Source organism: Urocitellus parryii, chromosome 7, assembly GCF_045843805.1.
Source record: "Urocitellus parryii isolate mUroPar1 chromosome 7, mUroPar1.hap1, whole genome shotgun sequence".
Lineage (NCBI taxonomy): Eukaryota > Metazoa > Chordata > Mammalia > Rodentia > Sciuridae > Urocitellus > Urocitellus parryii.
The window spans coordinates 74,944,724-75,005,671 of NC_135537.1; the positions used below are offsets into that span (position 1 = coordinate 74,944,724).

General features: G+C 38.8%; 1 protein-coding gene across 2 annotated transcripts; it reads right to left on the bottom strand.

Moving 5' to 3' along the window:
• Nucleotides 1–44,424: 44,424 nt before the first annotated feature.
• On the bottom strand, nt 44,425–56,563 carry Mrpl15 (mitochondrial ribosomal protein L15). 2 transcript variants are annotated; one of them, XM_026394398.2, is made up of 5 exons: nt 56,404–56,563; nt 55,382–55,536; nt 54,464–54,629; nt 51,324–51,447; nt 44,425–45,735 (listed from the first exon to the last, which is right to left on the bottom strand). In XM_026394398.2, the coding sequence occupies exons 1-5, from the start codon at nt 56,509–56,511 to the stop codon at nt 45,398–45,400; spliced, it is 891 nt and encodes a 296-aa protein (XP_026250183.2). In that variant the 5' UTR covers nt 56,512–56,563; the 3' UTR covers nt 44,425–45,397. The 2 variants fall into 2 exon arrangements, with proteins under 2 accessions (XP_026250183.2, XP_077656633.1); XM_077800507.1 differs by lacking the exon at nt 51,324–51,447 and having other exon boundaries at nt 45,378–45,735.
• Nucleotides 56,564–60,948: the final 4,385 nt, after the last annotated feature.

Sequence of the window (60,948 nt, forward strand, 5' to 3'; positions counted from 1 at the left end):
CCTCTGAAGCCCAAATAAATTTTCCTCCTCTAAGTTATTCCTGTGGAGTATTTTGGTCACAGTGATGTCAGTAAAGCTGACTAACAGATCTGACATATTCCCCGAGTTTATTCATCTTATAACTGAAAGTTTGTATCCCTTAATCAACATGGCCCCATTTTCCCCACCTCCTAGCCCTTAGTAACCACTGTTCTACTCTCGGCTTCTGTGAAACCCAGTTTTCAAACACACTGTTAAAAGTAAAAGAAGAGTAGTGTGAACCATGATTTATGTGTCCTCTGGTCCCAAACAATTCCTTCTGGATTTCTTAAGCCAGATCCTCAGTATTGTGGCATTTCACCCTCACTGACAAATTAGAATGTGCATTTTAACATGAACACCAGGATGATATTGTAACACCTGGCAAAATTCCTTAACATTGTTTCATATCTAGTACACAGCCAATATTTCCAGTTGTCTCAAAGATATATTTTTAGCCGGGTGCAGTGGCAGGTGCCTGTAATCCCAGCAACTCAGGAAGGTGAAACAGGAGGATTGTAAGTTCAAAGCCATCCTCAGCAACTTAGTGAGACTGTCTCAAAATTTTTTTTAAAAAAAATGTATTTTTACAATTGATGTGTCCTATCAGTATGCAAATAAGGCCGAAATGTTGAATGTGATTACTGTCTCCTAAACAACTTGAATTATACTTTAAAAAAAAAAATTATACCATTATTTGGGGGGGGGAAGTATTATCATTTACCTTTGGAATGTTTCAGATCCTGGATTATGTTGATTGCTTTGCTCTAATGGTGTTTAAACTCCCCTCCCGCATTTTCCATGCCTCATGGGTTTGATTATATGGATTCAATGAATTAATAAATACTTAACAGATACTTTTATTTTCTAAGGATGCCACAACAAAATACCAGAGATTGAGAGGGCTAAACAAGAGAAATTTATTGTCTCACTCTTCTGGAGGCTAGAAGTCTGAGGTCAAGGTCTTCTGAGGACCATGACATGGGAAGGGTCTGTGCCAGGCTTGGAGATGCCCATTTTCTCCCTGGCTTCACACCAGGTTCCTTCCACGCTTATCCAATTCCATGTTAAATTTCCTCTTTTCATCAGTGTCAAGAGCCATCGTGTGTGACCAAAAATCTGCATCACGGCCAGTGAAGAGGAGAATCTGGTGTCTGGGAACTTTCAGTGGAAATTTCCTGTGGCCAAGATCACCCAGACACACTGTGAGCCCTGTTCAGCTCTGCCTGGTCCCACACAGCACTGGAGATGGGGTGACCTGCTGTAGCCACACAGCCTCTCAGAGATGGGTGTAACCTGCCAAGATGCCCATCAACCTGCTGACTGCAAGATATCACGAAGCAAGACTCCATCCCTGAAACCTTATCCCTGCCTTTGAGGTACCCCCTTAAAGCAACCACGGGAGCCATTTTCCAATTGTCCAGCTCCAGCTCCTGTGTGGGCTGGTTCTATCAGACATTCTGCTTGAAAACTATCTTTCTGACTCTGAGTCTTTTGTTCTTCACAAATTATTTCTGACTTATTTTCTCTGGTGGCTTATGCCCTCCTGAGCAGGAAAAAGGCCCCCCTGGTGAGGCGCTGGCAGCCTCCCCACACAGAAGGACACCAGTCACCTTGGGTCAGAACTCACCTTAACTATTTACAACCTTATTTGCTAAGGTTGTATTCTGAGGTACTAGGGATGAGGAATTTGACATGTAAATTGACAAGTGGGACACATTCCAAGCCACAATGACACAATATCTACACATAGTAAATTCTCTATAAATATTATCTAAGTTATTCATTCAATCATTAACAAGTCATACCCTTACATAAAAATGCGATCAATATATGTCAAATACTGGGTCGAGTTCCTGCCACAGAGTAAAGTTTATGTAAATATTAGTATCAAGTTGTAACATGCTACAACGTTGCTTAATAATATTTTTAACACTAGTTTATATCCATGATAGAATGTGTTTTTGGTATTTTTCAAACAAAAATTTAAATTCATAAGACTCAGCAAGAATGACCCACAAAAGCGATGTCTTGATAGGTAGGGGAGCAGGAGTAAGTGAGATAGTTGGAAGACCATGAGGCACAGGGCAGGCCTCGGTAAGCACCAGCACCCTCAGAGACCCACGCTGGGACAGTCAAGAGCTCAGTGCAGACTCCCCATGATTGAGACCTGTGTGGGTCACAAGTACTTTGCTTCTACTAACAGAAAGTCATGGTCCTCTTCTTGAACAGTCATCCCCAGGACAACTGTCTTATGCCTGCAGGAAGGATGGCCTTCCTGTCTCTGAACAATTTTATTTGATTGGACAGTATAAAACAGCTTTTCCCCAGAAACTACTTATTCTGGATAATCTGAAAAGCCGAAGTAATATGACAAGAACTTGGAAACTCTTTGGATGTATGGGGGGAAACAATGAGGAAAGAATCAAAGACAATATCAAACTTCTAAGTCAGGGTTTTCAGAAGGAATGCTGGATCCCGTACCACAAGGAAAATAGGAAAAGGTTGGGGCTGGGGTTGTGACTCAGAGGTAGCGCACTTGCCTAGCATGCGTGAGGCACTGGGTTCCATCCTCAGCACTACATAAATATAAAATAAAGATATTGTGTCCACCTACACCTAAAAAATAAATTTAAAAAAAAGAAAACATGAAAAGGTATAATCTATCAAAATATGAATAAGCTTCATGTCTCCCCTCATCACCAGCCTTTGTCTTAATACCTCATGGTGGAGGCCCTGTTGGAAGTAGCCTGCAAGTTCAGGGGGTCATATTCACTTCCACATTCATTTACAAATTATGCATTTGTGTTTTCTATGTGCAAGATGCTGAAGTAGGTAGTAGGAAATTGAGCAAGGATGAAAAATATCCAAGAAGAACACAGAATTCAGTAGGGAATATGAGACATACATATAATAAAAGGCAAGCATGTTGATGATTGGTTTTTTTTTTTTATATTAGCAAGAATGCCGTTAGGTGTAAACAATAGGAATTTTCAACTTTTCATTTTAGAAACTAAAATAAATTTGTTATCTCACTAAGAAGTCTAGAAATAGGGTAATTCTGGGGTTGATTAATATAACAATTTGGGGATATCATCACAGATCCAGGTTCTCCTCATCTTTGCCCTTTTCCATCTGGATATGTTAGCCTTGGTCCTCAAGCTTGTCCCATCATAGATACAAGGTTGGTCACAGGTGCACTCTTTCCACAGGGACATAATTCTGGGTGAAAGAACAGGATCCAATGTTTCCATTTGTTTTCCTCTCATTTTTCTGAGCAGAAATCTTCCTTCATACTACCAACTCCCTTCACTTATCAAAATATATCTCTCTTCACGGAGACGAACCCACATGAATACAGTTATCTCATACTAGACAAAGGTGCCAAAAACATACACTGGAGAAAAGATAGCCTCTTCAACAAATGGTGCTGAAAAAACTGAAAATCCATATGTAGCAAAATGAGATTAAACCCCTATCTCTTACCCTGCACAAAAATCAACTCAAAGTGGATCAAAGACTTAGGCACTAGAATAGAGACCCTGTGCCTATTAGAAGAAAAAGTAGACCCAGCTCTCCACCATGTCGCCTTAGGAACTGACTTCCTTACAAGATTTCTAAAGCACAAGAAGTAAAATCAAGAAATAATAAATGGGATGGAATCAAACTAAAAATCTTTTTCACAGCAAAAGAAATAATCAATAACGTGAAGAGAGGGCTTACAGAATGGGAGAAAATCTTTACCACACGCACCTCAGACTAATCTCCAGGATATATAAAGAACTTAAAAAACTTAACACACACACACACACACACACACACAAAACCAACCCACAAATAACCCAATCAATAAATGGGCAAAGTAACTGAACAGACACTTCACAGAAGAAGAAATACAATTGATCAACAAATATATGAAAATATGTTCAACATCTCTAGCAATTAGAGAAGTAAAACTCAAAACTGCACTGAGATTCTATCTCACTCCAGTCAGAATGGCAATCATCAAGAATATAAGCCCCAATAAACATTGGCGAGGATGTGGGGGAAAAGGCACACTGGTACATTGCTTTTGGGACTGAAAATTGGTTCAATCACTCTGGAAAGCAGTATGAAGTTTCCTTAAAAAAACTTGGAATGGAACCACCATTTGACCCAGTAATCCCACTCCTCAGTTTACACCCAAAGAACTTGAAATTAGCATACTAGGCACACAGCCACATCAATGTTTATAGCAGCTCAATTCACAATAGCTAAACTATGGAAACAACTTATGGACTCTTCAAGAGATGAATGGATAGAGAAACTGTGTTATATATACACAATGGAATACTACTGAGTCTTAAATTATGTCATTTGTAGGTAAATGGATGGAACTGGAGAATATTGTGCTAAGTGAAATAAGCCAATCCCAAAGAACAAAAGGCCAACTGTTTTCTCTGATATGTTGATAATTCACAATAAGGAGGTGGGTATTTTGGACAAAACAGAAGGGAGTGAAGAGAGGTGAGGGAGTATGGAGGTAGGAATGATAGTAGAATGAATCAGATATTATTACCCTATGTGCCTATATGATTACATGACCTGTGTAACTCTACATCATGTATAATGAGATGAATGAGAAGTTATACTCCATTTATGCATGATGTGCCAAAATGCATTCTACTGTCATGTATAACTAATTAGAAGAAAATTTAAAAAATATGTCTCTCATCAAAAATACATTACATTATCATTATTATAAGAACACTGGCATTGCAAATATTAACCAGATGGTTTGGAGCAATGAAGACTCAACACTTTGGAGCCCCAAATGCCAAATACTTAAAACAAAATCTGGACCCTATTATCAAAAAACAATTAAAAAGAGATGTCTTTATGTGGATAATCCATCCAACAGATGTTTAGAAAATGATGTACCTGAAATACTTCCACTGCTTTTGCAAGAAAAAGGAGGAAAAAAACTGACAATTCTTCCCAGAACTGAGGCTAGCTCTTGGGTACATTTGACTACTGTTTTTCACGACACTTGCTACCTGCCAAGTACTGTATGCCCTACACTACACTCTTCTAAGGATGTGAGTCCCATTCACTCATTTGGTTCTTAAAACAATTCTGCAGAGCAAAGACAATAACTTCTATTTACACAGATTAAAGAAACAAAAAAAAAAAAAAACACATCAAGAAAGTTAAGCAACTTACCACAGTCACTAGGAAGTGACAGAGAGCCAGTCCAGACACATCTCAGACCAAAGCCTGTTCTTCTGGATGCATCTCTCCTGTTTGATTCCCAAGGCAGGCTTGTGGGGAAAGATGTGTCTAGGGCCTGTGCATGATGGGGGATTTGGGGGGACAGCTTCATGCCCTTCCACAGGTGTATGCTACTTCAGAACTGGAAGCTGAGTGTGTAAATAAAAGCCCCAGAGAACTTACTCCAGGAGAAGCTGCTCTTGGATCAAGGGCAGGAATTCAGGAGTTAGAGCAGACAGGCCTTCCACTCTCTTTCTGCCCAGGACAGGTTGATTCTCAGCACTGCTGATTATATGGGGGAAATAGGGCTGCATGGGAAAACCATAATAAATAAAAGCCCAAAGAATCCTGTAATCTGGGCAGCTCGGGAGGCTAAGGCAGGAGAATCACAAGTATAACGGCAGCCTCAGCAACTTAGTGAGGCTCTTGTCTCAAAATAAAAATAAGTAAATAAATGAAAAGAGCTGGGGATGTGGCTCAGTAGTTAAGCAGCCCTGGGTTCAATTCCTGGTACTCCAAAAAAAAAGAAAAAATTTTACTATTTTACAAAACCTTCCTTTAGAAACCCAAGGATCTACTCTGCACTTGCAAACAAGCCAAGGCTAAGGACCTGGTTTGTGTCACACTTCACAACGTATAAAGTGTTTCTACTTGCACCATCTCATCTGGCATCTGAGTCCCTCTCAGATGATGAACAGGCAATGATAGAAATGTCCTATCTCTGCCTGCCCAATATTATGGCCACGCCCACGTGTAGCTATTGAGCACTTGATATGCGACTGGTGTAACTGAGGAACTGATTTTTCTAATTTTAACTAAGCCTAAATTTCAAAAGCCACAAGTGGCAGGTGACTACTGGACCAGATGGTGCCCTTCCGGATGTTGAGTGACGCACTCAAGTGTATTGCTTTAGTAAACGGCAGTGCCCTGATGCCTCTATTCATAGTAACCGATTGCAAAAAAGAATTCTTCCTAGGTTCCTTGAGTTAATCATCAACCTGATTTAAATGCTGGAAACTTAAATTCTGTTGTGAAAACTTATCCAGTATGAATGTGATAACTAACCAAAAATAATCGAAATAAACTTTCCTTTATGTCAGTTAGGTCTGAATTTATTGGGCAAAGGGAGCATGATATATACCCAGATATGGATACAGATAGAGATAGATAGATAGATAGATAGATAGATAGATAGATAGATAGATAGGCATATTGTCACCTGATTGAAGTTTTCCAATTGGGAAGTGGGTGAAATAATGAACTCCTGAGCCCAATAAGCCTAAAACAAGCCATTGCCTAAAACAGCCTATTCATTGAGGGGCATGGCTATATTAGTCCTTCACCTCTGGCAGGAAAAAAAAAAAATAGACTGAAAATCTCTCTTGTGATTCCTGGTAACCACACATTCCAGAAAATTCTAGGCATCAAACAAGTCATCGTTGGACAGCAATCCTGCTCATGAATGCTCGTTAAGCTGATGATTGAGGGGACATATATGAGGGAGGTGGAGTGGCACAGGAGAAGGGGTGCGGGAAGGGATGAATATTTATAATAAATCTCCTACTTCAGTGAAAAAGAGGGCAAGGGAGCCAATCCCCAGGGAAAACATTCCATCCGTTTGACCTGGTAAGAATGGTCCTGTTAATCTAAATCAATGTTTCATCCTGGACTATGAAGAGGACTGTCACAATACTCTTTGTCAGGGCTTCCAGTCCTGACTCTTTATCTTGACTCTTTGCCTACTAAGGAATCTGGGAATTGGTTGGGGAAATCTGTCAATGACAACATCAACACCTCCCGCCCCACCCCGACCTCCAGAGACCTGGATCGCCCTGTTGCGTGAAACTGAGAAATTCTCTGCATGTTGTCCATTCCTATCTCCTGAGCCTGGCTCCAGATAGGTCCCTTCCTTCCTAGATAGATAGAAGCGTAGGTTAGACTGGCAGGTGACCCTCACCTCCACCCCGGATTTAGCCAGAAACTTCATGCCATCATCATTATTAATAGCTGGGTGTGCTAATGTTTCCTGAAGAACACGATAAGAACCACACGGTATCAGAGGGAAACAAATCCATGACTCAGCACTTTTGCCTCCTACCCGACAGCTATGGAAAGTTCCTGGTTGACCTGAGGGTATCTGTGGGGCCTGGGACTCTTGCCCAATGTCTGCTTGAAGATCTCACACAGTATGGGATAAGGGTGTGTAACTGCTGAATTTCAGAAAAACAGTAGATCATCTCTGTAGAATGCCACTCCCTAGCCCTCTATCCACGCAAAGTCCAGGAGCAGTGCTGCCTGGTTGACTATAGTGCCAGGATTTGTGTGTGTGTGTGTGTGTGTGTGTGTGTGTGTGTGTGTTTATTAACTTGTAATGATTTTTTTTTTTTTTTTTTTTGGTGGTAGTGGTGGGACGGAACCCCCAGGGCCTCGTGCCTGCTAGCCACATGCTCTGCCACTGAGCTACTGTACCAGCCCCTACAGGGAGAGTACCTAACATCTACTGAGAACCATAGTCAAAGGGCCCTTCTTCTCCTTGTGAGGAGTATTAACTGATTCCAGAGAGGGAGAAGCCTAGGGTCAGGGAGGATACATGATTAGTCCAAGAGCACACAGTTAATTAAAGGGAGAGTCAAAGCCAAATCCTGATCCACTGGTCATTCAGTCCCCAGCTGCCACCCAGGTAACATGCTCTGAGTACTTGCTGCTGTAGACTGAATTGTGGGCCCCCTTCCCCATTCAAATGTTGAAACACTAACCCCCAATGTGACTGTATTGGGAGAGAAGACCTTTAGGGAGGATATGAAGGAGAAATGAAATGGTAGAAAAGGGGGTCAGGAACAGACACCAGCTCTGGTTCTCTGGGTGAGCACACAAAGAGGCCATGTGAGGACCCAATAAGAAGAGCCATCTTCAAGCCAGAAAGAGAGACTTTACCGGAAACCAACCATGCAGGCACCTTGACCTTGGATTTCTAGCCTCCCAAACTGTGAGAAAATAAATGCCCCAGCCTTATGTCTTTGGTAAGTCAGTCCAAAGAGACTAACACACTTCCCTCAGGGCCTTTAAGACTTTCTCACCAAAACCATTCATGTAACACTCAGGAAAATGTCATGCCCTAAACCTACATCCCACAACACCTTCCTTATCACCTACCTGCCCCTGCAGCAGGGCCAAGCCTAAGGTCAGGGGCGAGGCACTTTCCCAGGACACCAAAATTATGGAGACCTCAAAACAACTCAGGAATTAAGCCAAATAGTATTTTAATGAAATATGTTTAAAAATCAAAATTAGGGCTGGGGTTGTGGCTCAGCGGTAGAGCACTTGTCTGGCACGTGTGAGGCCCTGGGTTCGATCCTCAGTCCCACATTAAAATAAATAAAATAAAGGTATTGTGTCCAGTTACAACTAAAAAAAATTTTTTTTTAATCAAAATTAATGCAAAAACTTCATGAGACTTTGGCTCCTTCACAATTTGGCCCACAACCAGACATGGTGGATAACTATTTCTCTCTGGCTTTTCAATATACACAGGGTCCATGTAAGTGAACTTCTAAGCTCTATGCTTGATTGAGATAGAGGCGCTACATTTTTTTTCCCTCATGGTGGCTGGGATTAAGATGTTAATAAGAATCAATAAGTGAGGCTGAAAACTAGTCGAGTCGCAGGCTTTGTCCTGGATGCAAAGTGTTCAGTAGTGAACAAAGAAAGCAAACAAGGAAAGAGCTATGAGAATGCACCCTTCTGGAGCTATAGCTTGATGGAGAATCATATTCAAGGGGCCCTTCTAAGGCTATAGCAGCGGTTGCAAATAACAGTGGACAATGGATCAGAGGGAGGACGTCTAAGCCTGACCAAGCACATCCGTTTAACCAATGACAGGGATGGAGAGACATGGCTCCGGGCAGAACAGCCATGAGTGCAAATCTTCCAGGTGCTTATGTTTACTGAGCACTAATCACAGGCATCGTGGCTCGGAAAGCTCATGACATTCTCTAAGATAAGAGAAGCTTCTTTCTCACACACTCACCATCTGATCCACTGACAAATTCCGTTGGTTCCACTTTCAAAATAGATAGGAGAGTCCAACTACTTCTTGTCCAGTTCATTCCTGTCACTCCAGTCTGAGCCTCCTAAGTGCTCTCCAGACTTCCACCTGCTCTCTGCTGTCATTTCCCCGTGCTGAGGCCAGAGTCGTCCTGTAACATGGTAAAGCTGATCATGCCGCTTCTCTGACCAAAGCTTCCCACTGTCACTCATCTGTACTCAGAACAGAGTCAAATAAGTCAAATACCCTCCCCTGCAAAGCCACCTCCCTCTGAACTCTTGTCATACTTGGTTCTATAATTTATCCCTCCAGTTTGTTGTTGATATTCTCCCACTGAGCCTACATCACCACCAGAAATACCTTTTAAGCAAAGCTAAGATTATTCGATTTTCCTACAGTAAGAAAGCTAGACACCTCAACAAAATCTTATTACTGTTTCTAAGTGTGAAGTTAGAGCAATCTTCATAGGCATTAGGCTTAGGGTAGGTGATGTTCAGGATGATCTTGCAAGAAGAACTGGCCAGAATCAAACAATTATGACAAACTAACTAGCTTGGAATTGATAGAAACATTGACAGGAGGGTCTTGTAGGCCTTGGGGAGTACTGCTCTACTGTTCATCTTGATTTTTAAAAAAAGCACTATTCCCTATTATTGTTTAACACATGGGTTGAGGATTATTTCTCATTCAGTTTTCACATCATTAGACTGTAAACTCCATGAGGGCACAGATTTCTTTTACTATTTTGTTCACTTGTATCACATCCTACAGTATATCAGAAGTAGATATCTGTAAATATTTGTAAAATTAAAGAATAAATGTGCTGTTAATTCCATCTTTCTTTCTTTCTTTATTTATTTGGTACCCAGGTTTGAACTCAGGGGCATTGTTAAATGAGCCACATCCCCAGCCCTATTGTGTATTATATTTAGAGACAGGCTCTCACTGAGTTGCTTAGGGTGTTGCTGTTTCTGAGGCTGGCTTTGAACTCACAATCCTCCTGCCTCAGCCTCCCAAACTGCTGGGATTATAGGCGTGTGCCACTGCATCTGGCTAAAAATTTTTTTTTAAGTACCTCAAGTAACCTCTCTGAGTCACATAACTAAACACAAGGCTATTTATTTCCAAAGCCAAACTCTTCTGCACCACTGTGCAGATGGCAACTGCTGTTTATTGAGGCACTGCATTAAGTGCTTCAAGTGATGTTTATCATTTAATTCAAAAACTCTCAAGTGTGGGTACCATCATTATTCCCCTTTTTAGGATGAGAAAACTGTAGTTTGCAAAAATTAAGATACTCAAAGTCAAAAAAGCTCCAAAGTGCAAAGATGGTTTTCAAAGTCACACTTTTGTAACTCAAAACATTGTGCTATAGACAAAAGGTAGAATCTGCCCTACTTTCCCTTGATGGATGAATGGATAAAGAAAATGTGGTTTATACATACTGTAGAATATTATTTAGTCTTCAAAAAATAAAAAAATTCTGACACACACTATGACATTAATGAACTTTGAGGGCATTGTGCTAGGTTAAATAAGCCAGTCACAAAAGGACAAATACTAAATTATTCCACTTACATGAGGTTCCTAAAGTAGTCAGACTTTAAGAGACAGGAAATGGAATGGTGGTTGCCAAACAGTTGGGGAAGAAGGGAATGGGAAATTATTGTTTAATGGGTACAGAGTTTCAGTTTTGCAAGATGAAAGAACTTGGGTGGTGATGATTATTCAGTATGAGTGCACTTAATGCCCTGAACTATACACTTAGGTGTGGTTAAGGTGGTGCATTTGATGTTATATGTAATTTACCATACGAAGTCTTTTTAAAAAACTGTCCTAAACAATTATAAAATTGGATGATGTAAACAAAATGGACAAATTCTTAAAAGCACATAATCTACCCAAACTGGACTGATAAGGAATTCAGAAAATCTGAATAAACCTATTAAGACTGTAACCAGAAAGAATATTGAATCAGTCATCAAAAGCCTCCCCACAACGAGCCTGAGGACCATGTGGCTTTATTGGTGAATTATAATGAATATTTAAAGAAAAATTAAGACCAATCCTTATGAAACTCTTCAAAAAATTTAAAGAGGGAACACTTGTGAAGTCATTCTGTGAAACCAGCACTACCCTGCTACTGAAATCAGAAAGACAAACTATCACAAAGATGAAAACTACAAACTAATATCCCTGAAAAGGATTAATCCCCAAAAATTCTCAACAAAATACTATCCAACTGAATTCATTACCACATTAAAAGGATTATACATCATGACCAAGTGAAATCTACTACCAAAATGCAATACTGGTTCAATATACATAAATCAATCAATGTAATATATTAAACAGTAGAACAGTAGGGAGAGGCAATCATGTGGTCAACTTAATAGATGAAGAAAAAACATTTGATAAAAACACTCAATAGACTAGAAAAAAAAAGAAACTTCCTCACATGATAAAGTCATATGTGAAAAAATCCACAGCTAACATCATACTCCAAAATGTCCCTTGTATACTTGACCAACTGATTTTCATCAAGTGTAGCAAGACCATTCATAGGTGAAAAGACAGTACGAAAGCTTTCCTCCTGAGATCATGAACAAGACAAGGACACCTACTTTCACTGCTCCTATTCAAAATAGCAGGGCTGGAGTTGTGGCTCAGTGGTAGAGCTCTTGCCTAGCACATGTGAGGCACTGGGTTTGATTCTCAGCACCACATAAAAATAAGTAAAATAAAGGTATTGTGTCCATCTACAACTGAAAATATTTTTTAAAAAATAGGATTAAAAGTTCTAGACCCAATGATCAGGCAAGAAAAAGAAAAAAGGAAAGTATCCAAATTGGAAAGGAAGAATTCAAATTATTCTTCACAGACAAGAGCTTTTATGTTAAAAAAAAAAAAAAAAGGAAAAAACACTCTGAAGATCCCATACACACACCACTTCACCTCCATCATAATGGCTATTTTTAAAAAGAAAAGAAAAATAAGCATTGTTGATGATGTAAAGAAACTGAAACTCTCATACACTATTGGTGGGAGTATAAAGTGGTACAGCCACTATGAAGAACAGTTGGTCTCAAAAATTCATCAAAAAATTAACCACAGAGATTATCTCTCTTCTAGATGATCAGCTCTCTCTCTCTCCCTCTTAAAAGTGTTTTCTTTCCTAACAAATTTTGAAAAAAAAAATTAAGCATAGAATTCCCATATGATCCAACAATTTCACTTCTAGTTATATATCCCAAAGAATTGAAAGTGAAGACTCAGATAGATACTTGTATTCCAATGTCCATATCAATATTATTCATAATAGACTAAAGGTAGACACAATTGAAGTGTTTATCAACTGAAGATTGGGTTTTTTTAAACATGATTAATACACACAATGAAATACTATTCAGCCTTAATAAGGAACAAGATTCTGATATATTTTATAACATGATGATCTTGAAAACATGCTAAGTAAAATAAGCCAGACACAAAAAAGACAAAGACCGTTGGATTCCACAGCTACAGGAATGGGGAAGCCCCTGGTAGAGTTAAGGCGACCTGCGAGTGCCTACTCTGCTGTTTTCAATAGATTTCTCAGCGAGGTTAAGGCAAATGATGATCAAGTCATGGTGAAAACCATCTGAAGGAGGATGACAGGCCCAGAAATCTTAAATTCAGGTTCTCACAACAGTGTAACTGAGCTGTGTCAGAGCATTTCCCTTTTTTTTTTCTTTTTATTTATTTACTTATTTATTTTTATGTGGTGCTGAGAATCAAACCCAGGGCCTTGCACATTCAAGGTGAGCAGTCTACCTCTGAGCCATAACCCCAGCCCCTCATTTCCCTTTTTGACAAAGGCTCCAGGGAAAGCTCATAAGCACCGCTCACTCCCTTCTACCTCCTGTGGTCTGAGTATTCTCTGCCCAGGTGGCAGGGTGGTCACTCTCCCTCTACCACATCGAAATCAGTACGGCTCATTCCAGTAGCTCTAACTTCACATTTTCTCCAATTATCCCCATTTACCAAGACCTTCTCTTGGAAGAGTCAGATATAAGAGGGATAGCATGGTTTTACAGAATGTACATATTACACTTTTATTAGTATGCTTGTGCTTCCATTGAAAATAAAAGACCACAATCTGAGTCAGGGACATAAACAACAAAATTTATTTCCTCAAGTCTTCAAAGCTACGAGTTCCAAGATCCATTTGCCAATATTGGTTTCTGGTGAGACCTATCTTCCTAGCTTATAAGCAGGATGGCACCTTCCTGCCATGTCCACCCATGACTTTTCCCTGTGCTTGAGTGGAGAGAGAGAGAGAGATCTCTGATGTCTCCTTCTCTTCTTATAAGAACACCAATTCTGGAGCTGGGGTTTGTGGCTCAGTGGTAGAGTGTTCCCCTAGCACATGGGAGGCACTGGGTTCAAACCTCAGCCCCTCATAAAAATGAAATAAAGATTTTGTGTCCACCTACAACTAAAAAAAGAAAAGAAAAGAACACCAATTCTATCAGATTAGGGTCTTACCCTTACGATCTCACTTAGAGGCCCTTTAAGGCCCTGTCTCCAAAAATAGTCACAGTAGGGGTTAAGCCTTCAAATTACAATTAGAGGGGCAAGCCTTTACAGACTCCCATAGGGAGGCCTAGAAAGCAGTGTGCTTAACCATAGGCTCACTATCTTCATGACATAGAGCCAGTTCATCCAAGAGAATTCAGGTGACTGAACCAGAATGGTGAATCCCTAGATCACTCTTTGTTACTGTGCTGTCACCCTGAGGGGACACCACCAAACCAGCCTAAAGATGTCATGAGGGGAAAGAAAGGAGCTGAATCCCAAAGAGGCCTTTTTGGGCTTCTCTCAGCACATCTTGTGAACTATGACACTGACTCCCTGTGTTCTAGATTCTTTTTCCCACCAAATGTTTGCTAGAAAACAGCCTTAGAGCAGTTCATTTTTCCAAAGCAAAGGCCAAGTTTTATTTAACCTTCCAGTATAATGTTTTACTTTATGGCAAAGATCAGATAGGCTCATTTCTCATGACTGGAGATTTAGGTTCCTTAAAGTTTGTGTACCTTTCCCGTATATAACCCCTGTTATGTGCTCCGATTTCATTTGTCCCCCATCCCTGTTTCACATAACCTTGCGTGAGCATGACTACTGCTACTGCCATGAGTAGTAAAGTCATTTGTCTTGGACCCAGGGGTCTCATGTCCTGTGCATTCATGAAATCATGGCAGGATCACTTGCTAGCTTGCAATTAGAGATGAAATCTCACGCCTTTATGATCAGTTATACCTCTTTCATCTTTATCATTAGTCACAAAGCATCCAAGACAAGATAGCCCTTTTTGAGGGCAGCCAAATTCAATGACCAAATGGCCTCAAGAGAGTGTGTGGAAATCTTTTCAGTCCATTTTTAAGAAGGTGGTTTCAATATTAAAAACACAGGATGCCTATGAATGGTAAAATTGAAACTCCACCAAATGCTGGCACTATCAGGTCACCCTTAAGTGCCTTTTGAAGAAAAAAAAAATCCCCATTGTCAGAATGCAAATGGTCCAGAAAACCAAACATCTGACATGAATCAATTTCACAGGCCACCGTGGTCTGGCAGAGGCTGGGCAACCAGATGGGAACAACAGCATCATAACCTGAAAAAGTGTCGGCGGTGATGCAATGAGAAAGGCCAAGGGGCCAGTGCAGTCAACCTGCCAGCAGTTGTTCGAGGGCAATGCCCCAGGTAGTGGGGACTCCCGCACTGTGAGGAGAGGAAGGTTGGACAGTTGGAGAATGGAGACCTCAGTGTGGTTCCAGAAAAGCTTCAGCAAGACTGAGGAAGAGCCTTAGAGCCCAAAGTGCTCTGTCGCGGGTGTCCCGGGAACCAGCCTTGGAATCCTTGCTGTGTCCGGCCGTTTGCTGGGTTCAACTCTGGGCAGAGCATCCTCTTAGTGAACTTAGTGGCACATTGCAGAGCCCACCCCCTAGAACCCTGTCTTGCCGTACTATCTACAAGCAGAATATCTGAAAGATGTCTTTTCACAACTGCCACAACCAGCTGTAGCGAACAAAAAAGATTACATTAAAAAAATCATATTAAAAGATACAAAGCAAATCACACTCTGGAACAGCTAAATGAAACAGCAAAAATGCACATATATATACATATATATATAGACACACACACACATATATATGTGTGTATATGTATATTTTGAATGTAGAAGGAAAATAGAGTGACATATAGGACCAATTTATAACACATAAATATTCATATTTTAAAAGATTCTTTGAAGAATTAAAAAATATTTTTAAAGCTTGGAGAGAAAGGTGCAGTTGTAAGTATGAGTTTTCAATGCATTAAAATTATCTTTTTTCTTTTCTCTGTAACCAAAACCAGCCTGAAGGATTTCTTTTGGCCCCTTTTCTGTATATAGGACTCAGACAAGTAGAAGAAAAGGGTAGAGGATGGTCCCCTCCCCATCTCACAGCCCAGCAGGATAAGGCCTCCCTTTAACTGTCTAGGGCCAGGATTTGATGAGGGGGATAAAGAGGAGTCTGGCATAGCCGACCCAGGAAGTGCCTCATTAATATCCTATCACCTATCTATTGCATGTCAATTATTTTAAAAGATTTATTGAGATGTGACTCACATCTCCTAAAACTCACTCATTTGAAGCATACAGCTTAGTTTTAGTATTATTCACAGGGTTGTACCATCACCACCATCTGAATTTATAATATTCTCACAACTCTAACCCTAACCCATCAACAGTCACTTCCCCAACGTGTATACACACAAACGTACACACCAGCCCTAGAAAGACATCCATCTACCTTCTGTCCCTGTAGATTTTCCTATTCTGGTCATTCATATAAAGAGAATTCTGCAACACTCTTGTGCCTGGTTTCATTCACTAGCATGATATTTCAAAGTTCGTTTCCATTATATCGTGCATCAGTACTTCATTCCTTTTTATTTCTGAACAGTACTCTGCTGTGTTGGTGAATGCATTTATTTATTCATTGTTTGATGGGCATTTGGAGTGTTTCTACTGTTTGCTTCCTATAAATAATGCTACTAAAAGCATTCCTGTAAGCTTTATGGGACATGTTTTCAATGTTCTTGTGCATATATGTAAGAGTGTAACTGTTGGCTTATATGGTAACTCGGACATTTAACATTTTGAGGGAGTACCAAGCTATTTTATATACTAGGGTGCACCAATTTAATTTCCCACCAGCAATGTACAAGGGCTCTGACTTCTATAGATCCTAGCCAACACTTATTATTGTTGTCTTTTTTTCCTTTTTCATTGACACATAAAATTGTACATGGGTTACAATGTGATGTTTTAATACATGGTATAATGTGTTTTTTCTTTCCACGTTTTTATGGGTGCATTATAGTTGTACATAATGGTGGTATTTGTTGTTACATATTCCTACATGCCCACAATTTAACTATTATTTGACCAATGTCCCTCCCCAGCACTTCTCTCCTTCTTCCCCTACTACCACCAGTTGGTCCCTGTCCTCTATTCTATTGATCTCCCTTCAATTTTCCTTTGATCTTCCTCTACCTTTCTTTTCCTTTCTCTTCTTTAGCTTCCACATGAGAGAAGACATTTGATCATTTACCTTCTGAGTTTGGCTTATTTCACTTAACACAATGGTCTCAAGTTACATCCATTTTCTTGTAACTGACAAAATTTCATTTTTCCTTATGGCTGAATTAAACTTCATTGTGTGTACACACCACATTTTCTTTATCCATTCATGCATTGATGAACACGTAGGCTGGTTCCATAGTTTGGCCATTGTGAGCTGTGCTGCTAAAAACAGGAGTATGCGTGTATCTCTGTAGTAAGATGACTTTAATTCTTTAGGATAAATACTGAGGAGTGGTATAGCAGGGTCATAGTGTGGTTCCATGCCTCGTCTCTTGGGGAACCTCCACACTGGTTTCCATAGTGGTTGTACTAAGTTAGAACCCAACAGTGTCAAAGTATTCCTTTTCCTCCGTATCCTCTACAGCATTGATTATTGTTTGTATTCCTGATGGCTGCCATTTTGACTTGTGTGAGATGAACTCTTAGTGTAGTTTTGATTTGTATTTATCTAACTGCTAATGATGCTGAACATTTTTTTCATATATTTGTTGGCCATTTGTATTTCTTCTTTCAAGAAGTGTCTGATTAGTTCATTTGCCCATTTGTTAAGTGGGTTATTTGTTTTTGATGTTAAGTTTTTTGAGTTCTTCATATAGTCTAGATATTAATCCTCTGTTAGAAGTAGTAGCTAGGAAGAAGAAGAAGAAGAAGAAGAAGAAGAAGAAGAAGAAGAAGCAGCAGCTAACAAAGATTTTCTCCCATTCTGTGGGTTCTCTCTTGACATTCTTCATTGTTTTCTTTGCCGTGGAGAAACTTTCTCATTTAATGCCATCCATCCCATTTATTAATTCTTGGCATTATTTCCTAAAATTTAGGGGTCCAATTGAGCAAGTCATTACCTGTGTCTATATGCTTGAATGTTGACCCTACATTTTCTTTTAGAATTTGCATAGTTTCTGGTCTAATTCTTAAGTATGTAATCCATTTTCAGTTGACCTTGGTGCAGGGTGAGAGATAAGGATCTAGTTTCATTCTTCTACATATGGATAACCAGAAATAGTTGTTAAAAGGCTGTCTTTTCTCCAATGTATGTTTTTGGCACCTTTGTCATGGATCAGATGACTGTATCTTTATGGCTTTGTCTCTGTGTCTTCTAGTCTGTATCATTGGACTATGTGTCTATTTTTATGTCAGTACCATACAGTTTTTGTTACTATAACTCTGTAGTATAATTTGAAGTCAGATATGGTGATGTCTCAAGCATTGCTTTTTTGGTCAATTCATGACATAATGTTGAAATGAGGTAAGCATATTTATTTCCTCAATATTTATCACTTCTCTGTGGTGAAAAATTCAAAATACTTTCTTCTAGCTTTTTGAGAAATACTCAGTACTCTACACTATTATCTATACTCACTATACTGTTCAATAGCACAACAGAAATTATTTTTCTTATCTAACTATAACTTAGTACCCATTGACCAACTTTTCCCCATCCCTCCCTTTCCCCAACTCTCAACCTTCTGGCTAAGATCAAGTGTATTGTCATTTCTTATCAGTCGTTGGTTTGATTATCATCATTTTAGTGGGTCAGAAGTGGTATCTCATTGTGGTTTGTGGTTATTGGCCATTTGTAGATCTTCTTTGGAGATGTGTCTATTCAAATATTTTGCCTATTTTTTTTCACTGGTTTGTCTTTTTGTTGTTGAATTGTTTTTATATATTCTGTATATTAATTTCTTTTAAGATATGTGATTTGTATTTTCTCCCATCCTGATTTGTCTTTTCACTTTCCTGACATATAATTTGCAGTGCAAAAGATCTAAGTGTTTGCATAATCCTACTTATCTGGTTTTTTTTTTTTTTTTTTTTGATTCCTCATGATTTTGGTGTCTTAACTAAGCAACAATTTACTCATATGTTTTCTTCCAAATGTGTAGTGGTCTTTGCTCTTGCATTTAGGTCTTTGATTTACTTTGAGTTGGTTTGTATGATGGAGGAGGAGGTTCAATTTTATTCTTCTGCATGTGGACATCCACTTCCTCCAGACTGTTCTTTCCCACGTTGAACTGCATGTGACCTTTAAACAAAAATGATTCTACTTCTCTATGATGTGGTCTGAGAAGAGGACAACCAGGCTCCTCAATTCAGTCTCCTCAAATTCCAGAATTTCTAGTGCTTTTTATTTTGTGAGACAAACCTCCTCCAAACACATTCGTTTGCTAAACAAACACAAGAACTGTACTTAACCTTGCTGAACCACCTAAGAACTTGAACCACTTCTGTTGGCTATAAATACTCAATAGCTCTGAAGAAAAGCTGCTGGTTTCTATTGAAACTCGATCCTAGAGTATTCGTCTGGGAAGCTGGGGGGCTGATTTTCCTGTCTTACCCATGACCTCTCCCAATAAATGCATTTATTAATTTCCATGAATTGTTGTGGCTGGTGGGAGGTGTGTAGCAGCCTCCAGTTGTGTAGTTAGAGAATGCATGCTGCCAACAGAAAGCCACAAAGACTACTGAATCACTCCCTCCCAAATTCATTGCTGTGGCCCCTGTGAATTAATGCCACTCCTGACCCTTCCATCTTACTGTACAGAGAATAGTGGAGACACGTAAGTGCCCTTCAGGCCAGTGCTATTGCAGCAATTCAAAAACATCAAATTAAACTTTTGCCTTCAAGGTAATTGAGAGCCAAGCAGAGCTGGACAGGAGGTAAAGTCGTAAAAACAGATTTTCTTCAGGACTACGGCAATATGGAGAAACGGACCTTAGTATAGAACTAGGCTCTATTTGAAAAGTAAAATTTATAGCTAAGAAGCAGGGCAGAAGTCAGTGAGTGGAAAATTACCAAGAGGAAGCATCAAGGGCCAGGGGGATTCTCACTAAAGTGACATGACCAGATTCTTGCTGAAAGAAGTTCAGCATGACCAGACATGATCTGAAGCCGGTGAAAATGAGGCAGGGGATCAGACCCTGAAGATGGGAGATTCCAGCTACACCAATGTCTCTGGATCCTTTCTAAAGCTGTGCAATACAAAGATGGACACGGAAGTCCAAAATTCAAGACCAAGTTCAGAAGAGGATGCAGAGAAGCCTGACCAAAGTCTGGTCAAGGAGAGAAACTTTGTCAGTGGACCAACTCAAGGGAGCTCCTTAGCCTGTTTAAGTCACACACAAAGAAAACATAAAAACGTGACGAAAGAAAACATTCAAGATTTAATACAAAGGCTAGTTTTCTGGGACTCCAGAGGAAAGTAGGTATTGAAACGGTTTCCAAAAGCCTGAAAGGAATTTCAAATGAAGGATCATTATGATTTTGGAGAAGTCAATCTCTGATTCAACCTAGACTGATCCTGCAGATGAGTATTGCTCATCCTAATTCTTATACTACAATGTCAGACCAGGGAAAGGACACTTGACACGTGACATCCAGGAGTCCTGGTGACACATCGTTCAGGCCTGATACCTAGTGACAGATGGTGCCTGCTCCTCCCCAAGCAGGGACTTGGACAGACATGGAATCACAAGATGTTAACTGAAATAGTAAAAAATGCAGGAAAATCCCTTCTTTACAGATGAGCCAACTGAAGCACAGAGAATTAGGGATTTGGCCTGGGCCACACAGTGAATTGTGCTTGATGCAGAAATATTTGTAGAGTATTTGGTTCGTGTTCATGTTTTCAGTGACTATCACAGATGTAAGACAGATTTTGAATGAAATCTGATATTTTGGGCTGGGGGTGTAGCTCAGGGGTGAGGCTTTAGTGTGCATGAGGCCCCAACACTACGAAGAAAGACAGAAAAATAGAAAGAAAGAAAGAAAGAAAGAAAGAAAGAAAGAAAGAAAGAAAGAAAGAAAGAAAGAAAGAAAGAAAGAAAGAAAGAAAGAAAGAAAGAAAGAAAGAAAGAAAGAAAAAATCTTATACTTCAAATATGCCACTGTCTTATCCAATTTTTGAAGCTAAAGTTTTGATAATCAATATCAAATGTTAACTAAGATGGTGGTGCTAGTGTGTAGGGGGGGTCAGTTATTATAGCTTCAAAGAAGCCACATCTAAATACAATTCCCTACTACCTTGTTGAGACACAAAAGACATCCTCTAGCACCTTTTTCTCTGCATTTAATACATTACAATGAGAAGTCACTTGACCTTTGTCCCTTGGATTATTTTGACATTGTTCAAAGAGTCTCTCGGTTTGCATCCAAAGGGTCCAGGTGCGGAGTCACCCCTCAACACTACTCCCCAGACCTCACTGTCTCATTCAGCAATTATTTTTCTCTCTCTCCGGCAGCTGCACTCAGAAGACGGCTTTTGTGGACCACCAGGAATTTCCTGTGATAGAATATCAGAGAGCCACTGGTGACTCGGAGGAGGTGACTTCACAGGGCAAAAGTTCCCTTTCTACAATAAACATTCTCAGTGTGGCCATGTAGGAGACTTCCTACACAGACCCCACACCTACAAGCCACTTGTCATCTTGACACCAAGTAGCCAGAGAAAGAAACAGAACCGTTTGTGTGAAATGATCTTTTTTAAGGTGATAATTTGGGTCCTGGGTGTGTCAATATCATCATGAAAACCAAGAAGACAAAGCTAACCTCACAAGAGCTCTAAGAGCAGATAAAGGTTTTATAAAACTCCCAGGTGAGCCAACTCACATTTCTTCTTCTTTCTGTCTTTTGCAGTGAGGGGGATCCAACCAAGGGCCCCTGTGCAGGCTAGGAAAGCACTCTACCACTGAGCTGCACCTCCACCCTGCCAATTTAACTAAGTGAGAGATGGAGGTTTCCAAGGACTGTAAAGCCCCTAAGCATCCAGAGGCACCCTCCCAACTGTTCTGGAGGGCAGCAGGGCTGGGTTCACTCCCTGCGACAGTAACTTCTCAGCCACAGGCACCGTGACGCATGCAATCCCTTACTTCTTCAACAGCTAAGCCACTGTTCAGAAGAGAGTGGCTAAAGAGAGAAGCAAAACTGCTAAGTGATCAACAGTCAGAGCTGGAGTACACTGAAGACGGTTAGGTTCCCTCAATATCAGGAGAGAACATGGTCAAGGGAAGGGTAAACCAGCACAGAGCTGCAAGCTCGGATTGATGCTTCCTAACTGGGCACAGAGATCTACCATCAATAAAAAGCACCCAACAGCCAAAGCCTCCTTCCTCAGTCTTTCAAATATCACACTCTACTCCTTAACTCTGTGTCTTCCTGGTGTCATGGACTCTCACCCACAAAATCTTGTTCTCTGGGGCTGGGGGAGGGGGGACCAGGGATTGAACTCAGGGCACTTAACCATTGAGCCACAGATCCAGTCATTTTTCATTAGAAACAAGGTCTTGCTAAATTGCTCAGGGCCTCACTAAGTGGCTGACGCTGGCTTTGAACTTGCTATCCTCCTGTCTCAGCCTCCCAAGTCGCTGGGATTACAGGCCTGTGCCACCACACCTGGCAAAATCTTATTCTTAGACACTGATAGAATTAGCGCTTATCAATAAGAAAATGTATGAAGGGTTAACTGGCTGGAGAGAGGTGCACCCATCCAGAGCTGAAGGTGAGCCTCCAGCCTTGGAGGAGCTTGGGGATGGTCCACACCCTTACCAGCACAGGTTCCTATGCACTTTGCTACCCCTCTCACCTAGTCTGTGGGTTTGACCTAGTGACTTTCACTTCCCTCTGTTGGTCAGTGTTTCCAGTTCATGTGATTACTCTCCCAAAGCAGCTAATGAGTTGCTCTTCTTTTCATAAAATAGGGTCTAATGGCTTCATTTGGCTTTTGCTTTCCCAGGGGTGTGTGTGTGTGTGTGTGTAAAAGGCTCTTCTTGCCAGGCCTTCAGTAAAAAGTTAAGGCACAGGTGGCACAGGCCAGTAGCCTCAGGCAACTGGGGAGGCTGAGCTAGGAGGATTACAAGGTCAAGGCCAGCCTCAGCAAAAACATGTCTCAAAATAAAAATCAAAAAGGACCGGAACGTTGATCAGTGGTAGAGAGCCCCTGGATTCAAGCCCTAGTGGGAGGTGTCCTAATGGTGGCTGGGTGGACCTGCAGGCAGAATCCCCAGCTGTCCTCCCAGGGCCATTCCTGCCGATGTGCCTTGCCAGGTCTATCTCACCCATGGGTCAAGTAAGAGGTCAGTGTGACAAGCAGCAAGCAGAGAGCTCTAGGTATCCTTGTAGGGCTGCTCTGTCTTCACCAGGTCAGGATCAATCTCAATTTCCCTAAAGACTCCCAAGTGTGAGGGATGAGCTTCAACACCTCTATCCTGATTTGGACCTGTTTCTATGTGAACTGGGATCACAGACTTGCAGTTGGCACCTTTCCTGGACAAAATACCATTTGTCACTGATGTCACTTCGAACACCTCCCTCCAAGGGTTTGCAGTGGCTCCTTTTAGACCGCAAAGGGGGGCAACCCAGCCCGTGCTGACCTGCCCAGTGTTGATGAGAGGAAAACGGCAGGCATCTTACAGGACCATTACCCCAACTGCAGCTGAGTCTCCAGAGATGTCTGAGTGTTGGATCCCTCCACTGAGTAGCCCAGCCCAGGCAGAGCTCCCGCTGGTGAAGATCTGAGAACAGCACTGAAGAGTCACAAGTGGTACTTGCTCCTCAGCAGCACTGGCTGCTCTCTGCATGACAGCTCGCTCCTGGTACACGTGCTCACTCCTGCCAACCTGTCGCAGGTGCCACGCTTCGGTCCCATTTTCTTTGCCTTCTCCTTTCCCAGAATATGTGCGTTCGACCTTGCTGCTTACCCACGGCTTAGCTTTCTCACCATTAGTCTCCAACCCTGGCTGAACCACTGCAAATGGACACTGACAAATGTATGTGTCTCGGTATAATAAACTAGCAATGACTTCTTCTCTACAGAATATTCCAGAAGGCATCAAGTGTGGCGGCTCATGCCGGTGATCACAGTGGCTCAGGAAGCTAAAGCAGTCACAGTTGTTCAAGGCCAGCCCCAGCAACTTAGAAGAACCTGAGCAGCTTGGCAAAACACTGACTCAAAAAACAAAAAGCGGGGTTTTTTTCTGTTTGTTTTTTTTTAAAGCACCAGTAGTAAAGCACCCCTGGGTTCAATCCTCGATCTAATGAGAGAGAAGGAGAGAGAATATTCAGGAAAACATATATAATGGTACCTAGATGAGGACCCAGGCCTGGAAGATAGAATCAGGAACTGGAATTGAAATAATCAAGCTCACAGAATGGATAGCCCCTCCTCACTGTAATGGAGAACAAGGCACATAGTCTCCCCAGACCCCCCCCCCACTTATAAAAATAACAGTCTATAATCAGAGGACCTCTCAGTCCTCAGCCTGGACACTTGCAGGTCAACACCATGGCTTCTGAGCACCTGGTGCCAGGCATAAACAGCCCAGATCGCTGCCCCACTGGACGTGACATAATGGGGACAGGAGACATTAAACAAATAATTATAACAACAAGCTTACAAGTGTAAGTTTTCCTCTGATTTCTACGGGGGAAAACTCCAAGAGTCCCAGGGCCCATAACAGCATCTGGGTATTACGATGGCACAAACGTTCCCAACTACCCAGTCACACCTGCTGAGTGGGGAAACGGCATCAATGAGCATGTGTAGGAAGTAGGAACATGGAAGTCCCAAGGTATCACCAAGACAAGGGCTGGCAGGGAAAAAAGCCCAGAGCAAAGGAGCCCAGGTAGACACCCCAGTTCTCAACCCCCCACGTCCACAGAGCTCATTCCTCCTCACCCTATTAAAGCCCCTTTATGGGCACAGTTGGTTCCTGGTGAAATCTAGATGCCCTTCTTCCTGCCATCATTTAACAGTACTGACGTCTTCATCAGCAACAGAAACTGACCCTGGACAGTTGAAGCAGGAAGTATGCACTGAGTTTCTCAGACCATCTGAGAAGGCTGGGGAGTCAAGCTCAGAAAATGGGCATGAATAAAGGCAGGCATGGGTGCAGGTGACCAACACATGTCGCAGAACCAGATGGGGGGCCCTGGGGTCAGCCTGTTTAGTTTACATCCTAGTTCTATCACCCATTAGCTGTACCGCCTTGAATAAGTTGCTCAAGTTCTGTGCCTTGGTTTCCCCACCTGTAAAATTAACCTTAAAAATGCCATTTTTCTCCAGGTGAGGTGGGGCATGCCTGTCGTGCAGTGGTGTGTTGGAAAGGGGTATATATCCCCCAAAGATAAACTTAAAATGACGCTTTTTACTCTAAACTTTTTAAATTTGGATTCATCAGGGCTGAGTGCTGCGGAAAGGCATATGTGTCCAAAAAATGTACATAAGCCCAAGGTACTTTGGAAGGATATTCTAACAGGACAATGGAAAGGTCCTGACCCAGTGATTGTCTGGAGTCTGGGTTCTGTTTGTGTGTTTCCACAGGGAGAACAGCAGCCGATTTGGATTCCAGAGAGACTAACCAAAGCGATTTCTACAGACCAAAAAGGAGATGATTTGACTCAAATCCATAACAGCTGATATCCAGAGCTCCTACTTGGCTATGGCTCTCAGCAGTGTGTGACTATAATCCCAGAGATTCCGGAGGCTGAGGGGGAGGACCACAGGCCAGCCTCAGCAAACTTAGCAAGGCCCTAAGCATTCTAGTTGAGACCCTGTCTCAAAACAAAAGATAAAAAGGGCCAGGGATGCAAATCAGTGGGTAAGCGCCCCTGGGTTCAATCCCCAGTACGCCCAGAGCTGTCATATTTCAATAAGTGTACAACATTTTTAATTGTAAGATGTGCTGATCCTTATGATACACTAAGAAAGAAAAAAATGACACTGCCAATTAAAGCCATGACAATTAGTGACACAGGCCTTTCTTATCACTTCAAATTTTTGTTTTACATGTCATTAAAAATTCTTACTAGACTTTATTTAGATAGGAATTTTTATCATGTCACCCCTATATGTCTATAAAAAGGAAAATATAGGTTGAATATCCCTTATCTGAAATGTTTGACACCAAAGTGTTTTGGTCTTTAGAATCTTTGCAAACACTTAATGAGAAATCTTGGAGATGTGACCCAAGTTTAAGCACTCCTTAACACATATAACCTGAAGGTAATTTTATACATTTTTAATAATATTGGATATGAAACACAGTTTCAACACAGTGAGACCCTGTCAAAAAAAAGTAAGTAAATAAAATACTTGTAAATCCTTTTTTTTTTTTTTTTTGGTACTAGAGATTAAACCCAGGGACACTCAACTCCTGAACCACATCCCCAGCCCTTTCATATATAAATATATATATATATATATTTAGAGACAGGGTATCACTGAGTTGCTTGGTGCCTTGCTAATGTGCGGAGGCTGGCTTTGAACTCATGATCCTCCTTCCACAGCCTCCCAAGCCATTGAGATTACAGGCATGTGCCACCACACCCAGTTTGTAAATCCTTTTCAATGCAGAGTCCAGCTTTCCCTAACTGCTTGTCCCCTGGTTGCTGTTGTATTTCATCCACACCACACGCTATGTATATTGCTCCCTGGGCCACCTACACCAGTGGGCAGCCTTTCCTTCAAGATGGCGCCACAAAATTTTCTCCTTACCTTTTCTCAAGTCTTAGTCACTCTTCTCCAAGTTTGGTGTTTCTGCTTTCTTGACCTCACCTAAATGTCAGGAAGCTTGCAGAAAACAGCCACAACCCTTTCCAAATGATCCTTGTGTACTCTGTTACCTGAAGCAGCAAGGAGATCCTCTCCTGCCAACAGGAAGACAAGTAAACGTGTGTGTAGCTAACGATGATAGAGGTGGGGGACAGGTGCCCAGCTGGTCACTCTGCCTCATTCCAAGATGCTCCATGGGAAAGAACCCAGAAGACTGCCGTAAGGGATAATTTGGATCATTAACATAAAGAACCTAGGCCTTACCCCATTGTTAGCACTCACAAAATGTCAGTTATTTGCTTTTGTTTGTAGTAAATTCTCCGCATCTTATAAAATTGAACATTTGGTCTTTAGTTTTGTAAACTAAATGGAACTTGCATATCTGAAGATGAGCTAAAATGAATTCAAACACATCCCATACATATGCTCTCAAAAGGAATTTGTAGCCAGGCACATCTGTAATCCTAGCTACTCAGGAAGCTGTTGCAGGAGGATCCCACCTTTGAGTCCAGCCACAACAATTTAGCAATGCCCTGTTTCAAAATAAAATAGAAAGGGCTGGGGTTATAGCACAACAGTGGAACACTCCTGGGTTTAATGTCCAATATTTATAAAAGTAATTTATAATTTGGGAAGGCAAGAAGAGGGAGGGGTCTATAAGCACAACGTCTTTTGGGGTTCTGCCAGGTAGCTGTGAGTTGTCACCCATGGGAGATGTCCTTTATGGTTCAGTGTAAGTATCTAAATGATCTTTTTTTTTTTTCTTTTTTCCCACCTCTCATGATTTAAAACTAGTTCAGTTATTATGTTGTGTACTTAGCAAGCAAAAACAGCCTCCCTGGCCTTCTTTTGTTATTGTAACAGGCTTTGGAACACTGCGTTCTATTTCAGAACTTAACACCTACTACAACTTTTTCTCGCCCCAGTGAGAGCTCAATGGGAGATGGAAAAGGTTATCCCCCAAATAGGGAGTGAGAACAAAGACCAGGACACTCTCTCCCAGGTACCCCCTGCGTGAGACATCAGAAAGCAGTAGAAGGCAGCCTGGCTTGACTGGCTGCTAGTGTTACTCTGTTCAACTTGAAAAGCCTTTATTGCACAACCTTCATTCAATACCACAGGACGTTTTAACCCCTATGCACCATCAGTCCAGGTTTCCTTGCGCTTCTTTTTGGCACAACTCAGTATTTCTAAGCAAAATACCCGAGAACCGTTTTGAAATAGAATATGGTGACTCATTGGCTACAGAGACCAAAATTCGGCTCCCTTTGGTTTCATCTATAAAATGAGAATATGTAGGGTAGGCACAGATGGAGGTGCACAAGAGAGAAAAATAGTTGGAGGTACTTGCCTTCTCCGCACATTTGCAGGCTACTTTGTAAGGACTCCATTGTTAGAGCACAGAATCTAGCTTAGAGTAGGGCTTTGAGCCAAAAGATATGAAGATTTTAAAATCTGATAAATAACGTCAAGCTGTGCTTACGGGCTGTGTCCCCTCGATAGTCTAGGAGAGCACCCCAAGCCACACTGAACCTGTGGTTGTGATGTCGTTCTTGGTAAGGTCGCACCCATTTCCTAGGCTTATCAACCATTCTCTGGACTGATCGTTCTTCTATTGGAGTGTTTCATCCATCTATGGTCCTTGGCATGTTACTGCAGGAGCCTGAGATGAACGTCCCTGTGGACTGAAGGAAGGGCACAGCTGTTCAGCTGGGGTGGTACTAAATAAGCACTTTTGGCCCAACACAATCTGGGAAACTCCCTCCAAGAAGCCTGCTCCTAACACCCAGAGGTGGAGAGGACAGAAGTGCCTCAGGGAATTGCTACCCTGAACCTCTGTCACAAGAGTGAGTAGTCTGTTGCTGGATGGAGAGAAGCCAGAGGGGCCAAGCCTGTGGCTATTTGCTGTGTGGCCCAGAGGCTCAGGCAAGCAGCTGTGGACAGTTCTCTCTTCTCATTAGTGTTGGCTTCCTTGAAGCTCCCTGGACTGTAAGCCTGAAGCCTCAACTTATAGGTTTCTTTGTTTATTCTAAAGGAAAGAAGCAGGAAGTTCATTTTTGCCAGTGACCTTGACTGGATGTCTTTGATGATGATGTTTGATAGGTTAAAGGTTCAACATAGTTTATTTATGTCATTATAAAATGACGCCATCCTTGTTGTTATATTTTTTCATCTTTCTTTAATGAGCGTACTTCCTGAAATAAATTACACACACACACACACACACACACACGTCCACAGTTCAAAGCAGAAGTTTTTCAATTTAATTTACTTATTTTTTTAATATTAAAAAAATTTTAAATACTTATTTTTTAATTTTAGGTGGACACAATGTCTTTATTTTACACTTATGTGGTGTTGAGTATCAAACCCAGTGCCTCATGCAGGCTAGGCGAGCACTCTACCACTGAGCCACAATCCCAGCCCCTTAACTTACTTATTTTTATTATATTTGCTCCAAACTTATGATACAATAATTAATTTTATTTTTAAATATTTCCCTGGACTTTTAGAACAATAAGCATTTTAGTCTTTCTAAACTGTTTTAGACTTTAATAAATTTTAAAACATTTTTCAACATAGTTTATTTATGTCATTATAAAATGACATAGTCATTAATAGGTAGAACTTGCATATTATACATAACATTTGTATATTATCTTTATTTTTTCTTCCTTTAAAGAACAAAATGTCAATGAAAACAAAATTGGAAAAACAAAGAGAGTCGGGGGTTTCTAAACATAGTTAACAAGCATATGAATTTTGAGGAAATAGCTCTACCTAGTGTTCCAAATGTGGTACTGCAGTAAGTCTAGCACCATAAGTTGTATCTGAGTTTTCTAACCTTTAACTTGTGCAGAAATCATCCAGCGACCTTGTGGCAAGGTAGATTTCTTATTTAGAATGAAGAGTGAGGACTGAAATTCTGGCTCTCTAAGAAGCTGTCAGGGGATGCCAATGTTGCTGGTTCATGGAGCACATAGAGTAGTATAAGCTTAGCTTATACGGTTGCCTATAGAATTAGGAAGTTTTAGCCATGTGTAAAGATGATTTTAGAAGTTAAAAACCTATAAATCAAGATCATGTTCTCTCTTTCTTCAAGGTATTAGTCAAAATTAATTGGTAATGTTGAATTAACTGTTACAAAAAATACAATTGCCCTGGCTGGGCATAGTGACACATACTTACAATCCCAGGTACTGGGACAAGTCTGTGCAAATTAGGGAAACTGTCTCAAAATAAAATTAAAATGAATGGGGATGTAGCTCAGTTGTAGCATGTTTGCCGAGGATCCATGAGGCTTTGAGTTCAAACCCAGAATAGGGGTTGCAAGAGACAAGGGTCCTAAATCAATTTCCTTGAATGCTCAACTCTTAACTTTCAGCCACAACATCTAAGAAATTGCCAACTTATTCCTTTACCCACTGCCATCCTTTTAAAAATAGTTCTAAGAGCAACATTTCCATGTTCTATTTTGTCTAACTAGTGGCTGGAAAAGGCTAAATTATAGCAGGTCTGGAAAATTAATTGAGTTTTCAGGTGGGGAGGGGAGAAAAACAGGTACTAAATAACTCACCTCTGGCTGTAACAGTTGCAGGGAGACTAAGCCCTCGTGGTATTTACTTGGAGACCTGCTACATGAGGAAAAGAGTCTTTACCATCAGCACCATTCTTCTCTGAAGCTGTCTACATAATTTCTTCCTCAAAATGAGTTCCCAGTCAGGTGGAGTGGCACACACCCATAATCCCATAACTCAGGAGCCTGAGGCAGAAGGATCAAGACTAGCCTCAGTAATTGAGCAAAGCCATAACAACTTAGTGGGACCCTGTTTCAAAGTAAAAAATAAAAAATAGTTCTGGGATGTAGTTCAGTGTTAAAGTGCCCCTGGGTTAAATTCTCAATACAAAAAAAAAGAAAAAAGAATTAATGGCTATGCCATAGCTTTAGGCCATTCATTCTGTCCATACATACTCAATGATTTAACTGCCTTCTCTCTGTTGCTTAGCACAGCAGCCATGAGAAAGTGGCTCTTGCTCTTGCCATTTTTCAGGCAAATCTGTGGAAGCTTAGTGTTTGAATAGCCCTCCTAGGTAAGCCACCAAGTTGAGACATGGGCCCAGGACCAGATCATTCCAAAACTCTTGCTTTAAGCCACTTGTAAGTGTACACTTTGAGACTTCTGTCTCTTAAATGGTTGGAAGTTTTCAAATGTATGTGTATGATACATATCCTCAAGAAAGAAGAGTGTGTACCATAAGATGCTACGAAGTAAAATAAACGTTAGTTTAGGAAACTTGAAAATATTGACATCTTAAAAAAAGAGATAATGGGATCTGACTTCATCTTTCCGAGAGGGTCAGATGAAAATCAATGTAAAAAGCATTGTTGTTGTTACTTTGCAGTTGGCTGCCGTTTATCTTCTTTTGCCTCACCAGCCAACACCAAAGAAGAACTTGGATTTGTCACCACCAAACTCAGGTTGTCATCCCTTCAGGAGTAAAGGTAAACCAGAGTATGTATGACTTAAAGTATTCACCACACTGATTTGTTGTTTTTTGCTACTGGGGACTACTCCCGGGTATGCTTTTAACACTGAGCTATATCCACAATCCCTGTTGTACTGATTTTGAGACAGGTTCTTCCTGAGTTGTCAAGACTGGCTCTGAACTTGCTGTCCTGCTGCTGCAGCCTCCTGGGTTGTTACTAGGATTACAGGCTCACACCACCAGATCTGTTCACTCCACTGTATTTTAATGGTATGTTCACCCTGAGTTTTCTGTTCTCTTCTCCTGTGCCTATTAAGCAATGACTTTACCTTTCTAATTTTAGTGACTCCAGTGCCTACCATTGTGTATGGTGTGTAGGCACTTCAGGATTATTAAATGTAAAAATTAATAAATAATTAACTATCCTAATTAAGCAGGACCAAGTAAACCCATGAAATGCCCTGAGGTATGCCCACATCTGGACACTGGGTGGCAGACTTACCTATGTTGAGAGGGCTACATTGGTTTCTGTGATGATGAAACTTTTCTAATTTTCCTCTTGAGAAAACAGGAGGATTTGGAGCCCTTTGAGTTGGAAAGCATCTCAGAGGTCATTGCTCAAGACTACTCTCATTTGTCAAAGCAGAGGATGACATTTCATTCTCAATAGCTATTGCATACAGATAACCACAAGACTACCAGTTAAATGTTGAAAAAGGCTGACAGCCCTTTAAACTAAATGTTTAGGAACAGGCCTGAGCAAGCCACTGGGTCAGGCTCTGCTAGAAACGTAAAGTGAGACTGAATCCCTGCTCAAAGGGGTGCGGTATGCAGCCCTGGGTCCCAGCAATCAGCTTGCACATAGCGATGCCAGATACACAGCCTAACACTGACGCCACAGCAAAGCCAACATAGAGGTAAGGAGAAGATTATGGCAGTAGCTTCTCCAACTTCAGACAAGAGCAGGCTGCATCCAACACTCATTCTCCAGTCAACTCAATGAAATTGTGGAAATGCCACCAATAGCATTTACAAATGAGAACCACCAAGAAAGTGGGCATTAGAAAAGATCCCATTTCCTGCATCAGGGACTTAGTTTTACCCTGACCAATGTGACGCTGGAGAAGAGCTAAGCTTACCACCAGCAACAATTGCATCACAGAAGCCAGACAGGGTTAGGCTGTGACCTAATTTTCTGGATGCTGTGACTCCCTGTGCAGGACTGAGAAAATTCCTGCCTCTCCCTTCTGCAAACTCTCTGTCTACTGAACAGGAATAATAATCATGACACACTTCCATGGTGTCACCTTCCAGAGGAGCTGTCTCCACCTGCACATCAGAGAAGCAACAGAGACCCAGCTCCCTGAGAACTTCCAAGGACCCGAGTCATCCTTAATATTTGACAAACTGCAGTTTGTGACACCTGCAACATAATAAAACAAAGCCCTTGAGTCCTGTGACCTTGTATTACAAAATCACCTTTGAGTGATGACTTGAAACAGGTAATATTGAAGACAGGGAAGAGAAAGAGCCATAAACTTCCCCTAGAACATAGTCAGGACTGTGAAGGAAAAGCTTTAGAACTATATAAAGCACACAAGAAAAAGCATAGAATCCTTTGTTGGTAAACTAGGCTCAATTTTATGGCACTTACAAATAGCATGTCTATTATTCTAGTTTTATTTTAAATATATGGTTATTTATATTGAATTTTTTTGGTTTGGGAATATTCTTAAGGCAACATAAAAGGTATCTTTTGCCATATGCAGAGCAAGTGACTAAAATGAGAAACATTGGTACCCACTAGAAATAAAAAGGGGTAGAAGAGAACACTATGGAAAACTGTACACCAACAAATTAGAAAACCTAGATAAAACGGGTCAATCATCAGAAAGATGATAATTGTTATGTGTATTTTACTACAACTTTAAAAAGTTCCTAAATAATGAATTTTGGTACATGCTACCACAAGAATGAACCTTGAAAACATTATGCTAAGTGAAATAGGCCATACACAAAAGGAAAACTATTGTATGATCCCACTGAGGGATCCATTTATGACAAATTCACAGACAAGAAGTAGAAAAGCAGTTATACCAAGGGCTGGGAGTAGGAGGAAATGAGGAGTTATTGGTTAATGTGCATAGAGTTTCCATTTGGGTGATTCCAAAGTGATGAAAATGGATGATGGTTATTATTGCACAACATTGTGAATGTACTTAATGCCGCTGTGTAAGTCAGCTTGTCACTACTGTAATAATACATGAAAAATGGTCAGCTTACATAGAAAAGGGTATTTGGGCTCACAGTTTTGGAGGTTTCAGCCCATGGTTGGTTGGTCCATTGCTTTTGGACCTATGGTGAGGTGGCACGTCATGGCAAGAGTGTGTGGGACAGCAAAGACATTGACCTCATTGCCAGAGATCAGCAACAAAGGAAGAAGAAAGGCTGAGTTCCCACTGTGCCCTTCAAGAGCATATCTCCAATGATCAGAAGACCTTCCCTTAGGCCCAACCTCCTGAAGTCTCTACTATCTCCCAATAGCATCAACCTGGGGAATAAACCTTTAACACATGGGCCTTTGGAGGACACTGAAGATCCAAGCTGTACCATTCTGAAATGGGGAGTTCTTGTTTTTTGTTTGTTTTTATGGTACTGAGGATTGAACCCAGGGTCTTGCACATAGTAGTCAAGTGCTCTACAACTGAGCTACATCCCCAACACCCCATCTCTTGCGCTCTCGCTCTCTCGCTTGCTCACTCTCTCTCTCTCTCTTTCTCTCTCAACACAGTCTCATAAAGTTGCTCAGGCTGGCCTCAAAATTTTGGTACTCCTGCCCCAGCCTCTCGAGTAGCTGGGATTATAGTCATGTGCCAGCATGCTTGGCTGAGTTACTGTTTAATGGATACAGAGTTTCATTCTGGGGTGATAAAAAATTAAGAAAATGGACAGTGATAATTACTGCACAAAATTGTGAATGTACTTAATGTTCATGAGAAATTAATACTATTTAATGATTACAAAAGGATAAAATAATAGTTATTTTATATATATTTTACCATGATAAAGGTGTTTTAATTATTTCAATGCAGTACCTTTATATGCAAGGGTTTGGTATCTAAAAATACTCTCTCTGGAGCCAGTCAATCTGAATTTGGATCTTAGCCTCAATACTTTTAGCTGTATGTCCTATGTTAATTATTTAACCTGTGCCTCAATTTTTTCATCTATAAAACAGGGATAATACAAGGGTTTTGGTGAGAATTAAATAATATGTTCATATAAAGTAATTAAACTGCCATATATATATATATATATGTGTGTGTGTGTGTGTGTGTGTGTGTGTGTGTGTTATGTGTATTTTACTACAACTGCTCAAATCATCAAAATCATAAAATTTCAAGTACCCAGAATGTGAAAGCTCCTATACACAAGTAAATAAAAAGCCCATGAAAACTTCTCAATATCAATCACTATTAAGAAAACAAATCATAACCAGACAAAGCCAGGTACCATGGACACACCTGTAATCCCAGCTACTTAGGAGGTTGAGGCAGAAAGATAGAAAGTTCAAGGTCAGCCTGGGCAACTTAGTGAGAACCTGTCTCAAAATAAAAAGAACTAGGGAGCTGGGGTTATAACTCAGTGGTAGATCACTTGCCTGGCACACGTAAGGCACTGGGTTCGGTCCTCAGCACCACATAAAGACAAAATGATAAGTAAATAAAAAAAAAAAAAAGCATTTCTAAAAAAAATAATTGGGGATGTAGTTCAGTGCTAGAGTACCCCTGGGTTCTTTGAGGTACCCAGTACCACAAAGAGAGAGAAAGAGAATGCAAACTACCATTTCACATCTACTAGCGTAGTCATAATAAAAAGTAGACAAATACCAAATGACAGCAAAGATGTAGAGAAATGAAAACACTCATTGCTAGGTGGAATGAGTAGAAGGAACATGGTGCAGCCACTTAGGGAAACAATTTGGAAATCTCTTTAAAAGCTAAAGATAAATTTACCCTATGATTCAGGAATTCCACTGCTAAGTAACTACCAAAGAGAAATAAAAACATATGTTCACATGAAGACTTGAAGATACATATCCACAGCGTCATTATTCACAATGGCCAATAAAATGGAAACAACCCACATGTTCACCAATGAATGAATGAATAAACATTCCCCACAATGAAATGTTATTTGACCATCAAACAAACAAACAAAAAGTGTTGGTCCATATTATCATATACATGAGCTTTAAAAACATTACACTAAGTGGAAAAAGCCTGACACAAAAGGCTCATACTGTATGGTTCCATTTATGTGAATAAGGTAAATCCACAGATAGAGAATATAGACTGGCAGATGTCATGGTCTGGTTAAGAGGGTGGGGAGAAGGCAGAAAGGAAAGTAAATGAGTATGGGTTTTTTCCCCCTGCAATAATAAAAAACATTCTGAAATGAGACAGCAATGATCATCCCACGTATCTGCAAATATACTAAAAACCATTGAATTGTACACTTTCTATCAGAGTTTTATTTGTTTTTTTTTAAAGAGAGAGGAGAGAGAGAGAGGGAGAGAGAGAGAGAGAGAGAATTTTTAATATTTATTTTTTAGTTCTCGGCGGACACAACATCTTTGTTGGTATGTGGTGCTGAGGATCGAACCCGGGCCACACGCATGCCTGGCAAGCGAGCTACCGCTTGAGCCACATCCCCAGCCCCAGAGTTTTATTTGTATTAACTGTATCCAAAAGAGTATCTGGCATAGAGTAGTACTCAGTATTTGGAGAATGAAACAATGCAAAGTAGTCCTCACACAGTATGTCAGACATTATTTAACAATTACTCCATTTTTTAAATGTAGATTTTTCCCAATTTTTACTATGATAAATATTCTCACAATAAATAAATAGACATTTCTCCATAGATAATTCCTAAATGTGTAGTAAGCAGATGAAAAGATGATCAATATCATGAGTCATTACAGAAATGCAAATTAAAAGTACAATATACTTTGCAGCCATTAGAAAGGCTATGGTCAGGAAAAAAAGACAACAACGAATGTTGGCAAGGATGAAGATAAATAAGAACTCTCATACTAGTTGCTAGTAGAATATAAAATGGCACTGCCATTTTGGAATAGTTTGATTATTTCTCAGAAATTTAACTGCATGTTTACTATATGATCCAGCAATATACTCCTAGCTAAATGTCCAAGAAAAGTTAAAATATATGTTTACACACACACACACACACACACACACAAATGTGTACATGGATTTCTAACAGCCAAAAAGTGAAACAATCCAAATATTTATGAACTAATGAATAGATAAATAAAATGTGGTAGATACAAACAATGGAATTTAGTAATAAAAAAGAATGAAATATTGATCCATGCTACAACATGGATAAACCTCAAAAGCATTATACTACATAAGACGATAACATATTATGTGATTATACATTACATAATACAATGAAAGATCACATATTTCACAATGAAAGATGACATAATTTATGTGAAATGTCCAGAATGGGCAACGCTATAGAGAAAAGAAAATAGATTAATGATTGTGTTAGAATGGGGTAGGGAAAGAATGGGTAGTTATTCACTTTCAAGGTGATGGAAATGTCTTATAATTAGATTGTGGTGATGGCTGCGGGATTCTTTAAATAAACTAAAAACAATTGAAGTACAAACTGAAAATCAGGAGATTTTACGATATTCAAATTCTATTTATTATTGAGATAATGCCATTTTAAAAGGAAAAATATACTACAAAAGAAGAGCAAACTGCTGGGTACCAAGGCACATGCCTATCCATGGAAATGGGAGGCTGAGGCAGGAAGAGCAACCTAGCAAGTCCCCAGATAACCTAAGGAGACCTGTCTCAAAAAAAAAAAAAAAGACTGGGAGTATAACTGGTAGTGAAGTACCCCTGAGTTTAACCCATAATAAATTCAAAAAAAAGAAGAGCAAACTGAAACCAAAATAGGCAGAAGAAAGGAAATAATAAAAGCAGAAATGGAGGAAAATGAAAACAGAACTAGAGAAAAATCAGTGAAATGAAAAACTGATTCTTTGAGATAATTAATAAAACTGATAAACCTTTAACTAGTCTGATTTTTTTTTTTTTTACAAAAAGGGAACATGAGAGAAAAGATGCAAATTACTATCAATAATCAGACCTCTTATAGCCCAGCATGGTAGTACACTCCTATAATTCCAGCAACTTGGGAGGATGAGGCAGGAGGATCACAAGGTCAAAGCCAGCCTCAGCAACTTAGTAAAACCCTGTCTCAAAATGAAAACTAAAAAGGGCTGGGGATGTAGCTTAGTGATAGAAGGCCACTGGGTTTGACCCCTGATATGGCGAGGGTGGGTAAAGAATTAGAGCAACATCTCTACAGAGCCTACAGAATAATACGGGAATATTAATAAACAATTTTATACCTACAAATTTGACAATATAGATGAATAAACAAATTCTAAATTACTAAAGTTCATTTAAGAATAAATAATCCAAATAGTCCTATATCTATTACAGAAATAGAATCTGTAAAAAAAAAAAAAACTTTATAATAGGGCTGTGGCTGTGGCTCAGTAGTAGAGCGCATGCAAGGCCCTGGGTTAGATCCTCAGCACCACATAAAAATAAATAAGAAAAATAAAGGTATTTAAAAAAAACTTTATAACAAAGATAACTACAGACCCAGATGGCTTCACTGGAAATTGTGATAAAATACTTAATTATATCAATTTTATACAAAGTCCCAGACAATCAAAGATGATGGAATTCTTCCCAATTTATTTTATGAGGCCATCATTACTGAAATGAAAGCCAAAGAAAATATTACAAACCAATATCCCACATGTGTACAGAGGGGGAAAAATATCCTTAACAGCATATTAGCAAATCATTGGAATGCAAGTTAGTTCCACCTTGAAAATCAATGCAAGAAACTAAAGAAAACATGTGATCATCTCAATAAATATCATATCAAGAAACTAAAGAAAACATGTGATCATCTCAATAAATATCATATCAAGAAACTAAAGAAAACATGCAATTATCTCAATAAATAATTCAAGAAACTAAAGAAAACATGTGATCATCTCAATAAATATTTTTAAATCATGTTATAAAATTCAACCACCATTCATGACAAAAACTGTGAGCAAACCAAGGAAAAGTGTCTGTACAAATAATCTATAGCTAATATTATATTTAACAATGTAAAACAGTTTTTCCTAAAATCTGGAAGCATGCTCTCATTACTATTTGTCATCATACTGGATGTCCTATCTAGCACAATTAGTCAACAAAAGAAAGGTGTACAAATATAATAAAACATGTTCAGGATCTATATACCAAAAAATAACAAAACATCAAGAAAATATCAAAGACCAAAATAAAAGGAGAGATACACCACATACATACTTGCAAGATTCAATATTGTGAAGCTGTCAAATTTCCCCAAATAATTCTACAGAATTCAACACAATTACAATAAAAATCCCTGAGCAGGTCATTTTTCATAGAAAGTAACAAGCTAATTCTGAAATTCTTAAAGGAAATGAAAGGAACTAGACCACCCAAAACAATTCTGAAAAGACCATCGTTGGAGGACTCACACTATCTGATCTACAGACCTAGTCTAAAGCTCCATAATCAAGACAGTACAATATTGACAAAAGGGTAGATAAGTCAATGGAACAAAAAAATATTTGGAACAGGAAAATGAAATAAAAGAGAAGACTCACACATGTCTGGTTAGTTTATTTTAGCCAAAGGTGCAAAGAGAATGTCTTTTCAACAAATGATGTTGAAATAATAGGACATACTTATGTAAATGAAAAAAATTAATGATGTTGACCCATACCTCCCTCACACCCTAAACCAAAACTAACTTGAAAAGCATCATAGGCCTAAATGTAAAATCAGGAACTAAGAAAACTTTCAAAAGAAAAAGAGGAGAAAATCGTTGTGGCTTTGGGTTAGGTGACAATATCTTAGATATGACACCAAAACCATCATTCATAAAAGAAAAAAAATGATAAATTGGACTTCATTAAAATTATATCAAAATAAATTTTATTGTCATGTGTAACTAAAAATAACAATTAATTAATTAATTAAGAGTCTTGCAGTGTCAAGAAAATAAAAACAAAAACCCCGGACAGGCAGAAACTATTTGCAAAATATGTACCTAATAATATGTATTACATATTAAAAATATACTCAAACATCAATAAAATAATACAGATTTTAAATGGCAAAAATAGTTCTTCATTAAAGAAGATATATATAAATGTCAAATAAGCACACAAAAAGGATCATTTGTGTCATTAAGAACATGCAAATTGAAACTATAAGAAGCTAACTAATCTTGCTGAAATTGAAAAAGATGGCCCACATATGCTGGGAAAAAGGTAGAGAAACTGGATCTCATGCTGTTAGTGGCAATGTAAAATGGAAGAACCACTTTAGAAAGAAAACAGTTTGGTGTAAATATGATCCAGACATCCCACTCCTTTATCCCACTCATTTATCCATGAGAAAGGAAAACATGATGTCCATACAAAGACTTACTACACAAAAATGTTCATAGCAGGTTCTTTTAAGACACAAACACTGTAAACAATTTAATTGTCTATCAACAAGGGAATGAATAAATAAATTATTGGTGGAACATAGATTCATAAGCAAAAAGAAAGCATATTATTTTTATGCACAATAACATAGGTAGGAAGGAAATTATTTATAATTACAGTATCTTTATTAAGTATCACTAAAGCCAAGTGTGGTGGTACACAGCTGTAATCCCAGCAGCTAGGAGGCTGAGGCAGGAGTTCAAAGCCAGCCTCAGCATCTTAGGGAGGCCCTAAGCAACTCAGTGAGACCCTGTCTCTAAGTAAAATACACAAAAGGCTGAGGATGTGCCTCAGTGGTTATGTGCCCCTGGATTCAATCCCCGAAACCAAAAAAAAAAAAAAATAATAAAGAATCACTAAGAACTGGAAGCAACCTGAATTTAAATAGGTGAACAAACACAATACATTCACAAGAGACCACCACTCTGCAATTAAAAGGAATGAACTACCTGTCAATAACTATATGGATGCATCTCACAAATACATCATGCTAAGTGAAGAAGGTCAGACTGGAAATGCTATAAAACCACATGGTTCAATCTATAGGGATTCTGGAAAAGGCAAAACTTCAACTCAGAATGGTTGTCTCTGGATGCCTTGCTGAAGAGATACAGCTTGGTTCAAGTAGCACAGCCTCTGGTATCACCACACCTGAATTTGCAGAGGCACTTGGAGTAGTTTACTTGGGCTCAATGCCAGTACTAGCTGTGTGACCTTCACATTATTTAATCTCTCTGTGCCTCGGTTTTACTATCTGAAAAATGGATAATAATTTATCTTACCACATACAGTAATTAAGAGGATCAAAAGTAGCCAATATTTGTAAAGCCAGTCTGACATCGAGTGCATCTTCTATAATTCTATAATTGGAGCCATTCTATAAATGTTATTTCCTTTTTCCTTAAGAAAAATCTTATGTTAAAATCTTAAGAAAGTTAACAGCCATTCTGGAATTTGTACTAATGCCAGAGAGCACATTTAATTCTCTGATAGACTAAATTAAGTGACCCCATACTTACCTGACATTTTCCCTACTATAGCAGAGCCCCATTGTTTAAAGAATAGAGGGCAACTTTATATTGAAAAAGAAAATCCAGAAACTCAATAAATGGAAAACCCATAGCAATTATTTGTCTAAGAAGTTTAGAAATCTTTTAAATCATTAACTCAACGTGTTTTGGACTTCAAAAAACATGTACACTGAAAACAGTTGAAGCTACATACCAGAAAAGGACTAAAATTGGGACTGAAGCCCTCCTGCTTTTATAGTTAGATTTTCAAGGGATGTGAACCCTAAGATAAAGCTTCCATCTGGAATCCTACGAGATCCTCATAAATTGTTTAAGGGGCTCAGTATACCAGTACCTTTGAGCACAGCATTGTTGCAATTAAAATAAACCTGAGTCTCCCTGCTAGACAGTGATTTAAGGATTATCTTTGTTTAACAGAATAGACGGGTTTTTGTGACACATGCCTGTTTGGGCTGAGAATGATCTACACAATTATATTAAGACCAGGATACAGCTGTTTGTGACTAAGCCCAGGCTCACCAAATAAGTACCAGCTGAGCATTATACATCACAGACATCTGTTTCCTGTTTTTATTCTTCCTTTATCATTCTATCCCCATTTCCTTTCACCTGTAGGCCACCCAAGACAACCACAATTAAGCAAGCCTTGTGCTAAGTGTCTTTTTCCTTCAGACTGTTGTCAGGGTAGCTTAGTCATTCTACTTGCAGGGGTGGGGAGGGAAACCCAAGGACCCTCCAGAGTATATCCTGAAACTGGAAGGTTATTGCTTATGGTACAGGAGTGTCTTTAGGTGACTAACTTCCTCCTACACTTCCCATGAAGAACTCTTCCTGTGGAAGCAGTATCAGCCCCTGCAAAATTACAACTGTAAACGGCATCATTAAAGAAAACCCTCCTTCACCAATAAGGCAATAACTAACCTAGGGCCCCTGCGTTTATTTTCACACTTCATACCAGGATACAGAACACAGGATGTGTTTACATTTAAGGAAATTCATTTCTATGGAAACAGTTGAGGTCAAAGCAGTTCTCCTTAGCCCAAGGCAACATCTTTATCCTTAAGGATAAAGACTAGGGTTTAGACCTGAGACTAGGGTTTAGCTCAATAGTAGAGTGCTTGCCTAGCATGCATGAGGTTCCTGGTTTGATCCTCATGTACCACAAAAGCAAAAGAATCTTAGAGGATAAAAGGTTTTATAATTGAAAGAGACTTTTTTAGAGTTTATTTTACATAACATTGTGTTTCACAGTCACTGTATTATTACATACAGTTTAAAAAAGGTGAAGTAACTCGTATAATGCATTCCATTGAATGGTTTAAGAATATACAGCAGCACAGTTTAAATACCTAATAGGAAATACTCAGGAGAAAGTGTCTTTAAAATATATTTGAAGCCAGGCACGATGGCACATTCATGTAATACCAGCAATTTGGAAGGCTGAGACAGGAGGATCACAGATTCAAGGCCAGCCTCAGAAATTTAGGGAGACCCTCAGCAACTTTGCAAGATCCTTCTTGAAACAAAACATAAAAAGGACTGAGGATATAGCTCAGTGGTAAATCCCTAGAACAAAAAAATAATAAAATAAAAATATATATGTACGTACATATATTATACTGTATATCTCTATAGATACATATATACATGTACATATATACACATTTGAAACAGGGCTGGGGTTGTAGCTCAGTAGAAGTGCATGTTTGGCATTAATGAGGCCCTGGGTTCAATCCCCCAAATTAATTTAATTAAATAAGATAAAATAGATATAATAAATTCTGTACAATATATACAAACTATCTCCTTTGGATTAAAAAAGAAGAAAAACTGGAAAGTAGGTCAACAGTAACAGGAAGAGAATATGGGCTTTTGCTTCTTTTAAAACTTCAATATTAATGTCAAAACAAGTATGAACTACTTTTTGTTCTGATAGGAAATTTGAGGGGATTTGTCCCAACAGTAACTTAAAAATAAGATTTACTCAATTCCCGACTCTTAGGGACTCTTAATAGTTAATAAAAACACATTTTCTTTGTCCTTTGGCATTTTTATTTGCAACTTTCTTGGCATTTATCATCTCTTCTTTCTTATATCACATGTAAATATACCTTTTTAATCGCCTAACACTGGAAGTATAAGATATGCTGTCAAAATGTTTAGAAAAAGCAGGCACAGAAAAAAAAAAATACCTCTTCTCTGATGGTTTCCTGTACTTTGTCACACTCTCCTTTGAAAGTATTGTGCACAACAAGATTGGTGAATTAAGTAATTTATTGACTGTGATATAACTTACTAAACACAGCATTTCAGAATAGTAGATGCAGAATTAAAGAATTCTGCACTTTCCCTGAATTTTTCTAATGTGAATTAACCAACCAGAGTTGAGGTTTCTTTTTTTTTTTTTTTTAAATATTTATTTATTTATTTTTAGTTCTCGGCGGACACAACATCTTTGTTGGTATGTGGTGCTGAGGATCGAACCCGGGCCGCATGCATGCCAGGCGAGCGTGCTACCGCTTGAGCCACATCCCCAGCCCCTAGAGTTGAGGTTTCAATATCAAAATTGGTGTCAATCCTCTTGCTTAACATTTTATATACTCTTATTCACTCATCATAACAGAAGTTTTCAGCTAAAATAAGCTGCCAAAGAATTCAGGCTCCCTTCAGAATGGGACTGTAACCAAGGTATGGCCAATAGGAGGTAAACAGAAGTTTTGTGTGGCAACCTCTAGGTACCTTCCTTAGGAAAAGTTGGCTTGCTCCTGTTGGTTCTTATTTGGATCATGAGAGTTTAGGAGGGAGAAGCCCCAGGCTCTGATACTTCCTACAGCAGAACCAGCAACCAGTCCCCAACTGGGTGGCCACTTTGTGAGAAAAAAACAAAACTACCTCATTCACACACTGTGATTTGGAGCTCTTAAAAAGGTAGCCAAAACTAACCAACTTGAAGTCACTTGGAGTCTCTGAAAGATAAAAACTTGTTTTTAAATATTTGCCTAACCTTTGGAATTTCTAGGATTTTATGTTACCACAGAATAAGGTCTTCATGATTATTCTTATTTCCAGGGTATAAGGAATGGTTTGGTATCAAGCCAAACTACTTAATCCTGGATAAAAACTGAAGTATACTCCCAATAAATTACTTTATAAAGTTTCTACCTCAATGCATGAGGTAGAAAAAATTAACACAACAGAACACTACATGATTTAGCCTTTTTAATTTTTCATTTTAAGAAAATAACCAGGGCTGGGATGTGGCTCAAGCGGTAGCGCGCTCGCCTGGCATGCGTGCGGCCCAGGTTCGATCCTCAGCACCACATACAAACAAAGATGTTGTGTTGGCCAAAAACTAAAAAATAAATATTCTCTCTTTAAAAAAAAAAAAAAAGAAAGAAAGAAAGAAAGAAAGAAAATAACCAGCCAAGAATCATTTTATTTCTATTGTGGAAGAATTATGAATTACTTAAGATCAATTTTTAATTGCTCAAGGGTAAATTAAGCTTTTATAAGATTTAGATACAATATATCTTTGAAAAGCTAATTTAGCTTACTAACTCTTAAATTAAACCGAGTTTAAGTCCTGCACTATGGCATGAGCCTGTACTCCCATCAGCTCAGGAGGCCAAGGCAGGACTTCTTGAGCCCAGGAGTTCAAAAGCTTATTCAATATAGCAAGACTCCACCTCAAAAACAAACAAAAAACAACAAAAGAAAAATGAGTTTAATTTTCCCATTACCATTTTTATTGTGTACATAATCACTGAACAAGTTTTCCAAAGTTTTTTGAAATAACTAAAGGACAAAGGTCTTCAATGTCTGACATAAGTAGAATTATGTCTGTTAGAATATTTCTTTAAGACAGAATACTAATGGTTAATCATTATTGTCTAATCTCATCAGTGCTAGGAATTCTTGTTTCTCTAATCTCCCATATTGCCAGAAAATATATTACTTAGGAGTCATTCACTAGGCTTGCCATGGTGGTGCATGCCTGTAATCCCAGAAGCTCTGGAGGCTGAGACAAGAGGATTACAAATTCTGAGGCCAGCCTCAGCAATTTAGCAAGGTCCTAAGCAACTTAACAAAACCCTGTCTCAAACTAAAAAATAGAAAGGGACTGGGATGTGGCTAAGTGGTTAAGTGCCCTGAGTTCAATCCTAGGTACCAAAAAAAAAAAGTCAATCACCAGCCTAAGCTCACCTTCCTGATCACCTTCCTGATCTTGACACTGAGTAGCAGAGCTCTCTGAGGCTACTGATTAAAAGGAGCTCATTTTATCAGCTCATTAGCACCTGCTTCAATCTTAGTTGAGCAGGCCTACTCATCAACCTCTTTCCACTTGTGTTTAATTCTGGCATGAAACAATAACAAGGCAGAAAAGAAAAGATCATAAAAAGATGGACTAGAAATATTTTTAAATATTTATAATTGTCCTTCAATCAACCAGCAGAGTCTGAATCTTTGACACACAATCTACACAGTCAATTCCTATGTGTAGTCCTTATTTTCTGCAGTGTTATTTTAATTTTAGATGAAAATGAAAAAGAGATATGACTACCCTAACAACTAACAGCTGAGGAATTATACATTCATGAAATGCAAATGACTATATACAATGATTGGAGAAATCCATATGCTTCAGTCCCTTTTCTGGTACTCTGCTACAACTCTGCTTTGCTGGAAGGGAATTCATGAGCTATAATACTTGAGGAGATTCTCATCTGTAGGTTTTAGAATTTTCTTATCTGCCATATTCACCACCCATCCTGGAGCAAGACCAAAGAAGATCTGCCTTGGATCCTTTCGAGTACTGAGCATTTTAAAGAGTTCATCTTTAGTGATATCGGGTAGAACATAGCCATACTTCTTGGCAAGTTCCAGTCTTGCTTCAGGAAATTTGGCAGGATCCGCCAGGTAACCACGGTTCTTTGCATCAGTATAATACGGCACCAGTGCTTCAGGGGGCAGCATTCGTTTTGGAATGGGTTGTCCACGCAGAAAGAATGGAACAGGTTTGCACAGAATATCTAAAAATGTTTTAAATTAAAAAAGAAATACAAATTATTGGCTCTATACTGTTACAAATTTTCTTATAATTACTAATTTTCAATTACTGAGATGAAAACCTAATTCCAAGAACTTTCTTATTAAGTAGGCTTATACTGAGTAAGCAAATGCAAATAATTCATTTTAAATAGTTTATATCTTGAAAGCCAAAGTCACTTCTGGGTAACAAATGATTAGGGAATGTCTAAACACAGGTAACATTTATTTAAGCCCTATGTTTAAAAACACAAAAATAAATTTTTATGACATTGTCTACATGTATTAGACCAGATTGAGTTCTGCTAACCACACCATTAATAGGAAATCCTAAAACAGAAAACCAAGGTGTCCAAACTACAAGTCAAACAGCTTTGAAGGCATTTAATATCTTCATATGGGGATCTTACTAGTTTAAAAAATTAGAAATATTCATTAAGATTTCTGGAAAACCAATGTTATTAAAATTAATTCTTTTAACTACAGAATAGGCAAAGAAATCTCTTGTGAAACCAACCAACAGAGGATTGCTACACAATCTCAGTTTTGTTTTTAAATGTCCTCTGACTCTGAGGGGTAAGAAAAGGCAATACATAGACATGAAATATCACTGATGCCACAGCCTTTTGGCAGTTTACAAAACAATTACACAAATACACAATTAGTTGTAAAAAAACAATAATGTCCTACTCATCACGCTTCAGTAATGCAACCTTAACCTTAGCAGGAAACAAAACAAATCACATAAATCAAAACAAGCTCAATAAAGAACTTACCAAGATAGTACACATCACAGGGCAGTGACAAAGTTTCCCTGATTTAATCCGTTCATACATACAAAGTTCTTATTATACAGTAAGGTATCTGTGGATCCTCACCCACCACACAATAAGCTCCAGAAGGGATTTCTGACTCCTGAACTGTCATCTCTCCATCATATGGAATAGTGTCCAGCAAATACTAGACATTGACTAAATATTAGCTGAATGTAAGAATCTGACAGGTGCCTTGTACATCGCATTATCTAGCAGTATCCCAGCATAGGGCAAGTGAGAAATGGCCATTAGGAGGAGGTCTCTAGACAGGCTACTCAGAAGAACTAGAAGATGACTATCAAGGGTCAAGACCAAGAATGATAAAAGCAGAGGCACCAAAAGCTAATTTATGCTCTGGACAAAAAATTCTACATACTGCACTTATACCAGAGGATAATTAAATATCTGATATTCTCACCAAGAAATTACCTGTAGCAACTGAACAGGCCTTCACAGAAGAAATATAAATGGTCACGAAATATATGAAAAAAATCTTCAACATCTCTAGCAATTTAAAACTATACAACAAATTAAATTTAAAACTATACTACAGGGCTAGGGATGTGGCTCAGGCGGTAGCGTGCTTGCCTGGCATGCGTGCAGCCCGGATTCGATCCTCAGCACCACATACCAACAAAGATGCTGTATCCGCTGAGAACTGAAAAATAAATATTAAAATTCTCTCTCTCTCTCTCTCTCTTTAAAAAAAATTAAAACTATACTACAAATTAAAACTACATTTTAATTTAAAAGATTCCATCTCACTCTAGTCAGAATGGCAATTATCAAGAATATGAGTAACATTCTGGCAAGGATATGGGGAAAAAGTTGCACTCATCCATTGCTGGTGAGACTGCAAATTGGTGCTATCACTCTGGAAAGCAGTATGGAGATTCCTCAGAAAACTTGGTGGAATGGACCCACCATTTGACCCAGTTATTCCACTTTTCGGTACATACCCAAAAGACTTAAAATCAGCACACTACAGTAACACAGCCACATCGATGTTTATAGCAGCTCAATTCACAATAGTTAAACTATGGAAGCAACCTAGGTGCCCTTCAACAGATAAATGGATAAATTATACATACACAATGGAATACTACTGAGCCATAAAAAAAAGAATGACTTTATGACTTTTGCCAGTAAATGGATGATTCTGGAGATTATCATGCTAAGTGAAATAAGCCAATCCCAAAAAGCCAAAGGCCAAATATTCTCTTTGCTATGCAGATGCTAACGCACAACAAGGGGGCGGGGATAAAGAATAGAAGTGCAGTGGATTAGACAATGGGGAATGAAGGGAAGGTAGAGGGGATAGGAATAGGGAAGACAGTAGAATAAATTGGACATACACCACCAGTGAAACCACACATTATGTACAACCACAAGAATGCGATCCTAATTAGAAGTTATACTTCATATATATATATATATATATATATATATATATATATATATATATATATATATATATATATATCTCCAAAATATATTCTACTGTCATGTACATCAAAAAAGAACAAATAAAACAAAACAGAGTGTGGCAGGTTTTTAGTTTTGTTTTTTTTGTTGTTTTTTTTGGTGGTGCTGGGAATTGAACCCAGGGTTTGGTGTATGCAAGGCAAGCACTCTACCAACTGAGCTATATCCCCAGCCCCAATTGTGGTAACTCTTAAAAAATAAAAATAAATTACCTTTGGAATACATTTAAGAAAAAAGTTCACAAAATACTTTATATAAGCTATCCTCACTTTTAAAACCTTTTTTATTTTTTTTTTTTCTGGTAAGGAGTGAATAAAGACACAGTATATGGGAATAACCTTGTTTCTCTGAGGAGAAAAAAGTTTGCATCAGTCCACAGTCACCAAATAAACTGTATGTATGCACCCATACCCCAAATTTACTTTAGGCCTAAAACATGACTGGATAAAGCCATTAAAAGTTCTAATAAGGGGCTAGGGTTGTAGCTCAGTGGTAGAGCACTTGCCTTGCATGCATGAGGCACTGGGTTCGATCCTCAGCACCACATAAAAATAAATAAAGGTATGTGTCCATCTACAACTAAAAAAATTAAAAAAAAAAAAAAGTTCCAGTTAGTGGGCTAAGTAGAGTGGAAGGCACTGGGTTAGATCCTCAGCCCCACAAAAAAAAAATAAATAAAATAAAGGTATGTATCCATTTACAACAAAGAAAATATTTTTTTTAAAAAATTTCCAATAAATTAGGAAAACGTGCTTATGGCTGCCTAATCATACAAAAATGCAAAATAAATCAGGCATTATTCATCATGATCAAAGTCTTCTCATTAAAAGAACAGGCATCAGCCAGGTGTAGAGATCCACTCAAGTAATCCCAGAGGTAGCAAACATTCAAAAAATGAAGAATTTATTCTAAACTTTAAAAAATTTGGCTCAACATGATGGTGCATGCCATAATCCCAATAGTTCAGGAGGATGAAGCAAGAAGATGGCAAATTCAAAGCCAAAGCAAGCAACTTAGTGAGGCTCTAAGCAACTTAGTGAGGCCCCATCTCAAAATCAAATATAAAAAGGGCTGGGGATGTGACTCAGTGGTAAAGCTCCCCTACATTCAATCCGAGTACAAAAAAATAAATAAACGTTTGACTGAATCAACTCTGTTCGATCACAAAGAGAAAGAACTCTTCTTACTTTTAAAATATCCTTTTTAAAAAGGGAAGAAAAATGCGTATTTATTTTCCATAATTGAAAAAGTACAATTAAGTCAGTTATTCAGAAAAAATTACTACTAAATGTTAAACCTGTGATTTCATTGCTTAGTTAATGAAAGGCTCCCAAGACAACTGCAGAGTAGCCTGGAAAGGCTAAGCCCTAGAGTCTCAAGGATGACGATGACTCCCTAGACTCCAGCAAATGGCATCAGATGGCATCTGTCTGGTGAGCAAACACCACTGTCATACTCTGTGGTGACAATGACTGAAAAATATTATGACATCAAAAAACCTTCCAAAAATATTTGTGATTAATGTAAAGAAAAATATTCATTTTCATATTCAAGGAAGCTCACTTTAAAAAATGAGTGATGAGGGACTGAAATGGGAGCAAATTATTTTACATGCTTGAGTATTTTACATGAGTGTGTCAAAATAACCTCACTATCATAAATAAATATAATACACTAATAAAAACATTTTTAAAAAAATGAGTGACAGACCAAGCTAAGAGGCTCATCTACAATAAGAAAATGAGAATTATGATTTATATTTTTATAAACTTTCAATTATGAGGAAAATGAAATGGTAACTAATTGTTTAAATTCTCCATACAAAGAATATGAATATTTCCTTTTCTACTTTATACATCAATTTTAAAAGAATTTTCTTATAATTGAGCCATTTGGTCATGAAATGTTTAACTCCCATTTTAATGTAAAACCATTAAAGAATACTTTGTAAAAGCATTTAGTCATCAGGCTGTGTTTGGTTTTCATCTCTTCAATTTAAATTGAACTGAATGAAAATCTCATTCAAGGAAGAGAGGGTAATAAAATTATAGCTGGGTGTGGTGGCACACACATGTAATCCCGGGGAATTTGGGAGCCTGAGGCAGGAGGATCACAAGTTCAAGGCCAATCTAGGCAACTCGGTGAGACCCAGTCTCAAAAGAAAATATAAAAAGGGCTAGGGATGTGCCTCAGTGGTACGGTATCCTTGGGTTCAATCCTCAGTACCAAGAAAAAAAAAAGAAAAAAACATCTGCTGGTTTGTAACGGCTATCGAGAACAAACACAACTCGGGAAAAGGATATAACTGTACGTGTGCATGTGTGTGTGCACATGCACATGCATGTTCCTGCGGGTATGGGTACATACATGCATGCATATGCTTTTGGGTAGGCCTACATACACATGTGTGCATGTATGTACTTATGCATGTGCACGTGCTCTTTTATTTAGTACAGTCAGGAATGATCTTCCTAGTACATGAAGAAATGATCTCTCCTTCATGGCCCAGAGCCATGAAGATTCTAGGTGGAGGGAGTAATATCTGGGAAGCACCCAGAAGTATCTAGGAGGAGGGAACAGCTAAAGAAAAAGCCTGAAAGTGAAGGGGCTTGGCATGAGAAGGTAGGCCAGGGCAGGTGCCCAGTGATGGAACTAAGCAAATAGAGGGAATAGTGGGAGTGAGGCAGAAGGTAGTCCAGATCACATCCAGCTTCAAAGGAGCAGCAGGGATGCCACTGGAGCCTTTGTGGTAGCTCATGTTTTAAATGAAATCCTGTGCCAGGTTCCACCACAGGCAGGACAGACACAGAGAGGTCAGGCAGGAAGTATCCTAGTCATGCAGGCAACAGGATGGTGGTTTGGACCACATGGGCCACATGTAGCTGGATTGTGAACACAGTATGAAGAACAAACTCATAGGGTTTATTTGGATGTAAAGAAAGAGTCAGAGGACTCCAAATGTGGAATAGGAAACCAGAAAGATGGAACTGTCACTTACACAGGGGAAAATGCAAAAATAGCATGAGGTAAAAGAGAAAAGAGACATTCTCCACGTTAGGTTTGAGATCCTTCCTGAATTTTCAAGGAAAGACTCCAGTCATAGGCCTGGGTTCAGAGGACAGACTGAGAAGCTGTATCGTCTTTGGTCTGTCAGCTGCATGCTTTATTCTTGTATCATGATAATCCACGTGCTAGATATGGATCAAATTAACAACAGTTGCCATTCACTCAGTTATTAATAAAGAAGAAAATGACTACAAGAACAAGCTTACCCAGACTTCTTGGATCATAGAAGGCTGTAGTAACTACACCACCATTTTTTTCAATCGCAGCGATAGCTAGTTCTGAAGCCAACTGTACTTCGATATTGATTTTTGCCCTAAAGGTGTCAGCACCCTGCCATAGTCAAAACAAAGTCTGTTAATAAATAGCTTGAATAAAAATAATTAAGACACGTTTCCTTTTTATTTATTTTGTATTTGTGTGTATACTGAGGAGGGAACCCAGAGGACTCTACCATGGAGACATACCCCCAGCCCTTTTTAATTTATTTTTTTATTTTTGTTTAGTTATAAGTGTACCTTTATTTCATTTACTTATTTATATGCGATGCTGAGAACTAAACCCAGTGCCTCACACATGCTAGGCAAGCACTCTACTACTGTATGACTCCAGCCCTTCAATTTATTTTTGAGGCAGGATCTTGTTAAGTTGCTAAGGCTGGCCTCAAACTTGAAATCCTCTTGCCTCAGCCTCCTGAGTTGCTGGGATTACAGGTGATCACTACATGTCCAGCTCAAGCTTTCTTTTAAATTGTACTCTCCTCTGTAAAGTACCTGTAATTTAGTAATAATTTCTATTTAAATATATATCAATTTTTTTTTTTTACATTTTATTTAGGCCACCCTGTTTTACCAATTTTAAACCCCTGTAAGGGCTGGGGATGTGGCTCAACTGGTATCGAGTTCGCCTGGCGTGCGTGTGGCCCGGGTTTGATCCTCAGCACCACATACCAACAAAGATGTTGTGTCCGCCGAGAACTAAAAAATAAATATTAAAATTCTCTCTCTCTCTAAAAAAAAAAAAAAAAAAAAAAAATTAAACCCCTGTAAGTAGAAATGGATATTTTTCAGTTTATGTATTTAGTAGATACTAACTGCAAGTATTTCATTAATAGTAGATAAATAGTAGATGAATTAATCTTCATAGCAACTATATGGCAGGGTATTGCTATACCAACTTTACAGATAGGGATACTGAAGCACAGAGAGTTTGAGTAAATGGCCCATGATCAGAAAGCTAGGATTCTAATCCAAGAACATAGTCACAGCATTTGAGGTAGTTTTTGTTGTTTTTGTTTTTCTTTTTGTGAAGCTGGGGATGGAACCAAGGGCATTCTACTTGCTAGCCAAGCACTCAACCACTGACCTACATTCCCAGCAGATTCTGTTCTTAACTACAACATTTTGCTGCATTAGCCCTAAATAATCAAGAGGCCAAGAGGAAGTGAAAGTTTCCACAAGGGAGTTGGAACAGTGAGAAGAACAAAATATCTGGCAACACCTGAATTTTAGAGGGGGTCAGCCCTCATTTTAGGAAAAGGTAAAAAACAAAAATTCATTTGTACTCACTAGATTTTGTTATAATCTCTAAACTGAAAACAAAAAATGTAGTTTTATTTACTTCCAAATAAAAGATGGCACCATTGCCACTCTTTTGTAGGAAAAGAATTTTTTTGGCTATTTTGGTGTGTTTAAAACAAACTGGCCTCCAATTTGGTTCCTTTGAGTAAAAAATCTTCATGTATTTCAAAAACATTCCATCAAATCTAAAATGTAATTCTCATATTTTTACCTTTAGTATTGGTATGAATTTTTATAATCAATGGCCCCTTGGATTCATAAAACAGGGCCCTGACATATTATTTGTGATTTTTAATTACTGCTCCATAGATTGTTTAATCATCTCCCTATTCTTGGACACTGATGTCAGTTCCAGCATTCTCAGGATAATAAATAGCATTTTTAGGAAGAGCTTTATATCTTGTTTCTTTTATTACCCACTATGTACTTGTATATGTAAAATCCAGAAAATGTAAAGAATTTACAAAGCTATAAAAAATGTATGATTACATTTACTCAACCACAGCCCTAGGGTAAAGTTTTCAGGAAAACTTTTGCTAGTTTAATAGACATAGACCTGAAGTTATTGGGATGTGCAATTTAAGACCTGATGAGCTCATGGATTTTCCCATGTTAAGATATACGTCTGTTTCCTTATACACCCAAAGTAAAATACTGAGGCTTAATAATGTATTTGGTATGCTCTTTTCAAATTATCTTATCTGAAAAGTTTAATCAGGAGACTGCTTTTTCAAACACATATAAAAGATTTTTCCATAAACATATGCTTCCCCCTAGTGGACACTAAGTTATCTACTCACCTACACAGAAGAAATAGTAGTTAATTAACCTATAAAAATTTATGTTTATGAATTCCTGGCCAATTCCTATAAACAAAACTTATTTAGTGCAATTAGAATGGGATTTGATTCATTCCATACCTCTCACCTATAAATATTCACTGAGTGACTATCATAAATGATTATTGAAAATAACAGCAATCAAATTATCTGCCCCCAGGGGAGCTTATATTCTAGTAAGGAAGACAATGACATAAATGCCTAAATAATAAATACCAGATGTTAATATATATTCAAAGAAAATGCTTTGGGCAGGGTAAGGGAGAAAGTGTGACTGCAAGAGTAAGGCAAGTACTCTATAAAAAACTGTCAAAAAACACCATCCTGATATATTTACCTTTAAGCAGGGAACCAAAGGTAGTGAGGGAACAAGCTGTAGGATACACAGAAGATGTACAATCCAGGTCCAAAAATATCAAATAGAAAATTCCCGAAATAAAAACAATTCATCCTAAGTTTTAAACTGTGCACTGAGTAGAATACTAACATCTAATACCATCCCATCCCATTCTAGTATATACTACCAACTCATTAGTCTCTTACAGTACCACAGTGCTTATATTCAAGTACATATTTTACTTACTAATGACTCCAAAGCATAAGTCTAGTGATGATCGAATTTTGTACAAGCCAAAGAGAAGCCATAAAGTACTTCTTCTAAGTGAAAAGGTGAAAGTTCTGGGCTTAACAAGAAAAAAATTGTATGCTGAGATTGCTGCTAACAGCTACAGTGAATTATTAATGTTAATCTCTCCTGTCTCTAATTGATAAATTAATCTTCATCACAGATATGTATATAAAGGCAAAAACATAGTTTCAGGCCTCCACCTTAAAGATATCACCAATGGAGCAAGTGGGAAGGGAGCCCTATTGTATGGGGAATTAAAAAATTCCTTCTATTTAACAAAAAGAGGTCTAATTCAGACTTACCTCCTCAACCAGCTGGACACCATAGTCCCTTTTAAGAGGCTGGATAGTCACACCTCTCCCATTGACAAGCTGGGTTAAGTCAATAGGTTGAGTAGGATCAACTCGACCCAAATCAATAAGATACTGCAGTCTCTTGAGACTCAAAGGCTGATACTGGCGTCTGAAGCTATGAAACAACAATGTAACAGTTGGAAAATACAAATTAATTTTTCCAAAATTTTTAGAAATCAATTCAAAGCTTTGTCCTCTGTTTTCTTCCATCAGTTTTGAAGGTTAACAAAATAAAACCCTCCTGAGTATAACACAAGCATGTAGTGTTGCTGAATTTGCAGTAATGAAATAAAACTAGTACTTCCTTATTCCACTAAAAATACTTTGCCTCTCTAAAGCATTTACTTCACCTATGTACACAAATTAACAAATTTAACCCACTATCTGAATTACATAGTAATGGAGTATAAAGAATTAATTGCAGTTATCATTTACTAGGTAACTACAGTGGGCTAGATATTATGTGTTTATGTGTGTGTGTGTACAAATACCATACATATACATATATAATATTGAAAATGCCTGTTTTTTTTATACATGAGAGCCAAATTTTCTACCTCTAGGTCTCTCCTAAAAGAAAAGAAAAAAAGAGTTTAGCATTTTCAGATGTGTGTGTATACGTGTGTGTAAATCACAATAGAGAAGCAGACATTACCATCTTCATTTTGCAGTACAATGTTTGAGCTTTTTTCCACTACTAATCCAGGCCTAAGTCTCATTACAAAAGTGATTTGTAGGACTAACAGCAAAAGGGGTTTTTTTCTAACAATAGCTCCAAAATGAATTTAATGTTTCTACTAAATTACTGTTTAGGTGATTTTCAGTGTAGATTAGGGGTTTGTACTTTGAGAAACTGCACAATCTTACCTATGTCCTTCATTAAATCCATATTTTGGGATTCGGATATAAAATGGAGTCTGGCCTCCCTCGAAGCCCAGCCGTGGCCGGGTTCCTCTCTGCCTTTCTCCTTTATGGCCTCTCCCACATTTTCTACCTCTTCTCCGACCTCTTGGTCGCCTCGCCTGTAAAGAAAACAGTTGAGTTTTAAGATCTTCAGATACATTTCTAAAAACTGTATTTCGCTTCTTTGCTCTGTGTGTGTGGTTAGGTCATTCACTCACCCAACCAACCAGTATTAGCTGACACTATGTTCCAACCACTGTTCTAGCTACTCAAACATACATATAGTCTATTGGCATCTGTGCCTCTGAGGATGTAATTAATTTTTGTAACCAAAATACAAGTTGTGGAGAGCTGCAAGGGTGGGATGGGACTAGGGTTCTGTAATAGCCCAAAACTGGAGGGGGGCGGGAAATCCCTAGAATTAAATATCCACAATAAAGCTTAAATTATAATCAAGAAAATGTTTTCATTTTAAACGTAACTGTACGTATGTAACTGTTGCCAATATACACTATTTTATTTAAATACTTAATTTATTTTAAAAAATATTTTTCCTTAATTTACTTGCTGTCACTTCGCGAAAGCAATAAATTGAGTGTTACAATGACCGAACGTCGACCACAGCTTTTTTAGCTGTATTCGGTGAGCTGCAGAAGAGATAAATGACAAACCAATTCACGTCTTTCCGATGCCGAAAAAATACACTTTCTAGGAGAGCACTTCATTTTAAATCCAAATTTGAATTACGATCATGTCGTAGTGCTTGGTTCGCTCCTCTAATATGCTTTTAAATAAAGACCTCTTTATGAATGCAGGGCAAGCGGAAAGACTTTCCTCGGTGCAGTGAAGGGGTACCAGGGGTCCGGCAGGCCTACGTCCACCCCGACACCCCCAGGAAAGGCACTTCTCGGGCTTGATGTGCAGAGAAAGGCCGCTGCCATTGCCCGGGCCCCCAGCGCTCTCCCGCACCACCACTAGTCCTTTACCGGTTTCTTGGAGCCGGGATTGGGCTTTAAATTGGCCAGGCTCACACGCGGCAGGGCCCGGAGCAGGTCTAGGGACCTGGCCCCACCGGCCTGCGCTGGACCAGCCATGACCGCAGGTCCGGGAGCTTCCAAGGGCGCCCTGAGCCGCCTCCAAGGCCACGTGGTCTCGGCACAGTGCTCTACGGCCGCGGCCCCGCCCCTGTCGTGCAGCTGTCGCGCGTCGGGAGCCCTGGATTCCGGCCGTGGCTGTGGAATTTGCAATCTTGTGTCGAAAGCTAGCAACAAAGTTTTATTTTGATACTTTGAGGCTGTGATCCTATGTTGCAAGATCCTGCTTAGTTCTCGAGTCCCCGTTTCGATTGAAAAAACATTCTCTTCCGCCAAAAAAAGGCACGCACTTAAAAAGGTGCGTTAGAGGGTCCTTTTTTTTCCGGTCAGTATTTGGCTTTGCATATTTTGTGTTAAGAGACAATGTCACGAAGCAATGTATTCGCTAAGCTTAATGTGGAACCCAGAATAAAATAATGTGAGCGGGATACACTGCGAGATACAAAAAAAAATAATACCTGGAGTGGAGTTTTTAAAATGCCTGACTTTAATATTAGTGTCTGAATTAAGATTCCAACTGAATTCTCATCTGTGTGTATCGAGTGAATCACTGAATACTAACTTGATTTACTATTAATGATAGGAACCACATCGAGCGCCTAGTAAGTGCCAGACAATGCGTAAAGTTGGTCTTATTCAATTTATCTAACTAAACAACCACTCTCGAGGTAGATGTTAACCTCGTTTTTGCAGACAGAAGGTAAGGCGTGGCATCGACCCAGGTCGCACAACAGCAGAGCCAGCATTCAAACTTACCCTGCCTCCTTCTAATACTTTTTGTATTTTGTATTTTTGTAATGTAAGAAGGGAATATTTATTTTCGTCACAAAACACATTATTTAACTCCAAGAATAAGTGAGTTTAAACACACTGAGGGAGTTTAATGTAAAAAAATAATATGTTGCTTCCCTTCTCTTTCCTTTAATATTCTTTTGCTATTTCACTGTTTTGCAAGGGAGTCGTTCCTGTTGGCTCTTACTAGCAATCACAAATATTAAAGGTGAGAAACTTTTTGGAGGACATCTGTTTATGTTTAACTAAAACGCTTTGAAGTTACCTTAAATCCAGTGTAATCTAGATCCATAAAGAAGCATTTGCATTCATTCTTTTATTTAAGCAGTATGTATGAGCAATATGCTGAATTTATTGCATGGATGAAATCAAGCAGGATTTTGTTCGCAGAAATCCAGGAGAGAATTTCCAAAATAAGTATTTTTGAAAGTTTTTGGTTTTGTTTTTGTTTTTAAGGAATACTCTTGTGTAGCCCCCGTCCAGCACAGGCTTCATAAATGAAGGTTCAGCTACATAAGAAATCCCAAGGGAGTTTTGAATTAAAGAGACAGGCTCTACTTACCTTTAAACCAGCTCCAGGATAGCTTCTCCTAGCTCCAGCCTCCAGCTACATATTGAGTAGCGAGGTTTACTGAAGAGGCTAGCCAGAGAGACGCCAGGGAGTGGACTTTTATTGGGGAACAAAAAATTCTGGGGAAAATCCCATCCAATGAAGATTAAGGGGGGCAGTGTCCCAAGGTCAGGTGGGACAATTGGGTCTTTGGGGTACTGGCCAGACACGCCTCCACACAGACAAGCCCTGGGACCTGAGAAGGGTGGGGAAAGCTCTGGACACAAGGTTGTGTCTAAGCGCCTCTGCCCAGCCAGGGAGGTAACTCAAATCATGTGCGAGGATGGCCTCCCACACTCTTGAAGATAAATTAGCAAAAATAGAAGAAATAAGATATAAGTGTTCTGCACAATTACATGAAGGTAAGGTGCAGAAGTATCAAAGAAATGGAATGTAGGGGAAAAAATAGAAGCTACTTCTTGTCTGTAATGGTTTTTGTTTGTTTTTGGTTTTGTTTGTACTGGGGTTGAACCCAGAGTCTTATGTTTGGTAGGCAAGCACTCTTCCACTCAGCTACATCTCCACCCCTTTTTTGTTTTTATTTTGAAACAAGGTTTTGCTAAATTGCCCATCCAGCCTCAAATTTGCATCCTTCTGCCTTAGCCTCCTCAATAGCCAGGCTGAATGTGGTGATGCAAACCTGTAATCAGAGGTTCAGAAGGGTAAGGCAGGAGTATCTGAGGTTCAAAGGCAGCCTCAGCAACATAGTGAGACTGTAAACAAACTATTGAGATCCTGTCTCAAAATAAAAATAAAAATGGTCTGGGGATGTGGCTCAGGAGTTAAGTACCTTGGGTTCAATCTCTCATAATAATAATAATACTAAATAGCTTTTAATTCAAAAGCCTCCATCACCTTTTTATTAAAACTTTCATATCTTTGGGGAAAAAAATCACAAAATACAGAAAGATACATGATTTTTTTTCCCTCTACTTAGAAAATAGATGTTTGCATTAAACAATGAACTTCTGGTTAAGTGTTAATACCAATAATGGTTTTTGTTTTGGGAAATTTTTATTGAGTAAATGAGATATAGGAAATGCAAAATAATGTGTTGTGCTTCTCGGAAATAGATATTATCTTGGTTGTGTGGGTTATGTAATGTGATTGGTGGACATCAGTTAATAGTGGAAATAATAATGGTTTGCAGTTAATTGTAGGCTACTTGTTTATCTTATATTCAACATGTTAATTAAGCATATAAATCTGTCAGAATTATTTGATGAGTTTCATCTTTGCTGTAAGAATGTAAATTGAGGAGGTGTGGTGAATAAGTCAGTGATCCTTGCCTTAAGTCTGTAGAAGTTTTTCATCATCATCACAGAATTAGTATTTATTACACACCCACATGCTTGGGGTGTTGTTCTAAACCCATTTTTAGATCAAGCTAAGGAGGCCTTGTAATAAGGAAACATTTATCTCAACAACTATTCAGGGTCTATCCTGATTCCAGCCCCAGTTCATAGGGACTACTGAATCATTACATAAAAACAATGAAATGAATCCTGTAAAGATGAAGTAATTAGAAATGCCTTGGGAAAGCCCCAAGCACTCTCAAACAATCTCTTATCTGTACCAGTGCCTAATAATTTGTTAATGTAAATTGATTCCTTTGAGCTCATTATTTTAGAAACACATTCTCAAGGTGAGAGTGAAGAAATGAAAATAAAAGGAAATAAATTCATCATATGCTTTGCATGAACCCCTCATACTATCCAACAAAATGAAGTGTTTGATCAACTTAATCATCTGTTATTGAGCTTAAAAAACAACAAAACTAAATCACATCTCCCTAAATGAGATAACTCATTGAATAATACCTTAATATCTTGGCAGAAATGTGAACAGGAGGAAGAAAGAATCTGCATTTATTAGACTATGATTGAATTTTACTACCTGCCCAAAAGTAAGGCATTTTCAGAATGGAACCAAGAATAGACTAGGTGTGTGATAATCAATTTTGAGAAGCAGAAAGCAAAAATAATTATTCCTTAGAGGAGGTAGGAGGAAACCAGGCCCAGGAAAGCTTTGAATTCCTTTGATTTGGGGAGAAAACTAGTATTGAGAGAGTTCTATGAAGAGGGGATAGAAGGGGGCTTGAAATCAGTCTCCTTGATGAAACCTAGTTCATTTTACAAAAGATTAGTTCCAAGTTCACAACTAGATACGCTTTTATTTTAATTTTATTAAAATATGGTAATGGCCACATATGTTATTTTAAAAAATCAAATAGCATATAAGGGCTTATGATGTGAAGCAATAGTTTCCTATCCTATTTTTATTTTCCCTTCCCAAAAGCAATTCCCTATGGTGATGAGGATCAAACCCTGGACCTTGAGCCACACCCCCAGCCCTATAAGCAATCACTTTTAGCTTTCCATTTTTGTTTCTTCTGGTGATTCCTGCTTATTAATAAATTAATAAATAAATAAAATCTCTCCACTAATTGTATGTGTGGCTTTTTTATGTTGTTTTTTCTGTGTGTGTGTGTGTGTGTGTGTTTGTGTGTGTGCTGCTGGGGACTGAACCCAAGGCCTTGTGCTAGGAAGGCAAGCACTCTACAAACTGAGCTATGTCCCCAGCCCCATTAATTGTTTTTTTTTTTTTAATTCAACTTTCAACATTGTATTCACTTATCTTATGGTAGATAAACATTTCGATAACTTAAACTATTTCCTCCCAGTATTTTAATTATCTCATGGTAAAGTTTGTAATTTAAATATGTAATTTCAGTACCTTAACCCATTAGATCCCAAGTTTTCAATTCTGCAACTATTTCAATGAAATTTTTGACATAGTGCATTAACATTTTTTTTGTGTGTGTATGGTGTTGGGAATTGAACCCAGGGCCTCATGCATGCCCAACAAAACACAGGTTAATTAAAAATAGGCTGGAAATTGTACTCTAGAGCTTATGTGTGTGTGTGAATGTTAATTAATATCATAATTACCATAATATATTATTGTATATTTATATACTATATTTAAGTTTTAATACATGTTCCACTTCTATTTCTTGGATTTTCAACCTTAAA

Bases quoted from the DNA above. Each gene is read 5' to 3' on its own strand.
- Mrpl15 (XM_026394398.2), bottom strand. From the start codon at position 56,511: ATGGCTGGTCCAGCGCAGGCCGGTGGGGCCAGGTCCCTAGACCTGCTC. The intron at 55,537-56,403 runs GTAAAGGACTAG...TTTTCTTTACAG, and splicing joins ATCCCGGCTCCAAGAAACCG to GCGAGGCGACCAAGAGGTCG. The intron at 54,630-55,381 runs GTAAGATTGTGC...GTTGTTTCATAG, and splicing joins GGATTTAATGAAGGACATAG to CTTCAGACGCCAGTATCAGC.